Source organism: Nicotiana tabacum, chromosome 3 (genome assembly GCF_000715075.1).
Source record: "Nicotiana tabacum cultivar K326 chromosome 3, ASM71507v2, whole genome shotgun sequence".
Taxonomy (NCBI): Eukaryota; Viridiplantae; Streptophyta; class Magnoliopsida; order Solanales; family Solanaceae; genus Nicotiana; species Nicotiana tabacum.
The window spans coordinates 77,237,391-77,309,479 of record NC_134082.1 but is presented as its reverse complement, the minus strand read 5'-3'; the positions used below and the strand labels follow the sequence as shown (position 1 = coordinate 77,309,479).

General features: G+C 37.5%; 3 protein-coding genes and 1 pseudogene across 4 annotated transcripts; 3 read left to right on the top strand and 1 right to left on the bottom strand.

Moving 5' to 3' along the window:
• The first annotated feature begins 14,285 nt into the window (after positions 1 to 14,285).
• Positions 14,286 to 15,540, top strand: LOC107759845 (uncharacterized; annotated as a pseudogene).
• Positions 15,541 to 31,711: 16,171 nt separating this feature from the next.
• Positions 31,712 to 42,987, top strand: LOC107759844 (CBS domain-containing protein CBSX1, chloroplastic). 2 transcript variants are annotated; one of them, XR_001642264.2, is made up of 9 exons: positions 31,712 to 32,004; positions 33,806 to 33,893; positions 33,969 to 34,033; positions 36,286 to 36,334; positions 36,662 to 36,714; positions 41,664 to 41,779; positions 41,905 to 41,962; positions 42,042 to 42,340; positions 42,718 to 42,987. XR_001642264.2 is itself a non-coding variant. In XM_016577857.2 (8 exons), the coding sequence occupies exons 1-8, from the start codon at positions 31,810 to 31,812 to the stop codon at positions 42,120 to 42,122; spliced, it is 705 nt and encodes a 234-aa protein (XP_016433343.2). In that variant the 5' UTR covers positions 31,712 to 31,809; the 3' UTR covers positions 42,123 to 42,396. The 2 variants fall into 2 exon arrangements, 1 of the variants encoding a protein (XP_016433343.2); XM_016577857.2 differs by lacking the exon at positions 42,718 to 42,987 and having other exon boundaries at positions 42,042 to 42,396.
• A 5,159-nt stretch (positions 42,988 to 48,146) lies between these two features.
• LOC107759843 (protein IRX15-LIKE-like) lies at positions 48,147 to 49,539 on the top strand. Its single transcript, XM_016577856.2, has one exon. It carries the CDS (start codon positions 48,340 to 48,342, stop codon positions 49,246 to 49,248), a length of 909 nt encoding a protein of 302 aa, XP_016433342.1. The 5' UTR covers positions 48,147 to 48,339; the 3' UTR covers positions 49,249 to 49,539.
• A 2,022-nt stretch (positions 49,540 to 51,561) lies between these two features.
• On the bottom strand, positions 51,562 to 54,014 carry LOC107759842 (uncharacterized protein At4g06744-like). Its single transcript, XM_016577855.2, has 2 exons — positions 52,572 to 54,014; positions 51,562 to 52,146 (listed from the first exon to the last, which is right to left on the bottom strand). Exons 1-2 carry the CDS (start codon positions 53,844 to 53,846, stop codon positions 51,886 to 51,888), a joined length of 1,536 nt encoding a protein of 511 aa, XP_016433341.1. The 5' UTR covers positions 53,847 to 54,014; the 3' UTR covers positions 51,562 to 51,885.
• Positions 54,015 to 72,089: the final 18,075 nt, after the last annotated feature.

Below are 72,089 nucleotides of genomic sequence, written 5' to 3'. Positions count from 1 at the left end.
GGATCAACACAAATAATCAATGTGTGGTTAACCAAATCGCTGGGGGGAACTTCATGAACACGCCTTATGCCGAAACTTGTGAAATTCTTGATGAGATGGCGTATACCTCTTCGGCATGGCAAAGTAGAGCCAATGTTCCGTAAGGTGACCCTAATGTTATTCACCTACACAAGGAGTTACATGATCATGGGCAAGCTATTGTCAAGTTGACAACTAACATGAACCAATTGGCCAAAGCTCTGTTTCAACAAGTTCAAGGGCCGAATAAGTGCATGCAATGGAAGGTGTGAATATGATGGCAAACAAAAAAGGGCAACAAGGTCAACAAATGCAAAACCGTACGGAATATTTTATGCAAGATGATAGTGGTTATGATCAAGGTGATTCATTCAATAAGCAAGAAGAAGAAGTTCAATATGTCAACAATTATCAAGGCCAAAGAAACAATGCTCAAGGACAAAATCAACAATAATGGAGGTCACAAAGAAACCAAGGCAATTGGAACAACCAAGGCTACCAAGGCAATTGGAGTGGTGGAAACAACAATCAAAGCAATTGGAATAATCAAGGTAACCAAGGCAATTGGAGAGGTAATCATCAAGGAAATTGGAGTAACAACAATCAAAGCAATTGGGGAGGTAATAATCAAGGAGGGCGGAACAACAACAACAACAACAACAACAACAACAACCGGGGGCCGGATTTCAATGGCCTTCGATGTTCAAACAACGAAGCAATCCAACTCAATATCCTTCTCAAGGCCCGAGATTTTCTTCCAATGAAATGGGTAGAATTGAAAACATGTTTAAATAGATGATGGAGAAGAATGTTGACTCCGATGCTCAATTAGCCTCGCACAACACTTCTATTCGGAATTTGGAGGTTCAATTAGGCCAAATCTCACAAGCTTTGAACACTCATCCTAAAGGGGGTACTTCCTAGTGATACGGTGGTAAACCCAAAGGATGGGAATAATACGGGACATGATATGACCGTGACTACTAGAAGTGGAAAAGGTGGAGATATAACCACCTCAAATCAAAGAAGGATTGTGGATGAAGATGTTATGGTTCAAGAAGATGAAATCCCAAGAAATGAGATTCAAGCTAATGAAGAAGTGAGAATTGATATAGGTGAAAGTGTGGATGAGACGCAAGAAGAGGTGAACCCGTCTAGGGAACACGTGATTGACATGCCGGATCCGGTAGTGCTAAAGGCTAAGGCACCAACGCCAAGGCCTCCTCATCCATACCCTCAAAGGATTGCAAATCAAAACAGTGAAAACCAATTCAAAATTTTTATTGATATGATAAAGAGTTTGTCAATTAATGTGTCGTTGGTTGAGGCAATGGAACAAATACCGGGATATGTAAAATTCATGAAGGATTTGGTAACCAAGAAAAGATCAATGAATTGTGAAACCATCAAGATGACCCATCAAGTGAGTGCTATTGTGCACTCAATGGCTCCGAAATTGGAAGATCCGGGCACTTTCACAATCCCTTGCACTATTGGGAGCACTGATTTTTCCAAAACATTATGTAATCTCGGGGAAAGTATCAACTTGATGCCCTATTCGGTGTTCAAAACTTTGGGAATTGGGAACCAAGGCCCATATCAATGAGGTTGCAAATGGTAGATCGAACAATGAAGAGATCTTTGGGTATTATTGATGATGTATTGGTTTGAGTTGACAAGTTCATCCTCCCAACGGACTTTGTGATCCATAATTGTAAAGTGGACTATGAGGTGCCTATCATTTTAGGTAGCCTTTCCTCTCTACAGGGAAGGCTCTTGTTGATGTGGAAGCCCGTGAGCTCACTTTCGAGGTGGGTGACAAAAAGGTGGTCTTCCATGTGTGCAAATTAATGAGGCAGCCGAATAGTAATGAAGTTTGTTCGTTCATGGATTTGGTGACGGATGTGATTGTTGATGATGCTAGTGCCACAATGAATGTTGAAGACAAATTGGAAGTTGTTTTGCTCAAACTTGATGATGATGATGAGGAGCGTGATAGCTATGTGGAGTGTGTAAATTCATTACATGGTATGGGGTTGTACACTTATGAGCCCCGAAAGATTTCTTTGGATCTTGAAAATCGGAAGACTCATCCAACAAAGCCCTCAATCGAGGAGCCTCCTACCTTGGAGTTAAAGCCATTGCCCCCGCATCTCGGGTATGAATTCCTCGGCCCTTCTTCTACTTTACCGGTTATCCTTTCTTTTTGCTTAACTAACATGCACGTAGAGTCCACATTGTAGGTGTTACAAAGGAGGAAAAAATCAATCGGATGGACTTTGGCGGATATCCGGGGTAAGCCCCGCATTTTGCATGCACAAGATTATTTTGGAGGAGGGTGCCAAACCCTCCGCTGAACATCAAAGGAGGCTAAATGAAGCAATGCAATAGGTGGTGAAGAAGGAGATAATTAAGTGGTTAGATTCTGGGGTTGTGTACCCTATTTCTGATAGCTCGTGGACATCTCCGGTGCAATGTCTCCCAAATAAAGGGGGCATGATTGTGGTAACAAATGACAAGAATGAATTGATCCCAGCAAGAACCATCACCGGGTGAAGAGTGTGCATGGACTATATGAAGCTCAACAAAGTTACTCAAACAGATTATTTCCCCTTCCATTTCTTGAACAAATGCTCGATAAGTTGGTCGGACATGTTTTTTATTGCTTTCTTAATGGATACTCCGGCTATAACCAAATCCTTATTGCTCATGTGGACTAAGAGAAGACCACTTTCACTTGTCCCTATGGTACTTTCGCATTCTCGGGGATGCATTTTGGGTTGTGTAATGCACCAGCGACTTTTCAACTGTGTATGATGGCTATTTTTACCGACATGGTGGAGGATATTCTTGAGGTATTTATGGATGATTTTTCTGTGGTTGGAAATTCATTTGAAGATTTTTTGAACAATTTGGATAGGTTATTGGCTAGATGTGAAGAGACAAATTTGGTGTTGAATTGAGAGAAGTGTCACTTCATGGTCGAGGAAGGCATTGTCCTCGACCACAAAATTTCAAAGCATGGTATTGAGGTCAACAAGGCTAAGATTGAGGTGATCTCCAAACTCCCTCCCCCAATACCCGTGAAGGGAGTGAGGAGCTTCTTGGCTCATGTGGGTTTCTATCGCCGATTCATCAATGACTTTTCCAAGGTGGTGAACCCATTGTGAAAATTTTTGGAGAATGATGTCAAGTTCCATTTCAATGAAGATTGTATGAAGGCATTCGAGTTGCATAAGTTCAAGTTGACTACTACTCCTATTATCACCGCACCAGATTGGAGCTTGCCTTTTGAGCTCATGTGTGATGCTAGTGATGTTGCAATTGGAGCGGTGTTGGGGCAAAGAATCAACAAAATCTTCCATTCGGTCTACTATGCTAGCAAGACCATGAATGATGCCCAAGTCAACTACACAGTGACCGAAAAGGAGCTACTTGCTATTATTTTTTCCATGGAGAAGTTACAGACGTATTTGATGGGTACTAAGGTGATTGTTTATACCAACCATGTGGCGCTTCAATATTTAATGAGCAAGAGATATTCTAAGGAAAGGTTGATGCGGTGGGTGCTACTATTGCAAGAGTTTGATCTAAAGATTCAAGACCACAAGGGTAGTGAAAATCAAGTGGCGGACCACTTATTCCGTTTGGAGGAGGACGGGAGGCCAAATGATGGCCTTAATATCAATGATTCATTTCTCGACGAGAAACTCCTAGTCATCTCAATGACCGGGATGCCATGGTTTGCCGATTTAGCCAATTATCTTGGGAGCGGCATTATACCGAATAAGTTCTCTTCAAATCAAAGGAAGAAGCTCAAACGGGATTGCTTGGATTATTATTGGGATGAGCCGTATCTTTTTTGGATATGTACCGATGGTGTGATCCGGTGATGTGTGCCGGAAGAAGAACAAATGGGAATTCTTGAGGTTTGCCACTCTCCGCCATATGGTGGTCACCATGGTGGAGCTAGAATGGCTAAAAAGTTTTTGACTTGTGGATTCTATTGGCCTACCCTATACAAGGATGCTAGTGAGCTTGTCAAGCATTGTGATGAGTGCCAAAGGGCCGGTGGGATTTCTAAGTAGAATGAGATGCCCCTTACCACCATTTTAGAGATTGATATCTTTGATGTTTGGGGTATTGGTTTCATGGGTCCGTTCGTGAGATCTTGTGGGAACACTTACATTTTGGTAGTTGTGGACAATGTGTCAAAATGGGTTGAAGTTGTGCCTTTACCCAACTACGAAGCTCGAAGTGTGGTGGCATTCTTGAAAAAGAACATCTTCACAAGGTTTGGTACTCCGAGGGCCATTATTAGTGATAGGGGTTAGCATTTTTACAACCGAGCTTTGATACCTTACTCACAAAGTATGGTGTCACTCATAAAGTCTCAACCCCCTACCATCCTCAAGCAAGCGGACAGGTTGAAGTCTCCAACCGGGAGATCAAGAGTATTTTGTCAAAGACAGTCAATGCCAACCAGACGGATTGGTCAAGAAAACTTGATGATGCTCTTTGGACTTATAGAACGGCCTACAAAACACCGATCGGGATGTCTCCATACCGGTTGGTGTTCGGGAAGGCATGCCATCTTCCGGTAGAACTTGACCATAAGGCCATGTGGGCTTTGAAGAAGTTGAACCTTGAATGGGATGTCGCGGAAAATCTAAGGGTGTCACAATTGAATAAGCTTGATGAATTACTGTACCATACCTATATAAGTTCGTCCTTTTACAAGCAGAATATGAAGTACCTCCATGACAAGTACATCCACAACAAGAAGTTTAAAAAGGTGATCTTGTGCTAGTGTTCAATTCCCGATTAAGGATGTTTCCGGGCAAGTTGAAATCTAAATGGAGTGGCCCCTTTGAAGTAGTGAATGTAACCCCCTTTGGTGCTCTAGATTTGAAAAATAAGAATGATGAGGTTTTTAGAGTCAATAGGCATTGGGTTAAACATTATCTTGGCAAGGTTGATGATGGCCACGTTGTGGCGGTTCTTCATTTCAAGTGATTGGTAATTTGCGTCGTGCCACGATGTTAAATCAGGCGCTTCTTGGGAGGCAACCCATGTGTCTTTTTCTTTTTCTTGGTTTTTTTCTTTAGATTATATAGGCTTTGTTTTGTGCTAACTAGTTTTGAAGTGTATGAAGGAATGGGTGTGCATTGCAGGGACTGTGCGTGAAAAATTTGGCTAAGTGTCACAATAGTGTGGACCGCACCAAAATTAAGACCGCACAACCACTCTGCGGCTGCACAATTCTGTGTATGGTCGCACAAATGGAAGGGCAAAAATGCATAGTCTCTGAAGTTTGGCCTATCAAAAGTTCTTAACAAATTGCGGCCGCACACATTTTTGTGATGTCCGCACTAATTTTGCGGCCACACTCACTTTTATGCGGTCCGCAACGATATTTCACATGGGCAGGTAATGTGTGCGGCTGCACTCAAAATTATGCGGCCGCACTCAGGTAGATCCGGGCCTGACGGGTCAAAACTATAAATAGAGTCTCTCACATGTTTTTACACTTTACACTCTTCGACTAAGCTAACACAGTGCATATCCCCATTGCTCTCAAATCTTCCCTCATTTCATCAAGTTAGATTCTTGCCTGCATCTTCATTACTGGTATGTTAATTTCATCTATAGATTCTTCATTTTTGTTTTGTTTTGTTCTTTGATTTAGGGTTAATTACATGCCTAAGAATGTCAATAGTTAGTCATTGTTGCTTAGCTTCATGTGGGTAGCATCTTGAATGTTAATTGGGGCCTGGGTAAGTAGCTAAACATGTTTAGTTGCTCAAACCATATCTAAATTGTGAAAAAGCTGCATGAACCCTAACTCACTGTCGGTGGCATTCAAATTGTGCAGCCACACTCATTTTTGTGGCGTTTGCACTTTGAGCTTTGCAGCCGCACACACTTTTGTGCGGTCCGCAGTGGACTTGTGCGGCCGCACTCAAAATTGTGCTCCTGCAGTAGACTTATGCGGCCGTACTCATTATTGTGTGGTCCGCACTGATGAAACATCAGAGACACCGGTAGTTTGAACTTAAGTTTGTGCGGTCGCAGTCAAAACTGTACAGTCCACACTGGGTAGTTTGTCGCCGCACTCACTTTTGTGCTGTCCGCACTATCCTTCTGAGACTATTTTCCTGCAACTTTGAACAATGATTCTATATACATTATGAACCTTAATTCTAATTGATTTCTATTACTTATGTGTTGCAGAGAATGGTTCGATCACATGGCAAAGGAGATATATCAAAAGGGAGGGAAGAACCCTCCCGAGGTCGGGGCCGAGACAGAAGCAATCTTCCTCTAGCAATTCAAAGAGCAATAAGTAAGAAAGCCACAGCCAATAGAGCCCCTAATACCTCTGAGAACAGTGAGTATGTTCCCTCCCAGGAAGCTTCTGAGGGTAACTCTATGCAAGCAGCCGGAAACCCAATCAAAACAAATCCCAGGGTGATTTCATTTGGTAGATGAGTCATCTTCCGCTACCAGTTCGTCTGAAGGTTCGGAAGAGGGCAGTCAAGATTCTGAGCCCTCTTCCTCACATGCTCCACCTGCTCCAATCAATTTAGACGATGATGATAATGTCCCAGATGATGGTATAGGGGACGATACTATAGTGGGAGGTTTAGAGAGGTTAAGGAGGCCAGAGATATGGGAAGATAGATTTATTAGTGCCACTGCCTTTGCAAAGTTTATAGAATGGTAGACATAGAGGTCGCTAACTCTTGAGCGATAATTGTTTATGAAATATTTGCACAAGCATAACCCCAATGTCCTTAGACAATTTCAGGAGCGAAAAGGATGGAAATGGTTCACCCACAACATTCTATAAACAAATAAGCACTTGGTCAAAAATTCTATGCAACCGTTGTTCACACAAAAAAGGGTACCAAGGTGATAAAAGTGCGAAATCTGAAAATCTAATTCGACTCATGTGCATTGAATTCATATGTGGGGTTTGAAGAAGTGGAGGCAGTGCAGTATTTGAAGATGCTATCTATGGGTGATGCAGCTCGCTCGTGGCTAGCTGAGATTCTGGCAATCCGAGGGTCAACATCTCTGTGGCTCGAGTTCCAATAGTTCGAGCAACCCTAAACTTTGAAGCAAAAGGGTGGCAGATATTCGTGTGTAACCGCATTTATCCTTGCCTCAATGAGAACTTACTCCCACTTCTCCATGCAATTTTAGTGGCATCCATTATGGCTGGGTATCCGATTAATGTTGGTGCCATAATGTCCACTAACATCTCTTTAGCTGTCCAGAAGGGTGAAAGATCATATCCGTACCCAAACTTCCTCACAAAATACTTCAAGGACCACAAAGATGGAGCCAAGGCATTATGACAGTAAGGTAAAGGCCAAGAAGCCTTTCGCATGGTACCACCTCCAGGGAGTTAACAACTCGATGTTCAAGAGTAAAGCCACTACCTCCACTGGCCAGTCTGAGGAGCCAACGGTAGTGGTTACTAATTCAGCTGTCGAGCCCTTCACAACAGCCTGTACTTCTACCGGGACATCAGCCATGCCACTTCATCTTCCAGACCACCTGCTTCTGCTAGACTATCTGTGACATTACCAGTGCCGGCTTCATCTACATATCCTCAGACTGAACTGTGAGTCTCCCAGACTTTGGCGAGTCTCAACAACTGGATGAAGGCAGCTACTACAAAGTTGACTGACATATCCAGTGTTGTTGCAGCATAGTCCTCAGCCCCAGTAGAGCCACAGGTACCTCCTTCAATGGAGGAAACATTGAAGAAGATTCTAGAGGACCAGAAAACTATCATGGCTAAAGTGGTAGCACAAGGAAAAGTCATTGAGGATTTGGGCGAACAAGTCAAAAAGATGAGAAGTCTCAGGCATCAAAGAAGTCGGTGGATATGTTGGGAAAAGAGATTGAAAATATTACATCTTCTGGTGATTTACCATTGGACCTGCTTATGGAGTCAGCAGCACAGACACCACTAATAGTACCTGAGGCACCTGAGGCAGCAGCCAGCTAGTCTGAGGAGCCAGCTGCGACTGCCCACTCCACTGAAGAGATAATCCAGATGTTCAGCAACCCTATTGTCCCACAGTCAGGTGATGATGAGATACAGCTTGAGACCGAGGGTGCTGATGATCCTATGTAGATTGAGACCACATAGGGAGTTCTCTTAACTTTCTACCATTTTCATGTTCTTATTTTTGTTAAGCATTGAGGACAATGCTTATTTTCATTTGGGGTGGTCTATTTTGATTATTTGATTTTGACATTTGACATTTGGCCTGTAATAACTCTGATACTATTTTTCTTTCATCTTTACTTTCCTTTTGGTATGTATATATTCTCCCCATTTGATATAGATATTCATTTCCCTTATGTATATATTCATTTCCCTTATGTATATATTCATTTGACTTCGGTTTGTATATTCATTTATCTTGCTTTCCGTAGTTTATTTCATAGCTTCTTTAGTTTGATTTTCCTACGTAGTATAACTTATTATTTACTATAGTAGCTTCTTTTTAATTTGCTAGCTTCTTTTTACGTTTTGAGTGAGCAATAAGCCTTTTGTTTACTTAATGCCACGGTTCTTTCCAAAGGTGGATTATGTGTAAATCGGGTGGCTCTTCCCAACGATGGATGGCGTGACAACCTTCTTAAGGGATTGAGTCTGTTTTCTTTTATGCTTTGGAAAATATATTAGTAATAAATAAAAGGGGTCTCAAGCATTCTTCACTTGGTACCAACACATTTACCTATGATCGTATGGTTAAAAACAAGTTGTTGGCAGAAAATAGCTTTAGTTGTGACCCTAGTTGTGACCCTTTTGACTCTTGTGTTGACTTAAGCAGTTATCGAGTGGTTCAAGTCAATCCATTTGTGATTCTCAATCTTAGCTAGGGTTGTTGTGGGCCCTCGACTCGGTTCTCTTTAGAAAACCAGAAGCGTGAGAGGTGAGATGTTTAGTTATAAGTACAAGTACCCGTGCCAATAGTCCAGAACCTTCCTCGAATGTGTTTCTAGGCGAAATTCTAAGTGTAGCTTGTCTTGAGAAATGATTGTAGGCTCTCCTTGATCAAATTTAAAATTTGAAATCTTCCATATCCTACCAATGTGATATACCTAGTCAACCTCTTTGAGCCGAACCCCTTTCTCTTTCAATAATCATGCTACAAGCCTTTATCCGTTTTGTAATGATCCTCTCTTGGCACCTGATCTTTCCTTAGCATTCTTGAGAAACAATTGGCAAAAACATAAGTTTGGGGGAGAGATGAGGAGTTTGAAAGTGATAAAAGGTACAAATAAGAGGAATAAAGGAAGAAAAGGGAAGCCAAAGAAAAGAAAGAAAGAACAAAAAGAAGAATTCCAAAAAAAAGTGAATAAGGTAGAAATTTGAAAGGATTCAAAGAAAACAATGACGAAAGGCATGGAGTAAATATAAAAGGAGAAAAATGAATGCCATGATCAAGAAAGAGTGATGATACGTCTCTCTAGTTCCCCCGAGGAAGAAGAAAATGACTCAAAGAGTCGAGAAAGTATGAGCCGAAAAGAGAAAATGGAGTGCTTAAGGAAAGATGAAACTATTCTATTCCAACAACTCCTACCTTGGTCCAAAAGCCTTCATTACATCCCGCAAAAGCCCTACATGATTTCAAGTTGAGTGAGATTACATTAGTGGTGATTTACATAAGGGGCAAGCTTATGGTACTTGAAGCCAGCCTTGTGACGTTCTTTTAAGAGAGATGAGCAAACTTTTCACAATCTTTGCTTCGAATGTTACATTCTAAAATAAGATTTGATAATTGAGAGTAGAGGAGGAGGAGTTTGGGATCTACAATGACCTACATGAAAGAGCGAGCTTCCTTAATAAATATAGTCAACTCTTGATGCTCTAGTGTCACACTAGAACTATTGTACTCAAAAGGTCAAATCATTGCGTAATTGATAATTCATATGTGTTGTGGATAATTGTTGGTCCCAATTGATGTGTAATTGATTCACCTTAGGTTAGCTGAAATATCCCTTTTTCTAGTGAAGGTAGGAATTGTCTTATTTGCTTGAGAATAAGCAAAAACTTAAGTTTGGGGGAGTTAATAAGTAGGGATTTTGACCGCTTATTTGCTCTCTTTTACTTTTGTTTTAGCTCAAAAATGCTTAAAGGCATTCCCGAAAACTAATGAAATGTGCTTGCTTGCAGGAATATTGGGAAACGAGTCAAAAAAGTCAAAATCAACTCATAAAAGAGTCAAAAGTGAACAAGAACCAAAACAGGGCAAAAAGGCCGCAGAAGAGAGATTCAGAGAGTAGTCTTTGGGCCAGAAGAAGGCATACAGAATGCACCAAAATTGTGTGGCCGCAGAAGATCAAGTGCAGCCGCACTCATTATTATGTGGTCCGCGGGAGTGAAGAATCAGAGAGTTAGGTTCAAGTCCAAAGGCAAGGAGTGCGGACCGCATCATTTTTGTGCGGCCACACCCATTTTTATGCGGACCCCAGAAGCCCCGAAGTTCCAAGACCAAGTTCCAAAGAATGCGGACCGCACGATAATTGTGCGGCCGCAGAAGCTCATTGTGCGGACCACACTAGAATTATGCGGCCGCACAACCTTCACAGGGGTATTTTGGTCTTAGTATAAATAGAACTTTTTGTCATTTTTAGGTTAAGTTTAGTTTTCAGAAGTGCACCAGAGCCATTTTCTTTTCTGTTTTGAGTAATTTTGTACTAGATTAACTTCTAAATATTAGATTTTCTTTATCTAATCAATTATTATGCATTCTATCTTAATTTCTTCTTGTATTTCTTCATTTTTCATGAGTAGCTAAATTTCTAGTTGGGGTTGTGGCCTAACCCTAGTGTGGATACTTAATGGGTATTTAATTTAGGGCTTGTTTGTGATTGGGTTAGTGATATTTGGCCTTGTTCATGCTTGAATTCAAGAATTAATGGTTGCAAATATTGATTCATGCCTATTTAACTTAGTCTCTACTTGAGAAAGAGAGACTAAGTCTAGGAGAACTTGGCTAACAAGGAATTGGGGTGAACTCAAGAAATTGATAGCCCCAATTAAAGGGTCAAATCTAGAGATAGTAAGACCCGACTTAAGCATATATCACTTGATTTGTGCAATACTCATTTGGACTTGAGAAAGCCAAATTGGGCAAAATCACTCAAACTACCGAGAGGTATAGAGTGGGTAATTACGTGTGATTGCTATATTATAACCCCGACTAATCAAAGTTTCCCTAGAGTTTACTACCCGTTAGGTAACCACCTAGGTGGAAGTCACAACCCTAGATCCTTTATCATTTGAAAAACAACCAAAACCAAAAACATTGTCTTCTAATTTATTAATTGCAATCAATAGCTTAAACTAGAAATAGAAACAACCAACAAGAGTGTGGAAGTACACATTGAGGCACATTATACAATTACACTAGGTGTATACCTAATCCCATTTCTGACTCCCTAAGGATTTGACCCTGACTCGCGTTGGGTTTTATTATTTATTCGACCGCCTCACTACCTATATTTGTGTTACGACCCGGATTTCCCACCCTCGGGAGTCGTGAGGGCGCCTACTAATGAGAGTTAGGCAAGCCAATCCTTAACTGCTTACATCATTATCAAATTACTTCTTTTAACATTTAACAGTGATAGCATGAAAATAGCGGAATTAAATAAATAAGCGGAAGACTTACATTAAAGAAACTGAACGTAAATGCGGAAATCAACATAAGCCTCTACCCAAGAACTGGTGTCACATTACTCACGAACTACTAAGAGTACTAAATACAACCGTTTGAAAGAAGATATAAATTGTTTGTCTCGAATACATGGGATAACAGGCCTATGGACGCCTGCAATGCTACCTAGGTGTCTCACTGGACTGAAGGCTAGCTCCCAAGCTACTGCTGCGGTCCGATACCTAGATCTGTGCAAAAGAGAAAGAGTGTAGTATCAGTACAACCGGCCCCATGTACTGAGTAAGTGTCGAGCCTAACCTCGACGAAGTAGTGACGAGGCTAAGACGAGGCAGTGTAACTTAACCTGCAACATTATATAATATAAAGAAATAAAACAATTCTACACCAACAAGAAAGATAAACTGTAACATTAAATAAAATAGCTCAGTTGCCTATTCCAGGCCTCAGCTATAAATAAAATCTCACACAAATCTCCAAATTTCCAATCTTCACATTAAAATAACCATATGTGTAGAGTATGAGAAACAATAGAGTAAAACAATAAAAAAAAATTCCAAATCTTGTATTAATAATCAGTAAAACATAAATGTCCTCCCTTATCACTGTCTTGTTGCGGCGTGTAACCCGATCCCACCTGTCCACCCTTATCTCTATCATTTATTTCACCTGTCCACCCTTATCGCTATCATTTATTTCACCTGTCCACCTTTATCGCTATCATTTATTTCAACTGTCCACCCTTGTCGCCATCATTTATATCACATATCCACCCTTATTACTATCATTTATTTCACTTGTCCACCCTTGTCGCTATCATTTATTTAATTTATTAAAACTTTCACAATTCAGGCCAAGCCTTTCACAACACTTTTATCTCAACAAATGTAAACAGAAAACTGTACTTCTCATAAACTCATCAATATTATCTCAAAATGAAACCAGTAGGAATATATATATATATATCGTAAAACAACGTCAACCCACTCAATTTTTATGTACAATAATAATACCAAGGAAAACAACAAAAAAATAATAATAATTGCAATAAGGCTTCACAACAAATTAACAAGCAAAGTAATCATAGAAACAACAATGAACATGAAACAATTAAAACATGAAGCAATTATATTGGAAATTGGGAAAGGATCATATAAGCAGAAAATTTGGTGGTGCATAGATACTCGTCACCTCACCTATACACCACACACATGAAATTTCACATAATAATTAAGTTGGGGATTCCTATTCCCTCAAGTCAAGGTTAAACCAAGCACTTACCTCGCTTTGCAAATTCAATCAATTACTCGACCACAACTTTCCCTTTTGAATTTGTCTCCAAATGCTTCAAGTCTATTCACAAATAATTCGAAATACTCAACACGGATCGTAGGAATGAATTGCATAAGAATTTACTAATTTTCCGGATAAAAATCCGAAATTCATTTTAATATTCAGTAGTGGGACCCACATTTCGAATCCCAAAAAAACTTACGAAATCCGAACACCCATTCTGATACGAGTTCAACCATACCAATTTTATCCAATTCGGATAACAACTCGACCCTCAAATCTTCAAATTAAACTAAGAGAGTTTTCAAGATTTTCCCAACTAAAATCACCAATTAAGTGCCAAAACTAGTAATAGATTCGGGTAATCTAACCAAAATTAAGTTAAGAACACTTACCCCGTTGTTTTCTCGGAAAATATCCCGAAAATCGCCTCTCCCCGAGCTCCATTTTGCTAAAAATGGAAAATGGGTTCAGAAGTTACATTCTGTCCAGAATGTTTTTGGGGTACTGTTCACTCGTTTTTACTGTTCACGGGGTACTGTTCATGGCTACTGTTCACAGGGTACTATTCATGGCTACTGTTTACGGGGGTACTATTCATGGGTTCTGTTCACGGGTATTGTTTCTGCAATTTTTCTTAAATTTTCTGCAATTTTCCTTAAATTTTCTGCAATTTTCCTAAGTCCGAAATCACTCTGAGACACCTCTGAAACACTCCCGAGCCCTCGGGGCTCCTAACGAAACACATACACTAACTCAACAACATCCTACAAATTTAACCGTGCGATCAAATCGCTAAAATAACGTCATATACCACGAATTAAGCTTTAAAATCCAAGAATTCTTTCAAATTTCATAAAACATCGAATTTTCCATTTTTGAGTCCGAAACACGTCAAACGACGTCCGTTTTCAACCAAACTTTACAAAAAGTGCTTAATCCATATATAAGACCTATACTAGGCGCCGGAACCAAAATACGGGTTCGATACCATCACTTTCTAATCAAATTTCATTTCCATTTTCCTTAAATATTTTCAGGAAACAATTTTTACTCAAAAATTCATTTCTCGGGCCTGGGACTTCAGAATTTGATTTTGGGTATACGCCCAAGTCCCATATTTTCCTACGGATCTCCCGGAACAGTGAAATTACGGGTCCGAATCCGTTTACCCAAAATGTTGACCGAAGTCAACTCAATTGAGTTTTAAAGCTTTAGTTCACAATTTAATCCATTTTTCAGAGCAAAAGGATTCATCGATTGCAGATGGCCGGTAATGGGATTCACCCATACCACCAATAATGGCCTCCAGCTCCAGGCCCTCCGCCTGCCTCTGCTGTAGCTCCGCCACATCACCACCCTCCCTCAATGCCTATCGACGAGGTACGGACAATATTCATCTCTGGGCTACCGCAGGACGTAAAGGAGAGAGAATTGGTCAACCTTATGAGGTGGTTACCAGGTTATGAAGCATTTCAGGTCAATTTAAAAGGCGAAGTTCCCATGGGGTTTGCCCTATTCTCTAACCATCAATTCGCTATCGGTGCCAAGGACGCCCTTCAGGGTTTGTGTTTTGACACGGGGGCCAAATGTATTCTGCACACGGAGATGGCAAAGAAGAATCTCTTTGTCAAAAGAGGGATTGTAGTTGATTCAAATGCACATGACCAGAGTAAACGTTTGCGTACTGGGGGTGATTACACACACTCTAGTTATTCAAGTCCCTCTCCTTTCCACCCCCCTCCCCCTGCACCTGTCTGGGGACCACATGGGTATCTCGCTCAAGCTCCTCCACCATACGATCCATATGGAGGCTACCCTGTTCCTCACATGCCAATGCCTGCACCTGCTCCTGTGCCAGCACCAAGCAGTTATGTGCCAATCCAGAATACTAAAGATAACCCTCCTTGCAATACCCTATTTATTGGCAATCTTGGAGAGAATATAAACGAGGAAGAGCTCAGAGGCCTTTTCAGCGCACAACCTGGTTTTAAACAGATGAAGGTTTTGAGACAGGAAAGACATACGGTGTGTTTCATTGAATTTGAAGATGTGAATAGTGCCACCAATGTCCATCACAGTTTGCAGGGTGCTGTCATACCGAGCTCTGGTTCAGTTGGCATGCGAATTCAATATTCAAAGAATCCATTTGGGAAAAGGAAGGATGGCCACCCAGCTGCTGCCCCTAATGCAAATGGAGCTCCTCCGCCTCTTACCTACCAGTAGCTGCAGGGGATGTATTCTGTTCTCTATGCTCTGCCAAATACAAACACATCATGCAGCTGTTGCATGCATCCTTGCTATCATCAAGTCATGAGCATTAGCATCTTGACATGAACATCTTTTTGGATCATATCATATTTTATCCAAGACATGCATTTGAAGCACGGTCATCTCAAAATTTGTCAGCTTATTCAGGGTTCACATTTTATGACATGTCATAGGAAGGATGCATTTAATTTCTGGTGTTAAATCTTGTTGGTCTATTGTGTCACATGCTATTCTACATTTTGAGAATTGCTTTGCGGAATATATTTTAGTGCTAAGATAAAAAAAAAATCCATTTTTCACATAAAAACCTTCCGGAAAATTATACGAACTGCGCACGCAAGTCGACGAATTATTGATACCGCTTTTCAAGGTCTTAAAAATACCGAGATGATTATTTAATTTAAAGATGATATTTTGGCTCATCACAATTTGTGGTGTGAGTTTGGACGATATCAAGGACCCCCAGGACTTTATTTATCTTTGTAGGGGCAGACTACACATAACATGAGGATATTGGAATCCCACGGGGTGAACTTTACCACCTTTCAGCTGGAGGGCAGGGCCCGTAGATGGTGGTAGTCCTATCTTCTCGGTAGACCAGCAGGTTCTCTTCCCTTGACTTGGCCAGTTCACACGTCTCTTTCTGGATAGATATATTCCACCCTCTAAGAGGGAAGAGTTGCGATTTCATTTCGAGTAGCTCTAGCAGGGTCAGATGTCGGTGACCGACTATGAGGCGAGATTTTCTGAGTTGTCTAACCATGTACTTATGATACTCCCCACTGACGCAGAGAGAGTGCGGATGTTTGTTGTGGGTTTTCACTTTGGTATCTAGGCCACTATGGCCCGAAAGGTTAATATGGGGACTTCTTATGACCTAGTTCTGGAGATAGCTCAGAGGATTGAGGGTGTTCGTCAGTGGGGTCGAGAGTAGAAGCCGCGGGACAAGCAGTTTCAATATTTTGGAGGGTTCAGTGGTGCTCCGTCTGAGGGCAGAGGTTTGTTCGTGAGGGGTCAGTCTAGCAGGCCTACATATCTAGCATTGTCGCCTTCTTGGGGTGCTCCAGTGCTGCCCTATTTTAGCGCCATTCTAGAGAGCTCCTACCATCCACAAGCTATTCAGAGTTCCTCTAGTAGGCATTCAGGCTATCAGGGCCAGACTTCAAGTCAGCAATCCACCATTCCGAGGGTTTGTTTTGAGTGCGGGGATCTTGGCCACATGAAGAGGTTTTGTCCTAGACTTTGGGCCAAGGCAGTGTAGAAGGGTTATCATCTTATGATTACCGCACCAACTGCCGTCCGACTGCCTAGAGGCGTAGGGCAGGTGGGTAGGGGCCGTCCTAGATGTGGAAGCCAGTCAGGTGGCGCTTCAGCTAGGTTCTCTGCCTTTCCAGCCAGACCAGATGCAGTAGCTTTAGATGTCGTGATCATATGTAATGCTTCTGCCTTCGGTAGGGATGTTTCAGTACTATTTGATCTAGGTTCTACGTATTCATATGTTTCATCTCTATTTGCTCATTTTCTAGGTGTTCCTCGTGAGTCCTTAGGTACTCTTGTTTATGTGTCCACGCCAGTGGGCGATTTTGTTATTGTGGATTGGATCTATCAGTCTTGTATCATGACTTTTTGTGGTTATGGGACTAAAGCGGATCTTTTGTTGCTTGATATGACCAACTTTGAGATAATCCTGGGCATGGACTAGTTGTCTACATATCATGTCGTCCTTGATTTCCATGCCAAGACTATTACCTTGGTGATGCCAGAGTTTCCTAGATTGGAGTGAAAGGGTTCATCTGTCAGTGCATTTAGTCGGGTTATCTCTTTTATCAAGGCTCGACACATGGTCGAGAAGGGCTGCAGAGATTCCGTTGATTGGTTCAGCGCCTGTGGTTCGAGAGTTCTCTGATGTGTTTCCTTCTGATCTACCAAGCATGCCACCATATTGTGATATCAATTTCTGTATTGATTTGGCTCTAGGTACCTAGCCTATCTCTCTTTCACCATACCGCATGGCTCCAAAAGAGTGGAAGGAGTTGAAAGAACAACTTGAGGAGTTGCTAGCAAAGGGGTTCATCAGACCTTGTGTGTCACCTTGGGGTGCACCGATGTTGTTCGTGAAAAAGAAAGATAGGACTATGCCGATGTGCATTGATCACCGCCAGTTGAACAAAGTTTCCATTAAGAACAAATACCCATTGACGCGTATTGATGACTTGTTTAACCAGTTGAAGGGTACCATGGTGTTCTCTAAGATCGACTTGAGATTAGGGTATCATCAGTTGAAGATTCGTGATTTGGATGTTCCGAAAACGACTTTTCGGACTAGATATGGCCACTATGAGTTTCTAGTGATGTCGGCTTGCCTAATGTTGTGGCAGTGTTTATGGAATTGATGAACCGGGTGTTCTGGCCATATATTGACTCGTTTGTCATTGTCTTCATTTATGACATATTTATCTACTCACGTAGTATGGAGGAGCACTAGTAACACTTGAGAGTGGCGCTTTAGACCTTGTGGGAACAGAAGCTATATGCTAAGTTATCCAAGTGCGAGTTCTGGTTAGATTATGTGGCGTTATTGGGGCATGTTGTATTAGGCGAGGGTATTAAGGTAGATCCTAGGAAGATCGAGGCAGTTTAGGGTTGGCCTCGTCCTACCTTATCGACCGAGATCAGGAGTTTCTTAGGTTATATTATCGTCGGTTTGTGGAGGGATTCTCTTCTATTGCAGCACCTTTGACTAGATTGACCCAAAAGGGTGCTCCGTTCCGATGGTCTGATGATTGAGAGGCGAGCTTTCAGAAGCTCAAGACCGCATTGACTTCAACATTAGTGTTAGTGTTGCCTTCTGAATCAGGGATGTATACTATGTATTGCGATGTTTCACTCATTGGACTGGGTTGTGTATTGATGCAGGAGATACGAGTTATTGCATATGCTTCATGTTAACTGAAGCCCCACAATAAGAACTACCCAGTACATGATTTGGAGTTGGCCGAGATAGCTCATGCTCTCAAGATTTAGAGGCATTACCTTTATGGGATGTCCTGTGAGGTTTACACCGATCATTGCAACTTGCAGCATTTGTTCAAGCAGAGGGACCTCAACTTAAGGCAGTGCAGGTGGCTTGAGTTACTATAGGATTATGACATTACCATCATTTATCATCTGAGCAAGACGAATGTGGTTGCGGATGCCTTGAGCAGAAAGGCTGAAAGTATGGGTAGTTTTGCATTCATTTTAGTAGAGGAGAGGCCATTGGCTTGGGACATTCAGTCCTTGTCTAACAGACTTGTGAGGTTGGATATTTCAGAGCCCAGCCGAGTTCTTGCATGCATCATCGCTCAGTCTTCATTATTCGAGCATATCAAGGCTCGTTAGTTCGACGATCCACACTTGTTGGTTCTCAGAGAGACAGTACTACAGGGTGGTACCAAGGAGGTTGTTATCGGTGAGGATGGTGTTCTGCGGCTCCAGGGTCTCCTATGTGTTCCTAATATTTAATGGTTTGAGGGAGAATATTCTAGAAGAGGCACACAGTTCTCGATATTCTATTCATCCAAGGGCTACGAAGATGTATCACGACCTGAGGCAGCATTATTGGTTGCGGTGGATAAATATAGACAAAGTTGAGTATGTGGCGAGATGTCTAAATTGCCAACAAGTCAAGTATGAGCACCAGAGGCTAGGTGGACTACATCAGCAGATGGTTATACCTGAGTGGAAATGGGAGCGCATCACTATGGGCTTCATAGTTGGGTTGTTGCAGACCTTAAGGAAGTTTGATGTAGTTTGGATCATCTTCGACAAGTTGACCAAGTCGGTGCACTTTATTCTGGTTGTTACTACGTATTCTTTAGAGAGATTAGCCTAGATTTACATTCAGGAGATTGTTTGGTTGCATGGTGTGCCTATTTCCATCATTTTATATAGGGGCCCTCAGTTCACTTAACACTTCTGGAGAGCAGTTCAAGGTGAGTAGGGTACCCAGGTAGAGCTCAGCACAGCCTTTTATCCAAAGACTGAAGGGCAGTCGGAGCGGACGGTTCAGATTCTAGAGGATATGCTCAAGGCATGTGTCATTGAATTAGGAGTTCAGTGGGATAGATTATTTCCCTTGGCTGAGTTTGCTTACAACAACAATTATCAGCCCAACATCGAGATGGCTCCATTTGAGGCTTTGTATGGTCGGTGATGTTGTTCTCCCATCAGATGGTTTTAGTTTGGTGAGGCTAAGCTATATGGTATTGATTTGGTGAGAGATGCCTTAGAAAAGGTAAAGTTGATTCAGGAGCAACTTCGCATAGCGCAGTCCAGACAGAAGAGTTACGCTGATCAGAAGGAGCGGATTTATCATTTTTGGTGGGCGAGAAGGTTCTCTTGAAAGTCTCACCGATGAAGGGTATCATGAGGTTTAGAAAGAAGGGCAAGTTGAGCACAAGGTTCATAGGTCCATTTGAGGTATTTAGAAGAGTTGGGGAGGTTACTTATGAGCTTGATTTGCCTCCTAGTCTATCGGGAGCTCAGCCGATTTTCCACGTGTCGATGCTCCAGAAGTATCATGTCGACAGGTCGCATGTGTTAGACTATAGCACGGTTCAACTAGATGAGAGCCTGGGTTATGAGGAGGAGCCAGTTGCCATTGTTGACAGACAGGCTCGCTAGTTGAGGTCCAAGAGGATTTCTGCGGTAAAGGTTCAGTGTAGGGGTCAACCAGTCGAGGAGGCGACTTGGGATACCGAGAAGGACATGCAAAGTAGATACCTACACCTATTCGTCACTCTAGGTATGTTTCACTTACCTATACCAACACCTACAAACGACTTGGGAGACCCGTTTGAGGAGAAACGTTTGTTTAAGAGGTGGAGAATGTAACGACCCGACCAGTCATTTTACTTTCTAGATCTCTATTCCCCTAAATAGGACTCCTTGTATGTGCTTTTACTTTTTTATGACTTGCGGGGATAGTTAGCTCTGGTTTGGAAGGGTTCAGGTTGAAATCAGAACACTTAGTTTCTTAATAGTGGCATAAAATGGTTACGTTTGACTTGAGTTAATATTTTGAGTAAACGACCTCAAAACTGAGATTTGACAATTTCATTAGGTTCGTATGATGATTTTGGACTTAGGTGAATGTTCTTATCGGTTTTCAAATGACCTGGTAGCGTTTCGGCACATAATGTTGAGAGTTGGTGCATTGAAGGTTTACAAGTTCTTTAAAATTGGTTTGAAGTAAGTTTTGGTGTTATTGAGGTCCTTTTGGGATTTCGAGCTTAGGAATAGTTCTGTATGGTGATTTGTGACATGCACGCAAAATTTGGTATCATTTCGAGTAGTTTAGGTGTGTTTCGGAGTAAGTTGGAAGAACTTGAAGTTCATAAGTTGATTTGATTTGGTTTGGGGTTTGATTCTTAGTTTGGATGTTGTTTTACGCATTTTGAGGGTTTGAGCGAGTCCGTATTATGATTACGAGCTTGTTGATATTTTTGGACGAGGCCCGGGGGGACTCGGGTGTTATTCGGACGATGTGCGGAACATGGTTGAACTTGGAAGGAGGGCTGTAGCAGCAGGGTTCTAGTGCAATCGCACCTGCAAAGAATCCGCCACAGGTGCGAACTCGCAGAAGCGAACCAATGACCACAGAAGCGGCCTGGCATGGATTGGCTAGTGGTCGCAAGAGCCGCACATGCGAATGCGCAGGTGCGAGAAAGTTGATCGCAGAAGCGGATGGGTGCCAGCCAGCCTGGGTTCGCATGTGTGACACATTCGCCGTAGAAGCGAGAATGGCAGTCCTAGTCATAGTCCGCACCTGTGGCGATTTTTCCGCAGAAGTGGAGACGTAGGTGCGGCAGTGTGATCGCAGGTGCGAAACCACTAAAGGCAATGAGGTTCATTTAATGTCAAGACTTAGGCTTTTTGGTTCATTTCTTTCACTTATTGGACGATTTTAGAGCTCTTTGAAGAGGAGTTTTCACCTAGCACTTTGAGGTAAGTAATTTCTATATAAAATGAGTTTAATACAAGCATTTTGGGTAGATTCTTAACACATAAATTGTAGAAATTATGTGTTTAGTTGAAAAAACCTAGGTTTTGATAAAAATAGAATTTAACTACGAAAATGATTATGGAATTGGGTAGAAATTATATATTTGAGTTCGTGAGGTAATGGATAGCATCTATCTTTGAAAATTTCCGGAATCCGGGCATGTGGGCTTTGGGTTGAATTTTAGGGATCTTCTAATTTGGGTTAGATAATTTCTCTAATGGCTAAATTATGAACTTGTGAGTATGTATTGATTAAGTTATATAACATTTGGCTAGTTTCGGATTGATTGGCATCAAGTTGAGGCTTTAGAGTGTATTTGTGGACCGAAAGTGAGCTTGAGAACGAGGTAAGTCTCTTGTCTAACCTTGTAAGAGGGAACTTATCCCCTTAGGTGTACCTTTATTGTGTATTACTTGTGTAGGGAGCTATGTAAGCACGAGCTGACGAGAATTCGTACATAGATATATTCCATGATATGTTCGGATAGTCTTAGATTCACATTATGCTTTAATTGTACTATTGTATTTATTATGCATATTAATTGTCTTGAATAGAGTTGAGACTAGGTATTTTAAAGTTTCAAATTTTCGATTTAGATTTCTTATTTTTTGAAGAATTAAGGAATAAATAATAACTCTGAGAAATCCATGTCCTCTCGCGTCTCAAGTGCTTCCACGAGCGAGGTAAACTTCTCTACTCTCATGGGAGCGGACCGTTCATCTCGGCAGTATAATAGATGCATCTATGGTTTGTGTCATTCGGCCCTCGGCAGTGCATATATTATTTTGGATCGGACCGTATGATCTCGGCATAAATCGTGTGTGATAATATTCGGAGCCTGATTACACTTGATATTATTTTATGGCTTAAGAGGTTATAATTTATTTAATGACCGAAATTTGTGAAAGTTAGTAGGTGACAATTGGAAACTTTTAAATTGATTATTAGTTAAAGAATTATTTGCTCACTACTTACTATTGTGTTATTATTATTATTATTATTATTATTCACGTACTCCCTGCCTATATAGAATTTTTGTATTTTAAATTGTTGGCCTATAGTAAGTGTCAATGTCGACCCCTCGCCATTACTTCTTCGAGGTTAGACTGGATACTTACTGGGTACATGTTGTTTATGTACTCACGCTACCCTTCCGCACTAATCGTGCAGGATCTGAGGCAGGTGCATCTGGCAGTCATTCAGGTGCACACCCCCATTACCCCGAGGCATAGTGGTGAGCTGCTCTCTGAGGCTACTCTGCAGCACCTCCAGTCTCTCTTTAGTATTTACTTTCTGTCTATCTTATTTCAGATAGTAGTATAGGTGTTTATATATTCTACTAATTGTTCGTACACTTGTGACACCGAGTTTTGGGAACATGCTAGTAGACACTTTATGGTTTTGAGTATTTATTTCACCATATTTACTCTTTCTTTAGCTTACGCTTTACTTTACTAAAATTTTCCATTTCTCATCTATTTAATAAATAAGAATAAACTACTTTAAAAATTTTAAAAAAGAATAAATACATGACTAATTCATTGTTGGCTTGCCTAGCGGCGATGTTGGGCGCCATCATGACTTATAGGGAAAATTGGGTCGTGACACAAGCTACCTCTTGTTCATGGTAGTTTAGGACTTAAACTTTGTTTATGTAAATTTCAAACAGATATTGTACTTATTCTTCATTTCTGTTTGTAAGTCTAAATTATAGTGGCTCATGAATTGTACTACTAGTCCTTGCAAGATTGTATAAAATTCAGCCGTTTATTTCTTTTTATTTATAATCAATCATTTCAGTTACCCTGTTCCATGTTTGGCTTACCTAGCATTAGGGTTATATGCCATCACAACTAGGTGATTTTTGGATAGTGACAGAAGCAACGTATATAGAGTTATCTCTACTTTAGTACCGATCAATTTTTTTTAAATTAGGTACAAATTAAATGAGAGCCACCAAATAGGGTGCCCCATGAAACATTTACCCTGGCAAATAATAGGCTCCTTTGTAAAATAGTCCAATTTGAAGCTAGACCTTTTATGAACCACTTTGGCCGCTTGGGCCAGGTATAACATATAGAAAGAGGGCCACCATTGTTGGCTTTTTTGTGTAAAAATTGTACGAGTTGCCCTATTTGGTCTCCCACATTTAACCTATACCCATTTTTTTTAAAAAAGATTTTAATTTGTACCCTGTTTTTAAACAGCTTCAGCCCCTTTCTCCTCCTCCTTCTCCTCCTTCGTTTTCTTCTTCTTCTTCTTCTATTAACAACTGAAAGGCACTATGATTAATTTCGCTTTTAGTGTAACCTGAACAAAAAAATCAAACAACAAACAATAAAAGAATATAACTTTCTACCTCGACTAGGTAAGCAGACAAACAATCCGTATTTTTTTAATCTCTCGCAATACTGTTTTACATTTATGATGAACTATATGGAAACTGACCCATTACTTCTTGTTTTGAATAAACTAATTCTATCAGATTCACTAATTCTATCAGATTCATGGGAAGATATTGAACTGGTATTAAACTTGTATTTTAGTCGCATGTAATTATTGTCTCCTTTTTCATCTTAAGTTGGCTGCTGCTTCACTTGGAAATACTGAGATTCAAGCTTTTGCTTATGGTCTTATGTAGGGCTGTGCACGGATTGGATCGGATCGGATTTAGCATATTTCGGATTCGAATTTCGGATTTCGGATTCTAGAAAATGCAATCTGAATCCGATATGAATTATATCGGATCGGATCGGATTTTAAAGTTTGGATCGGATCGGATATCGGATCGTATTATTATGCCTCAAAGTTAAACTAATATGTATATTTTCTTTGTAAAAGAGGCAATACATTAAGAAAAATTCATGTTTATGCAATTATGAGAGTACTATGGTGCCAATATAGCTAAATCTAGCAATTGTAAAGGTAATAACTTGGAGGTTGATGTAAATTAAAGTGTAGTATTTATACATGTCCTAATAATTTCGGATTTCGGATTGGATTGGATTAAAATATACTAATCCGAAATCCGAAATTTTAATAAACATAATCCGAAATCCGAACCAATCCGAAATCCGAAATTCAAAATTGAATGGATCGGTTCGGATTTCGGATATCCGATCCGAATGAACAGCCCTAGTCTTATGGATTCAACTTAAGCTTATATAGTGCTGAAACTTTTACAAATGAACTAAATAACTTCAACATCTTCTGCTGAAGTTTTTGAAAAAGCTTATCCATGACAAAAAAAATTCAGCTTATTTAGTGCTGAAGTTTTTACAAATGAACTAAATAACTTCAACATCTTCTGCTGAAGTTTTTGAAAAAGCTTTATGACAAAACTAATGAATTCAGGACAAAAAAACTTCAGCTATTTTAGTGCTGAAGTTTTTACAAATGAACTAAATAACTTCAGCATCTTATCCAGAACAAAAAAAACTTCAGCACTGCCTTTGGTACTTCAAGCCCGTCTATTAGAATGCTGAAGTTTTGCGTGATTGCCTTTGCTATTTCAGCCCCGTATGCTGAAGTTATGCGAAAAAGTGGGTACGCTTGTAAATTTTTTTACAAAGAGGGTACAAATTAAAACGTGACCCAAATAGCGAGTATAGATGCAAATCAATGTAAAATTACCAAAAAAAGATTCCCCCGAGAAACAAGCACAAAGTTGGCAATATTGGGATAACGGATAAGCTTGCATATCAATGTAAAATTACCAAAAAAAGAAACTTGCATGCTCCTTCCATTTTAGTTTACAAGGAGTGTGACAAACTTTCTATATTAGTTCGTTTAAAAGAATAACATATTTTAATATTTAAAATAATTTACCTTTAATTTGTTTATTTCAGGAGCAACTCAATAAATTTCGTCGCCTAAGGGGAAACTCTATTGAGAGTCCCTTAAATTCATTATATAAAATATTTACACTAACAATAAAATTTACTTTTAAAATAATAAATTTAATTATTTAAGACAAAAATAAGCGAATTTCAAAAAATATTTAGGAAGAAGAGCACAAAAAATAAGGTGGTGGACTATCGGATGTTTAGGTCCATAAATTTTGATTTGGCTGTCATCACAAATAAGAAAAACAAATAAACGTACATAACGCAGTAGCTTGAGTTTTGAGATTAACAGTGTCATAAATATTTACTCCTTATCATCAATTCAAATGATAATTGTAGTTCATTGTATTAAGTAACACTTATTGGTGAATATATAAAATAAATTATAAATAACCTAGTATAATATGTCGAACTACACTAAAAGAAAACCGGTGCATGAATGCTTTTGTATTCATACAGTTTGAGAGAATATTGTAAAAGAAATTTATTATGTTATCGATATGTATAACTTAATTCCTATATAAAAAGAATAAAATTAAAATTAAAGATTGAAGCAATTATACTAATTAATCACTAAAAATTATCATAATTATGAACATATTGATATAAAATAACCTTAATCAAATAACAAAAAAATATATGGTAACACTTTTTTATACTAATTATTTATAATCACGATATTATTGCCCAACAAAGATTTTATTCTTCAAGCTTTTAAGATTACAAATAGTAAAAGTATTCTTTTTAAAAAAAAATATTGTTATCAAATCAATCTACATCAGATAGAGGAGTATTAAAATATCTGGGAATCTTTGAGACCATATGTGTTTCTTTCCATTGTCTATTTTCTGACCAGATATTTTGCAGCAACTTAGCTAATAACATTCCTACATTTTAATTTTGTATAAGAACTTTAGAACTGAAGAGCAACAAACAGAGTGAATCATGATATTTACCTCATAAAAAACATAATTTTTTTATATAAGTCTCTTGCTATAACAAAATAAAATAGTTATGTTATAAAATAAAGACTGTAAAGTAAAGACAAGTATAGAGAGAAACTGATATATTATTCGAATTCAAACTGATGTACATAATGAACTGAAATCTCTTCTATTTATAGAAGAAAGGAAGTTGCTGTGTAAGCTCCTACTGCAAGCTGCTGTGTAAGCTGCTACTGCAAGCTGCTGTGTAAGCTGCTACTAAAGCTGCTGTGTAAGCTACTATTATACTATATATGGATAATCTTCTAGCGGGGGTAATGTTTATCCATAACCGGGTACCGAAGTGATAAGCTTCTTCAGGAAGCTTATTTCCAATAGAGTACTAAATAGATAAACATATTTACGGCGGAGCCCCATATGGACAAGCTTCTTCAGGAAGCTTATTTACAACGGAGTACTAAACGAACATCCATAATATAATATATTTATAACACTCTCCATTGGATGTTCATTAAAAAATAATGTGCCTCATTAAAACCTTACTGGGAAAAACCACGTGGGAAAAAATCCCAATGAAGAAAAAAGAGTACACATATTTAGTAATACGTATTGCTAGGTGCCTCATTAAAAACCTTATAAGGAAAACCCCATGGGAAAAAAACTTTAGTAAGGGAAAAAGAGTGCATCGCGTATTTTACTCCCCCTGATGAAAACCTTGTTTCAAATATTTGAGTCTTCGCATTCCAATCTTGTATATCATCTTCTCAAAAGTTAAAGTTGGCAAAGATTTAGTGAATAAATCTGCTGGATTATCACTTGAATGGATTTGTTGCACACCAATATCACCATTTTTCTGAAGGTCGTGTGTGTAGAATAATTTTGGTGAAATGTGCTTCGTTTTATCTCCTTTTATAAATCCTCCCTTCAATTGGGCTATGCATACAACATTGTCTTCGTATAAAATTGTGGGTCTTTTCTCATATTCCAATCCACATTTTTCTAGAATAAAATGAATTATTGATCTCAACCATACGCATTTTCTACTTGCTTCATGAATAGCTATTATCTCAGTGTGATTTGAAGAAGTAGCAACAATAGATTGCTTTATGGAGCGCCATGATATGATAGTACCTCTATATGTAAATACGTACCCGGTTTGAGACCTAGATTTATGGGGATCAGATAAATAACTTGCATCTTCATAACCAACAAGGTCTGCACTATCTTTGTTAGCGTAAAACAAACACATATCAAGAGTTCCCTTTAAATATCGCAATATATGCTTAATCCCGTTCCAATGTCTTCGTGTAGGAGAAGAACTATATCTTGCTAGTACATTAACAAAAAATGCTATGTCAGGCCTTGTAGCATTAGCAAGATACATTAGTGCACCAATTGCACTGAGATAGGGTACTTCGGGACCAAGGAGTTCCTCGTCTTCTTCTGGAAGTCGGAACAAATCCTTATTCACTTCAAGTGATCGAACAATCATTGGTGTACTCAACGGGTGCGCTTTGTCCATGTAAAAGTGTTTTAAAACCCTTTCTATATAGGCTGATTGATGGATAAAGATCCCGTCTGCTAAATGTTCAATTTTCAGACCAAGACAAAGTTTTGTCTTTCCAAGATCTTTCATCTCAAATTCTTTCTTATGATATTCAATTGCCTTTTGGAGTTCCTTCTGGAGTTCCAACAAGATTTATGTCATCAACATAAACAGCAAGTATAACAAATTCTGATGCCATTTTCTTTATAAAAATATATGGACAAATAACATCATTTATGTAACCTTCTTTCAGTAAATATTCATTAAGGCGATTATACCACATGCGCCCAGACTGTTTTAAACCGTACAAAGATCTTTGTAATCTAATTGAATAAATTTCCTGAGATTTTGAATTCGCTTCAGGCATTTTAAATCCTTCAGGGATTTTCATATAAATTTCATTATCAAGTGAACCGTACAGATAAGTTGTAACTACATCCATTAGATGTATTACAAGCTTTTCATGCAGTGCTAAACTGATGAGATATCTAAATGTTATGGCATCCATAATAGGTGAATATGTTTCATCAAAATCGACTCCAGGTCGCTATGAGAATCCTTGTGCAACAAGGCGAGCTTTATATCTTTCAACTTCATTTTTATCATTTCTTTTTCATACAAAAATCCATTTATGACCAACTGGTTTTATACCAGCAGGTGTTTGGACTACTGGTCCAAAGACCTCTCTTTTAGAAAGTGACTTTAATTCCGATTGAATTGTCTCTTGCCATTTTGGCTAATCAGATCTTTGTCGATATTCTTCGACAGATCGAGGTTCAAGATCCTCACTATCTTGCATAATATTAAGTGCAACATTATATACAAAAATATTATCCACCACTATTTTAGATCAATTTAAATTAATCCCATCACCGATCGAACTTATTAAAAGTTCTTCACTCACATGAGCTTCGGGTTCATTGATTTCTTCAGGAATCTCAAAACTAATCAGATCTTGGGTCTCTTCAGGAGATCCCTTCATAGTATCGTTTTGATCATTTGTCGATTTTCTTTTTCGAGGATTTCGATCCTTAGAACCCAAAGGCCTACCACGCTTCAGGCGTGCTTTAGGTTCACTAGCTCTTATGCTAGTATATGGTCTTACTGGGACATCAATTCGGATAGGCACATTCTCTGCTGAGATATGTGATTTAGTTATCCTTTTCAAATCAGTAAATGCGTCTGGCATTTGATTTGCTATATTCTATAAATGGATGATCTTCTGGACCTCCTGATTACATATAGGGATACGAGGATCAAAGTGAGATAATTGGCACATATACAGCACATCCGAAAATTCATAGATGGACAATATTTGGTTCATGACCAAAAACTAATTGTGACGGAGAATATTTATTATAATATATCGGTCAGAGACGGATAAGTGATGCTGCATGCAAGATAACATGGCCCCAAACAGTAGTAGGCAATGTTATTTTCATAAGTAGAGGTCTTGCTATCAATTGCATGTGTTTAATAAATGACTCTACAAGGCCATTTTGAGTATGAACATAAGCTACAAGATGTTCAACTTTTATCCCAACTGATAGACAATAATCATCAAAAGCTTGAGATGAGAATTCTCCAGCATTATCAAGGCGAATAGCCTTTATAGGATAATCTGGGAATTGTGCCCTTAATCGAATTATTTGGGCTAATAGCTTTGCAAACGCCAGGTTGCGAGATGATAATAGGCACACATGAGACCATCTTGAAGATGCATCTATTAGGACCATAAAATATCTAAACACCCACTTGGTGGGTGAATAGATCCACATATATCCCCATGTATACACTCTAAAAAGCTAGGGGATTCAATGTCAACCTTCATTGGTGATGATTTAGTGATCATTTTGCCTTGATAACAAGCATCACAAGAAAATTCCTCATTTGTAAGAATCTTCAGGTTCTTTAATGGATGCCCACTCGAATTTTCAGTAATTCGTCTCATCATTATTGATCCAGGATGGCCCAAATGGCCATGCCAAAGCACAAAAGTATTTGAATCCATAAACTAGAAGTTTACGATAGAGTGTGCTTCAATTGTACTAATTTTTGAATTGTATAAACCAGAAGATAAAGTTGGTAACTTTTCTACAATGCATTTCTGGCCAGAAATATTCTTTGTAATACAAAGATATTCCCTGTTCATTTCATCTATTGTCTCAACATGATACCCATTTCGGCGGATATCTATAAGACTCAACAAGTTTCTTCGGAACTTGGAGGAGAACAATGCATTGTCTATAATAAGTTTTGTTCCCTTAGACAAAAATATAATGGCTCTTCCGGAGCCTTCAAATAAGAAAAGTATTTCTGATCCTTGAATATGACATGAGTTGTTCCACTATCAATAGCACAAATATCTTCATGATTTGTCTTTGATCCAAACATAATTTGAGGATTATCCATATTCTTCAAAAGGACATAAATAAAATATATTATAGTAAACATCATTATCAAAGCATAACTTTTATTTATGTACAACAATTAACATAACCATACTATCTATTACAAACAACAAAAATTAAAATATTTACATTTTTACAGATTTACTACCGATTACATGACTTGTTTCTCCTTCTGGGAGTGCAAAGTAATCAGCTACATCCAAATGCATGAAGTCTAAATTATCTTCAGAAATAAAATTTGCTTCAACATTTTTCTCTGTCTTCTTTAGGGAGGCTTGATAAAGCTCAACCAGGTGCTTTGGCGTACGCCATGTACATGACCAGTGCTCTTTTCCTCCACTTCTGTAGCATGCATTTTATGCATTTGGTGCTTGCACCGCTTCATGCTTTTGTTCCTTCCTTTTCCACTGCTGGTGGTGAGGAGGCTTCTTTGGTGTATTATTATTACCATGATTAGAGTTTCTCCCCGACCACGGCCATGACCACGACTGGGGCCACGAACTCTTCCACATTTAGCTTGGTGGAAGTTCGTCTCATTCACTTCAGGGAATGGACAAGAACCAGTAGATCGACTTTCATGGTTTTTCATTAATAGCCCATTATGTTGCTCGACTATAAGAAGATGTGAGATAAGTTCAGAATACTTTTTAAATCCCATATCTCGATATTGCTGCTGCAGGAGCATATTCGAGGCATGAAAAGTGGTGAAAGTTTTCTCCAACATATCATGATCAGTAATATTATTACCATATAATTTCAATTGGGAAATAATTCTGAACATAGCAGAATTATACTCACTTATAGATTTAAAATCTTGTAGCCTTAGATGAGTCCAATCATATCGTGCCTATGGAAGAACGACCATCTTCAGGTGGTCATATATATCTTTCAAATTATTCCACAGTATGACTGGATCTTTAACAGTAAGATATTCCATTTTCAAGCCCTCGTCAAGGTGATGGCGTAGGAATATCGTTGCTTTGGCACGGTCTTGGTTTGATGCCTGATTTTTGTCTTTGATGGTGTCTGCCAGACCCATCGCATCAAGATGAATTTCGGCATCAAACACCCAAGACATGTAGCTTTTGCCCGATATATCCAGGGCTACAAATTCAAGTTTAGAAAGATTTGACATTATTTAGGAAAAGAAAGTTCTTACCTCTAATACTTTCAAAGTATTTGCTTGAGATGACAGAGTCTCGTGGTGATAACGTGTTATAAAATAAAAACTGTAAAGTAAAGACAGGTATAGAGAGAAACTAATATATTATTCGAATTCAAATTGATGAACATAATGAACTGAAATCTCTTCTATTTATAGAAGAAAGGAAGCTGCTATGTAAGCTGTTATTATACCAGATATGGATAATCTTCTACCGGGGTAATGTTTATCCATAATCGGGTACCGAAGTGATAAACTTCTTCAGGAAGCTTATTTCCAATAGAGTACTAAATATATAAATATATTTACGGCGGAGTTCCATATGAATAAGCTTATTCAGGAAATTTATTTACAACGGAATACTAAATAAACATCCATAATATAATATATTTATAACCAGTTAATGATTTAAGTAACTTTTTTTGCACCTGAACAATTCTGCACAAATAGTATATGTTCCCACTTGTAATAAACACACTACAATGGGATAGAGTAGAGCCAACAAAAGATAACTAAGCCAACAAGGCCTTAAGATTCTCACTCATCTGAATTGTCATCTCCGGCGATGGCATCTATATTACCGTCGGGACTCTCCCTCAGCAGCTCCTCCGCCGCTCTCCACCACCAGCTTCCTTGCCTGCTCTTCTTATCTCCGCCGTGCCTAAAGTTTGCTACTTTCGGTAAATGTTTCCTCTCCGTCCGCCGCAAGCAGTTTTCCGTTACCGCCAGCAGCAACACTTTGACGGCCAATTCTGCACAGGTATACCTCCCTCCTTGTCTAAATCTTATATACTGCTTGAAATTAAATGCTTAACTTTATACTGGCAATTTTATACAATCAAGTCCGGTAATTGCAGGTAATTCTATTTGATAGGTAACCTAGAACAAATGTTAAGTAACCTTCCATAACAAGTAAAATCTATAACTAATTCTGTATGTGAATCTCCTGCATAAACATGCAAGAGTACAAACAAGATTTGTTTACCTAGATAAGTGGATTTTAAGTAATTTGGTCTTCAGATGCAACCTATTATGGCATATGCAATTGTTAACGTTAATCACAACAGTTAGCTCAGAAGTTGAAGCCCTGTTCAATAACTTGAAACACTGGTTTCTTACGCATGGTTATGTAGAAATTTGATAACCTTCTTTAGCTTCTTAAAATTAATTGGTATGGGTTACACATCAGACATACTGATGGATGGAAAAGAAAATTTATTAAAACTTTGCACATATTTAAGTTATTATAAGTAGTGTTAATCAATCTTGGATTCAAAAAATACAGTTAGGATGAACTATATTTTTCATTTGTGAAGAGCAACATATTTGTTTCTTGTGTGAGTGGATTTTGTTGATACACATTTGTACTTTGTCTAAAAGGAAATTGAAAAGGAAAAGGAACATTACACACTGTTTTTCAAATTAACATTCATTCTTGTATTTTGGAGTTATCCGAAAAGTCTTTGGTATTTCTAAACCAGAAACCTTCCCCTGTCTCCTTCTACACTTTTTCTATGTCATCTAGGAGAATAGGTGAGGCACACACTAATGCTGACAAAAGTTCAAACTCATCAAAATTTAATTTGAGCTTCATCTTTTGGACCAATTTCTATTTACACAATAGAATGTGGCCTCTTGCCTAACAACTCATGGTAAGTCCATTGGCTTTGAGGAAGAATGTTTTAACCAGAGTTATTTGTGTGCTTGATTTGTGTTTCAAGTTACATTCTAGGACTGGCAATAATGAAATGCATGCCACATAAGGTTATTTAAATAAGGAAATAAAATGCATCTGAGTTTTAGGAACTTTTTTGAGTTTGCACTTTTCTAAGCCTCAGCCCTAACGTTGTGATAAAAAATCAGTCTCATTTTCGCGTGGGGAGAAACTGAACTCTATAATATGTGATTATTATATTCAAGCATTTAATCTTGAGTCTGTCAAAATTCTTGGCCATAGTGGATATTCCCCCGGTTATTACCATTTACTAGTCAAACTTCTTTTGGTAACTTCCTGTCCATAGGAAAAAAAGCAAGCTCGAGCAGCACTGGACATGCAGAGCAAAAAGCGCAGGGGGTGCAAACATGACTTAGTTAGAAGCTGTGCTATAGATCTGGATGTGTTCCATAGATGTGGGATTACGTGCAACTCTTTTACTATCATCTTCACTGCAATGAAATGTAGATATCTCGCACGTCCACTTTCTTTTGATAAGTTGGCTATGTGAGCTAGATTATGCAATCCTTGACCAATTGGTGTTAGAAGCAGTCAACTTTAGATTTCATCTAACCTTAAGTATAGCAATAGATTATTTTCACGTAGTAAATTGTACTAACACGTATTGGCTCCTTCACATAAACCTTGCTCACAACTGGCTGCTTGATAGAATTATGTGGCTGTTTTCATATTTATTCTAGACCTGTTTACTTTCAAGAAGTTTTCCGTTCCTTTTTATATATATATGATTTTAGTTTGAACTATAAATGCATTCTTCTTTTCATCAAGAAGTTCCAGTTCCTCATGAATGTCCACCAAATGATAAGCTTATATATACTTGTGGCAGCCAACAAATGGTGTATATACAGTAGGTGATTTCATGACGAGAAAAGATAAGCTACATGTGGTAAAGCCATCAACATCTGTAGATGAAGGTATTTTAGTGCTCAACTTCATCGCTAGCCACCATCATGTTGTTAATTCCTGATATATGATTATTCCTGCAACAGCCTTGGAATTGTTGGTAGAACGCCGAATCACTGGTTTCCCTGTGGTTGATGATGACTGGAAATTGGTAAGTTCTGTTTTCTAATGTCATCTTTGCAATATTGTAGATGGAAATGTCACTTAAATGACCGTGTATTTCCTGCTTATGTAATATTCAGTTTTGATAGTTGATACTTGAAAGCTAATACCTTGAATAAATTTCTGAAATGGTTCCCGAACTATAAGTTTGGTCTTGATTTCATCCTCAAACTTTGAATTGCTTCTCACTTTATAACATTTAATTTTGAAAGGTCCTATGCATCCGAAACTAAGGGTTATTTTGCCCTATGCATCTGAAACTAAGGGTTATTTTGCCATGCTGCGTGTAAAGCACTTGACATCTGGAAGGGTATAAAAGAGATTTAAAATAGAAGCTTGGAACAGTTAAATAGAATAGCAAATTGGAAAGAAAAATAGAATGTCAAAAACAAAAAGAAAAAGGAGAGAAAACAGCTTAGCTGCTTTTTCATGGAGGGTGAGGGGAATGGCTTATGTAGGGACTGGTAGGGATGTTGCTATGGTTGGGAAGGAAGGGGAAGAGATGTGGGCAATGGGTGCTGGGAAGAAGAGGGTGTGTCCATCTGGTGAGAGAAGGCGATGCCAGAGGGGTGGAGGTTGGTTGGGGTTGGGTTGTGGGGAAGCTATGCCGCAGGCGGCTTTGCACGATTAAAAAAGGTATTATGGGAAGCTCTGTGCCATCGGAAGGGGTTGGCTGTTATAGCTAGGGGAGGGGTTTGGGAAAGGAAACCCTATGACAGGTTCTTTTTTTCTTGTGAAAATAGTTTTTATACTTCTCATCTTGTATTTTCTTGTCTTTCGGGGTTTTCCGTTAAAGATGTCAAGTGATTTTCACGTGACATAGGAAAATCACTTCAATTTCACTACAGCTAAGAGGGAGATTTTAAAAAGAAATTTAATAAATAGAGTACTAAAAGGAAGTGATTGAGGACTGTTTCAAGAATTATTCCTTGTTTCTTATTCAACTTCATAGAAACACATATTATTATATCAAAGTGTTAGGAAGGATTTAAGTCCTCTGCAATATCTATCTTCTGTGAGAATAGAGGTCTCTAATAATACATGCGGATCATCAAATTTAGATAGAGTACAATGATATAGGACATAATCTTTGTCATTTAAAAACTCATAATTTACTCTGATGCGGGCCTTTAGACAGAAGCTTAAAACAGATCATCTAATTGTTCCAAAACTTTTCTAAGAGTAGTTTAATGGATTCGATTGAGCATGAAAGATAAAGATGGTGTTATTTACTTCATATATTTATTGGAAATTCTCATAGTTGGTGATATAAAGATAAATTATCTTTGTTCTGACACCTAGATATTTCTCTTTAAGTGTTACATTTTACAGCTTTCAATAAGTAGTTTTTATTTTTGTTGTAGTTCACCACCATGTCAAATAGTGGTGAAGAGCTACTTTGTTTTTTTTTTGTTTTTTTTTGTTTCCTGTTTTATGTTTTTATGTTCTTTCTGCGTTTCTATTGGAACTTGGCATAGATAGACTTGATCGAAGAAGTTTCTATTCTTTGGTTGGCTTTCCAATGATCTTCTGAAAGTAATGACATTAATGATTCCATCTTTGTCATTTACTTTCTTTTCTTTGTCAGTGTTGCATTATAGTTTTTCTTGGTGAATAGTCATGATGTCTTATCAAATTAGCTAGTTTAGGAAAACTGAAGTTTGTAAAATTCTTTTCATTTTCCATAAAACATTTCTTTTTGCAGTAGAAGTTTGAAAATTGCTTTTGAAACTTTTGCAGTTCTTCAAACGCTTTGGTTGTACATGAATTAGAATTTCTTTTGTTAACATCCATGAATTATAAAGTACATATTCTTCTGGAAACAAAATTTTGCGTTCTTTTTTATTATTCATAGTTGATTTCTGAATTATTTAATGGCATGTGAATAGGAATATCTTCTGTATCTCTCACTTTTGGTAATTTTACTTTCTAGAGACTGATTCCTTTTTTGTTGGTATTCCAAGTCTGAATCGGACTCAAGTATTTTGAGTGCTCCTCAAAATTTTAAGAAACTTATTTAAGTAATAGAACGTGTAACTGGCAGTACGAAAATATGAAAGTAAGAATGCTCAAGTTGCAACCATAACCCCTATTCATGCTTCTTTATATCGTATGGATATGATCATATACATTAGCTTCAAATATTAAGTTCAAAGATATTTCAAAAATAATATGCTTGTCTTGTATTATGATAAATCAAAGATATTTCACTCAGAAGCTTGAAGTTCTCTCCTGCTGCAGGTTGGTCTTGTTTCTGATTATGATCTATTGGCTCTGGACTCTATATCAGGTATAATTTTTAGTTCTGATGCTAGAACGATATTCTGTGGAGATTAGAAAAGATCCCATTGGTTTTAGGCCCATGTTTTATTAGGATCCTTTCCAAAAAGCTATGTTGCTCAGACTCTCCAAAAATGTCATTGGGTGCGTGTCCTCCAAAAATAGTACATTTTTTGATGATCCGACACGGGTGAGATAACATTTTGGAGAGTCCGCACAACATAGCCGAAAAGACCTGGAACCTTTTTGGTGTTAAAATCTGTTGATAGTATTTTGAGTTGGGATTTTGAAGTCGTCTTCGGAGGAGAATGAGTGCATCTCTTTCTCTTTTCCTTAGGTACCGGAGGAGCTGATGCAAATATGTTCCCGGAAGTGGGCAGCAACTGGAAAGTAAGCAAATTTTGTTTTGTTGTTAGATCATCTCTTGAATGCTTGTTGATCATCTAATGTGCTAGTTCCTTAAAATAAAATTTGTTTTTTCCAATGTGAGACCTCAAATTAAAAAAACTTTCTACTTATTTGGATGTCACAACCCCAAAACCGACCCGGTCGTGATGACACCTATCGTGAAACTAGGCCAACCGACACATTTCCAAATAACCCACATTTCATTTAAAACTTAAGTTAAACCATTTTTTAACTGAAATCCAATAAAAGATATAAAGTCAAAACTAAAACAAAAGCGGAAAGTAAAAGCCCGACCTCGGGTGTCACTAAGTCATGAGCAATACTACAATAGTTCCGAAACAAGACAAGACCAAAATAGTCTGGAAATAGCAACAATGTACTAATAGGAAGATAGAGAAGGAGAAAGGCGGAACTGTGATCGCCAGGCAGCTACCTCGCTATCTCCGTGACGTCCGCGACCCGAATAGTCAACAATCACTACCGTGCCCTGAGATGCCTGAATCTGCACACAAGGTGCAGGAAGTAACGTGAGTACACCAAATCAGTAAGTAACAAGTCCAAACTATGGACTGACATATAGTGACGAACCAAACCTCAACAGGTAATACAATTAAACTGTACAGTAAAGTAGGTGTGCTTGCAGTTCAAGTATTCAACTCAACAGCAAATAAATACAATCTGAACAGTGTGGAGTATAAAGCTCAGCAAATCTCTATGTACCAATGCACAGAAAGTATGAAAAATGTACCATGTACCTCCACTCTCAAGTGCTCAACCACTCGGTACTGTGTATGGCCATCCGACCCAGGGAAGATCCATCCCGGGATATATACACATAACTGACCGCAGTCATCCAGTACCGAGGAAGGTCATTCCAGCCCTATGGAGAAGATCCATCTCCAGGTATAAATACTTGAACAAGATCCATGTCCAGGGAAGATCCATCCCTCAATAATATCAACTGTGCTCGCTGGGGGTGTGTAGACTCCGGAGGGGCTCCTTTCAGCCCAAGTGCTATCACAAGCCAACGAAGGCATAATCAATATTCCGGTGCGGCGTGCAACCCGATCCCATACCATCACTCATAATTAGGCTCTCGGCATCACTCAGTCATAACTCTCCAGTGTCTCACACACGGGCTCACAATACCAAGAAACTAGCCTGAAACAACGATATGATGTACCAAATAACAATAACTGAGATTGAGACATAATATAATATGCATGGACAAGATTGAGTACAAAATATCAATGAAGCTAATGATATGACAGCAAGAAACGACCTCTCGGGTCTCAACAATTATCGGTGTGAAGCCTTAACATGATAATTAGCATGATTTACAGCTTATTAACTTAATCACATAATCATTACACAGGTATCAGCAAGAAAGAGTCACTAAGCGGTGCCATGGAATGATCCAGGCCACAATTCTCACGGTGCACGCCCACACGCCCGTCACTTGGCATTTGCGTCACCTCAATATTAATCATAGAACACATAGTTCGGGGTTTCGAACCCTCAAAACCAACTTTGGAAGTGTTACTTACCTCAACCAAGCCAAAACTCTAACCCGCGATGCCTTTGCCTCTCGATCCGGCCTCCAAATGCTCCAAATCTAACCAAAATCAGTATATCATCATCAATACACGCTAAAGGAATGAAACCCACACGAAAATTATCAAATTAGACCCAAAATTCCGAATTTGCTCAAATCGGGCCCCCGGGCCCAAATCTCGGAATCCAACAAAAATCGTAAAACTAGAAACTCCTTTCACTCCCGAGTCTATACATACCAAAATCATCAAAATCGGACCTCAAATAGCCCCTCAAATCCCCAATTTAAACTCTCCAATTTCAAGCCCTAATCTCCCAATTTCTTCTCTAATTTTCCCACTAATATCATGATTAAACAATGGAAAAATCGCCATGAACACAAGATACAAGGTCCAAGTAGCTTACCTCACTGAAAACACTTAATTCCCTCTTGAAATCACAGCCCCAAGCTCCAACTCGTCCAAAAATGGTGAAGAAATGGCAGAAAATCGCGAAGAGGGCCTTTTATACTTTCTGCCCAGCTATTTCCGCATCTGCGGACAATATCTCGCACCTGCGGGCCGCTTCGGCGCTCAAAAATCTGCACCTGCGGAAATCACTTAAGTCCTCAGACGCCGCACCTGCGCCCCAGGTCTCGCACCTGCGGGCTCGCAGATGCGGTCCAACCATCCGCTCTTGCGACCAATGCCGCTTTTGCGGTCTCTTTTCCGCTTCTACGGCTCGCACCTGCGGTCCCCAATCCGCTAGTGCGGTTATGACAGAAAACAGCAGCTTCAGTTGCAACTCCAATCTTTCCAACTCTCCGATAAGGCGATAACCATTCGAAATCATCCCGAGGCCCTCGGGACCTCAACCAAACTTACCAACAAGTCATAAACCACTATTCAAACTTATTCAAACCGTCGGAACACTCCAAACAACACCAAATCAACCTCGGATTCAAGCATAAGAACTTAGAAACTTTCAAATTCCACAAACAACGCCGAAACCTATCAAATCACCTCCGAATGACCTGAAATTTTATACACACGTCACAAATGACACTGCGGACCTGCTCCAATTTCCAGAATTCCATTCAGACCCCAATATCAAGATTTCCACTGCCGACCGAAAAAGGCCAAATTTTCAATTTTGCCAATTCAAGCCTAAATTTACCACGGACCTTCAAAATACATTCCGAACATGCTCCTAAGTCCAAAATCACCTAACGGGGCTATCCGAACCATCAGAATTCACATCCGAGACCTTCTACTCATAAGTTAACATTCGGTTGACTTTTCCAACTTAAGCTTCTAAATAAGAGACTAAGTGTCTCATTCCAATCCACGACCACTCCGAACCCGAACCAACCAACACGTTACGACTAAATACAGCTGAACAATACTTAAAGAAGCAGAAGTGGGGAGAACGGGACTGTAACTCATGAAACGACCGGCCAGGTCGTTACATTGGAGATATAGATAATCTTAAATTTCAGCATGAAATGCTATTACCATTAGCTTTGTAGCCCTTTTTCAGGAAAGTGGATATTTCACCTTATAATTTTGAAGATCCTGAGAACAAATTAACTGAAAGAGAACAACTTTTAACACCAAATCTTTGAGACGCTTAACACCAAATCTTTGAGATGCTTAATTGTTGATATTTAGCAAGTTGGTTAGATCATAAGTGGTATAGCTGTCCCCTAAAGGGAGAGGATAGCTTCCAATGTCTAGGAACTCAAAAGAAAGAGATTGATGACTGAAATTGTGAACGATCCTCATGATCGTTTTACTTACAATGTTGACCAACTCTTCTTGTAATCTGCTGCATTATTGTTAGTGGTTATGTTCAACAACAGGAAGTAAAGAATGCGAACCTTTACTCTTCCAGAAAACTTCTTATGGACTAAAGTAGTGATCACAAGGATTTGAAGTCATTAACAAGTATAGTGCATATCAAATATTCCTTTTTTTCCTCTGCTAATAAAGGTGAAAGCTACATTAGCAACTATATCAATTATGTTGGGAGGACATTGGATTCCAGTTTTGGGAATTATGGAACCAGCACTGGGAGCTGGATAATTATTATGAGCATATGGATATAGTGTAATGTTTCTTGTTTAATTGGTTGCAAATGTTTATAACTGCAAACCTAGAGCTTCAATAAAGATCACTCAAGTATATCCGGGTTAGTATAGTGAATAAAAAATGGTATTTAGGTTTTAGCTACCTATCCAAATTCAAACCTTTCTTTAACTATATCCAAATTCATCCAATCCGACAATTGTAACACGAATCTATGACGAGTTACAATTTTTTCCTTCTCAAAGGCATTGCATAGAGAAAGATAAGAGCCAATTGGAAACCATGTTCTCAAACAGTTTTACTGGCGTTTTCATTTACTAATTAACAATTGAAAGTTGCGTTGTAGACTACACTATAGCACACGAACCTTAATGCACTCTGTTATAGTGTGATTGCACGAGCTACTCAAAAACAAACCTTCGATTAATTGATCAAGAAAAGAACATAGGAAATGCATCCAGCAAAAGCTGGCAACGTAGACAGCTTGTATGAGTCTGTATGGGGCATTGTTTGAGCACATTGCTGAAGTATGAAACATGCTCTTCATAGTTCATCCTTGCTGACTGAGATATGGCTGTTGAGAAGTTAATCCATTGGATTGCCTTTTTTCATCTGCTACATTCCAATCAAAAGGGGAGCCTTGGCGTAACGGGTAAAGTTGTTGTCATGTGACCAGGAGGTCACGGGTTCGAGCCGTGGAAACAGCCTCTTGCAGAAATGCAGGTTAAGGCTGCGTACAATAGACCCTTGTGGTCCGGCCCTTCCCAGACCCCGCGCATAGCGGGAGCTTAGTGCACCGGGCTGCCTTTTTTTTTTAACATTCCAATCACTAACCAATGGCATCTTGTAAACTCTGGTGGTTAGGGATCTTACTTGAACTATCTGGTTAGCATCCCCTGTTCCAGCTCCGAACCTCAATGATTATGTATCAAGTGATATGGTTTTGAATTCATCTTACTCACTATGGGATGTTTCTGACCAGATACTCCGTCCATGATGGACTAACCTCCGTCTTTCCTTGTCCCAAAATTTGTCTCCTTTTCGAATAGTAGACTTTCTTATTTCTAAGTTAATCTTACTTTTTTCATGCTGAACTATGGCAGATAGAAGTGTTGGTATTAATTGTCCTCTGCGTTACTTTAATACTTGCATATATGGTTACCCGATTACCTTCCTCAACTTGAAAACATATTTGCTTTTCTGTATGGAGGAGCAATGAAAATGCGCTTGATTTCAGAAAATCAAAATTGCTATCACACGACAATCAAAGCTATTGAAGTTGACACATCCAATTTTGACTTATAATTGCAGACATTCAACGAGGTTCAAAAGTTGATTAGTAAGACCAAGGGGAAAGTGGTTGGTGATTTGATGACACCTGCTCCCCTAGTAGTTCGGGAATCTACCAACCTTGAGGATGCAGCAAGGTTATCATTAATTCTTGATTTCAACTTAATCTACAGTTTTCATTTATCCTATTTTATGTTTCTATAGCATTAGTTGGACGAGACACCAAAGAGTTTGTCTCATTTATTACTTCTTTATTTGTCAGACTTCTACTCAAAACAAAATACCGACGGCTTCCTGTTGTTGATAGTGAAGGTAAACTGGTAAGATTCTGAGACCTTGCTTTTGTGCATCTGTACTTCTCTAAGTCATGATATGCTAATCAATCGTCGTATAATGAAGGTGGGAATAATAACAAGGGGAAACGTTGTGAGAGCTGCCCTTCATATAAAACGGGTCATTGAAATGGAAGGCCAGCAGTGATCAATTGGATTTAGCTGTAGAAGTGCATAAATGCAGTTCAATTTGACAAGGCAAGAATCATATGTTGTGCACATAATAGAGTAGATAATACAGTTCCACGGCTCCATGAAAAATATGTTCGAGTCAAAACTCTTCACAGGTATGAGCCACTGAAGAATATATCATTTGTAATTGGAAGGAGAATTTTAGGTGGACATTAAAAAGAATGCTTCTTTGAGGTATGGAACTAACACTTATTGATCGGAAATGATTTGATTCAATTTCATTTTTCATATATTGTGGAACCAATACGTGGATGGGCTCCAATCTATTGCTTCCACTAGGCTATAGCTTTGGTAATTACATGACTACAAAGCTATTATTTTGATGTTGGAAGTTTGCTGAGTTTGGTTAAACCATAATTTGGATCTCCAAAAAAGCATTAGCTTAGTTTTGTGGTTAATCCAGCTATTGCGACAGGCCTAAGTTTTACCTCATTTCTATTTACTTATGCGACACTGGTAGTAGGTAACACATAATTTGATGTAGAATGAACTCACTTGTCTCAATTTGAAAATTAAATTTGTCATTTACCTTTTACATTAATAAACTGCAGGCTGCCAGCTTATGGTGCCCCGGTAGTCTCGTCATTGACGACAGTGAAGAAGCCACACATGCATTAAAAAAAATTAGTAGCTTCTTTTCACACTTAAAACATGTAATATAAAATAAATTCAACTTAAGTTACAAATGTATGATTATCAGGTTGGCTTACTATGTTCAAATGTATGATTATCAGATTGAATTAATCAGTTATATACTAGTAGTTACTGCTAGTATATAACTTCTTTTACAGGGTATATGTATAGAAGCTAAATTCAAAATATCCGTATCTTCCCCTGTATCTGCATATATTGAATATAGTAAGCCAACAGGCATTGGTAAGGTGTGGACCATCAGAATTTGAGTTTAACTAATGTCCGGTATGAGAATTTTGACGTTGTCTTTACTTGTTGTAGGAGGTAACATGATTAATTTTCAAAATTACAGATTCAACTAATGGAGGTTATGTACAGATATCTTTTGGATATAAAACATGATAGTTCATCACAGGGCACGCCGGCTCTAATGTTATGAATAGTAAGGCTTGGGCCTTAGGCCACCCAAATTTGAGGGTCTCATTTTAAAAAAAAAGGAAATTTTACCACCTAAGGAATAGGTTAGTACCCTATTTATATTAAATAAATACCATTTTAAAATATTACATCCTATAAATACCTTTTATAGTTTATAGCAAAAAATCTAAATATAGTTCCATCCTACAATTAAGGCACCATATATGCTACAAAATATTTTTTTCTCTCGTTTTTTATATTTTCTCTCACCTAATTAGCGTATATCTCCTCTGACCAGCTTCTCTCTCTCTTCTTCCATACACTTTACCTCTTCTCCCATAAACCCACGTTTCATAAATCTTCCCCCACCCTAAATCTCTATTTCTCCGCCATTATCACCTCTACTCTCTTCTCCCACATACCCACGTTACTCCAATTCTTTGTCCTCTCTGTATTTTCACAGCATAATCAATCTTTATTATTATTTGGCATACAAAAACAGATCTATAAAACAACAAATTTCAGCAAGAAAAAAGGAAGAAATATAGAGATAGAGAAAGTAGAGGAGAAAGAGATCTAACCGTCCATCTCAACGATAGGGTTTTCAACCTTGATTTTGTCGAAAGCCATGTTTACAGATGAAAGAGGTGAAACTGCATTCACATGTATTCAGCAACATTCATTTATATATTTTAGATGTATTAAAAAGTTGTGATTATTCTCTTGTATTCAGTTTTAATCAGTTGTAATTAACTATTTTATTTGGCAGTAGTATTCAAGTGTTTTATACAACTGTATTCAGTTGTAGTTAGTTATATTCAACTATTTTATTCAGCAGAAGTTATTTGTATTTTGTTGCATTCAAGAGTTTTATTCAGCTGTATTCAATTGTATTTTGTTGCATTCAATAGAAAAAAAGGAGAAGAGAATTGGGAAGTTCGATCAGATGTGTTGCTCTGGTTTTTCCTTCTTTTCACGTTTTGGAGTTGCTTTCTTTGAGCGAAATACAAATTAGTGTGTACACGTTTTAGTTCTTTGAGTTAAATTAGGAGACTATCATGTGATTTGATTTCCTTCCGTTTTTAACAAGTTTAAGTTCCTAGAATTTGCGCAAAAAAGTTACTGTATTTCATTGAAATTTCGCTTGAATACAGTTAAATACAGCTAAAATTTCGCTTGAATACAGTTAAATACAGATAACACTTAGCTGGATTTTCCGTTTTTACGCTTATTTTTTTCTTGTATTAATGAATACAACCGTTTAAATACATGAAATACATTGTATAAAAACATAAAAAGTATCTATAGAACGTAATATAGCAAAGGGTATCTATAAATGACTAATTAGGACTAAAATATGGTGCTTTGTGAAAAATTCTCTAAAAAAAATAATAGGTGTAGAGGTATTTAAAAAATAATATTTCGTCATCCTAATATAAAAGTAGAGTTTTTAATATTAAAGAAGCGAAAGCTCTTTAGATATATAAATAAAATAATAATTTGACTTACTTAAAAATTATTTTGTACTCATTCATTAGATAAGTATAAAAAATTTACTCTCTCTTTCTTAATTTGTCCAGGTCAATCTTTTTCCCCCCAATCTCTTCATATTTCAGAAATCCCTATATATTTTCTATCTTTCTTTTTAATATTCTTACCCATTTTTTTTCTTCAAGATTTCATTACTCACTTTTTGTTCTCCAGATTTCATTAGTTCAAAAGTTCAACAATACTTTTAAGCTTCCAATAGTTCTATACTTCTATTGCTCAATAAGATCTTATCTAAGATCAGCAATATCTCAAGAAAAATTACATGAGTTAGCTATATTGTCAATTGAAAAAGAATTATTAGAGAAAAATGATTATAAAAAAGATTTTAACAACTTTGTATCTCAAAAAACTAGAAGAATAGACTTTAAATAAAAATTATATCTTATAACTTTCTCTTAAAAATTTAGGCATCATATTAAACTTTGGCTTTAGGCATGCATGTGCTCGAGCCGCCCCTGATTCATTAGAACCCCACAATTTTTGGTACTATTTTTTTATTTATTCTAGAACACAAAGCATTGAAGTGGACAAGCGTACCTCAATATCATGCTTTATGTCCAAGAATAAAAATCTTACTCCTTTAAATAATTTTACAAAAACACAAATGTAATCAGAGGTCTGACCAGCACACCATCACATTTTTTTGTGTCTGCAAGTATTTTTAAGAGTTTCTTTGGAAACCTCCTTTTTTTAAATTTCAGAAGAAAACCCCCATCATTTGACCGAAAACACACACACGCAGAGACAGAGAGAGAGATTACAGACCTAGAATATAGTTGAAAATCATTTTTGCTTCCAACTTTGCCTTAAAAGATCAAACTCTCCTCCAACTTTTTAACAATAAACATCAACCTTAGAATATGGAACAAAGACTGAAGTAAAACCTTCCAAACACCATACATATGGAAAAAAAATAATGTTAATGAATCGTCTGGAATGGTTGTTTCCAATTTGTTAATTAATAGCACGAAGCTTGTGCAAAAGTTTGATGCCTTATAATTGTAGTTGCTGCATATTGGGCAGTCTTTCCAAACTAGTACTACTTCTGGTCCATTCTATCTGCACTTTAAGGTCTTTGTAAACTCTTTAAGAAAAATATTCCATCTCTCTTTAAATGTCTCATTTATTTCTATTAACACTACACTAATTGGAACAATAAGAATGATTTTGAACAAGAAAATTAACAGTAACTGCTTATTTTTCTAAAACTTGAATATTTTTAGATAATTTTAATTCATCAAAACGACTAACATTTGACCTGAGGGAGTAAGTGTTTTCAATTAACCTATATGGTTCAAAACATACAAGGTAAGCATTTACATTTATTTGGCTCAACTGGAATCAGCAGTCAGTTAATTCGTCTCCTTCAAGGGTAAACTTGGGAGTTAATTAATAGAGGTAACGTGAGAGTTGAAGAAGGAATGCACAAGGCAAAGCGACTTCCTGCTTGTAAATTAGTTACCAAATACCTTTCTCCTTCTGTCCTCCCCACCTCTCTCTATCTTCCAACTACTCTTTTTCTCAATATGATACCATGTATCTCTCTACTTTTAGAAGGAAACCTAAGAAAACTTTATGGGTTCAACCTTTAATGTTCTTAGCATTGAACTCATTATATTTTTTAAATTATAAATTCAAATATTATATTTATTGTATTTTAGTGGGAATTACATATAAATTTATATTTCATGTTAAAAATATTAGGTTCAAATGAATTTGGTTATGAAATCCTACGTCCGCCGCCAATAGGAAATCATTTTACCTTGATGGTCAAATAGGAAATGGAAACATGTCAACTTCCTTCTGTCTAGGTTGCCATAAGAGCTTGCTTTACGTGCGCTTAATCCAATTTTGCCGCGATTCCAATGTCTTCCTCATAGCCTGCACTTTGCTTCAATTTCAATCCAGATAAGAGTTTAAAGTTTTAAGTTAGTAGATCTCAAGTATTATTTCACATATATCACCTCTGTAAAAGTGTGCAAGATTAGTAGACATGTACGGTTAGAGTTAATTTCATGTAAGGCCACATAATTTTATCCACTATAACAATAAAATTACAAATTTATTGTCACATTAAAATAATTGAATTATGTATGAATTGCTCATTAAATGAGAATGACCAACTTATACTTTTGAGAATGATATAACACCTTTTCTATTTTTTTAAGGACTTTTCGTAAAGCACTATCGCTTAAAGCCTAGTAACTATAGTTTGCCTAATTACTATTCGTAGCTACTGTTTAATTGTTATAAGATTGTATCACTTGTATTTAGACGCTCAACGAATACAAGATGTATCTGAATCAAGTATATTCGTTCGCACAAAAGGATATGACCGGTATCGACTGTATACATGAGTTTATACAAATGATACAACTTGTATCAGTTGTATTCGTTTCGACAGAACGAATACAACTTAGGCGAAATACAGAAAAACAGAAAAATAAAATGCTCTTGTTGAGAGTCTCAAGACCTCCGCTAGCTAAGCAGGCGCTTTAACCAACTGAGCTAAGAGACTTATTTCTATTCCTAATAATTAATCTCTTATTTCATAAATTTCCTATAAAATTCAAATATAACTAGAAATGAGATTTGCTGAAAGTATAGCTACGAATGATAAATACAATGTATATGTTTGATGACCCGCATAATTTTTCCATAAAAATTTAAGTCACCATGTAATTGTCGATTACCCATATAAAACAAAAGATAATTTTTTAAACATTTAAATGCAACAAAAAGAAAAAAAACGATTGCTTGGCACCGAAAATATGATTTATTGTCATTTTTATTTTTCAGAGCAAGTTGCAGGCTATGAGGGGGTGTGAGAGGTTGGACACTGTGGGCCTGAGAAGAGGTAGAGGAAGGTCAAAAAAGAATTGTGAAAAGGTGATTAGGTAGGACATAATGCATCTTGAGCCGACTGAGGACATGACTTGGTAGAAAATGTACTTTCCTTCCATTTCGGTAGCTGTAGTATTACACTTGTTTTGTCTTTTTCTTGAATTTCCGGTATTATCTGATATTGCTTCTGCTTCGGCTAGTTAGTATCTCGCTGTGCTACTATTTTTTTCTCCTATGACTCCCTATTATATCTATATTTCAATGTGTTTTATTGTTGTGGCTTTGCTTGCCTGAGCCAAAGGTCTCTTGAAAACAACATCTCTATTTACACAATGTAGGAATAAGACATGCGTATACACTATCCTTCTAAGACCCCACATGTGGAAATATAATAGGCTTATTGTTGTCGGAGCAAGTCACACATAATTTAGTTACTTAATGTGATTAAGAAATGGCTTTATGACTTCCCTCTAATTGTACCTAAACTTCAATGATCATACCTTGAATTATCCCTATATAAATGTATAGTTTTTATTCAAAATTTTTTATTATATAAATGAGCATTTGCCAATCCTCAAGTCTGAATGTTTCTTTAAAGCTCAGTTATCTTCCCTCTCTTAAGCCCATTTTTCTTTGCAGGGATTTCTGAATAAATCCTAATATCGATTTCCTTTTGTACCCAAGCAAAAGAGAAAACTAAATCTTTTTCATCATCCAACGACACAAAGATGAAGAACAACATAGGCAGTAACACAAAACTCATACTCCTACATCCTTATATCCAGAAGCAAGGGAGCTCCAATCGTTTATTATGGGTTCTTGCTATTATTTCATTCTTCACTCTTGCCTTTCTTCTTACTCTTATTTACGCCAGAGAATCCATTACCAGTTATACCTCTGTAGCTGCAGTCTCTGCCATTACTGGTTCAACCAATCCTCCATTGTCAAAGGCAGTGGTTAGGGCCTTAACGCATTATGCTTCAAATTCCAATAACACTGAACATATGTCATATACAGATATCAAACAAATTGCTGATGTCCTCCGACAATGTCAACAACCTTGTAATCTCCTTGTTTTCGGCCTTACACACGAGACCCTTCTCTGGAAAGCCTTAAATCACAATGGACGAACAGTTTTCATCGACGAAAATAGATATTATGCTGCTTACATTGAGGAAAAATACCCAGGAATTGAAGCTTACGACGTGCAGTATACAACCAAGTTAAGTGAAATGAAAGAGCTGATTGCAGCAGCGAAAGAACAGGCACGAAATGAGTGTAAGCCAGTGCAGAATTTGTTGTTTTCGGAGTGTAAACTTGGACTTAATGACCTTCCTAACCAATTCTATGAAGTGAATTGGGATGTTATTTTGGTTGATGGACCAAGAGGGTATTGGCCTGAAGCACCTGGTCGAATGTCTGCTATTTTCACTGCTGGAGTGCTGGCGCGGAGCAAGAAGAGTGGCAACCCGAAAACACATGTTTTTGTGCATGATTTTAATCAAAAAGTTGATAGAATTACAAGTGAAGAGTTCTTGTGTAAAGAGAATTTGGTGAAGTCAAAGCATATGTTGGGGCATTTTGTCATAGGAAGAATGGATCCCAACAGCTACCACTTCTGTCGCAACCATATATAACATCACACCAGCAACTTCGGTCTTCGATCAATGTATGGTAAGGTGAAGTTCATTTCATAATTTAATTAAAGAGACATGTGTCAAGTTTTGAACATATTACGCTAGAAGAAAGAGGGTCCAGAGGAGGTGTGAAATAGCTCGATCTGTTTAAAATGAATTCTTGTATAAATGCAAAGGCCACTGTTTGTAAAAATCTATGTACGTTCCCTGCGGCAAATTGTATATTTTTACCTCAATGTAAAGTGTACTAAATTATGTATGGTAACGTGAATGAATTTCATTATTTGAAGATGTGTCAGATTTTGGATATATTATGCTAGGGAATAGGTAGAGGGGACACGTGAAAAATTAAATACTAAGTAACTCTCTTCTGGCGTAGCTCAATAAATGAAAAGGCAACTAGTTCTCTCAAAGTGCATGTATGTACGTACACTGCGCCAAATTGCTTTTGTTTACCTCAGCGTCAATAAGATTTCGGTCCAAAAAACTAATGAAACTTTAATCTAGTCGCTAATTTTGTTTACCCCTTTACAATGGGGTGGTATGACACCCGTTAAGATGATAAAATTTTTATATACCTACGTTGAAATTTTTTTAAATTAGATTAAATATCTGATCTTACCATTCGCAGCCATAAATTAGACAAAAGTGCCATGACTGATATATCTTTTTGAAAGATTTTCTCGTGTGTAAATTTTAACTTGGGAATTATCTTGAACCTTATCCGACCTTCCTTTTTCATATGCTATCTTTTTTTTCCAATCATTTTCCTTTTCGGCTACCTCCCAATTTTCTATTTTCATTATTTTTTATATTTTTCTTTTCTTTATTCTATTGTTATTTATATGTGGTATCTAACACGAACACTCAAAAAAGAGACTCCAAAATTATAAAATTTTATAAAATAAGTATTCCTGTTAATCTCAAATTTATGAGTTTTCATTCCTATTAATCTCAAATTTATGAGTTTTCTTTTTTTATATCCGAAAAATTTCCGTCTTAATGGGAATATTAAATATAATTTAAAGAAGATGAGATTTGTGATATTAATTTTTGAGAACTTATAGTTTATTTAATTCTATACTTGTGGAGTCTGATTTATCTATTGAAGATATTTTTTAAAAATTTCTTATTCTGCTTGATGTAATTCCGTTATTGAAAATGTTATCTTACTTGTGTAAATTTATTTTTAATATAAAAAAATATAATTTCCTAGTGAAAATGTTGATTTTACTTGTGTTAGTATAATAAATGTATGATTCCTTATTTAAAATGCTATTTACGTCTATTTTTTAATATCTGAGATGTAATTTTTTTATTTGCAAATAAAAAATACTTATTAAGTTGACCCCAATAAACATTCCTAATAAATTTCATATTAGTCATTACAAGGTATACATTAAAAGAAATTATGGCACTCGTTACCTTCAAATCCTAGATCCGCCTCTGGTTACATCGTGCCATATATGAGTGAGTGTTGCATTTGCTTTTCGTGATTGGTATTATTGATAAATGGTATATAATATCGAAATAATAATATAATTGAGCATAATATTCAAAATATGTAATGTATATTACAAAATATCTTTATTTTAAATAATTATTTTCTATAATACGTGCATGGAATATATATTTTAAAATTTTTATTTTCTTTCATTCTCAATTGTGTAAATAATTTTTTGAGTTTTTTTGTCAATATCAAAATTATTATTATGAACAAATTGTTCTAATTAACTTTCCACTATGCTCAATATTTTTTTATTCCAAAATTGTATATGCTTAAATACTATTTTAATTTTTTTAATTTATAAATAAAATTTATTTATTCTAAGGTAAGTCCATAATATAATTAAAAAGAGAAAAATTATTATATTAAAAAGCTAAAAGAAGATAAAAGTTGATAATTTAGAGGGTAAAATAGATATTTTGCGATGATAATTTAGAGGGTAAAATATATATTTTGCGATAAAAAATTTGAGAAATCTAATTGAGTGACCTTCTGAGTACTATTGGCATAGTTAAGTGACTTTGTTGTTACAAACGAAAGAAAGATGACTTTGATAAATAGTTTCGGATAATTGAGTGACCAACTGAGTAATGAACGTACCCTTCAAATTATGAGAATTATCTAGATGGAAACGAGTATTGCATACTTTGAGCGGTCTCTTTTGTCATTATTAATTTCCTTAAGGTTATGATGCTTCTAAGTTTAAAACGAATCTGATTTTCGAAAATTCCATTCTAATCTAAGCTCAGCAATTTATATCTTTTTGTATGAAATTACTTCCAATTCCGTTTTCTATTGACAGTAAGTTTCAAAACACTAATGAATAATCATTGCTATTCAGGAAAGTTTCTTCCCACAATAGTTACTTAGATCATGTTTTTTTCTCAATGGGATCAAATTACTCGAAAACAAGAATAGGAGAAGCCAAGCTGGATTCTTTTTAATCTAAGAGGCAGCTTACTCCAAAGACCAAAGCTTATACTCAGTACTTACAAATTAAATACATAAATAACTATATCAGCCTGTGTCTTGTAAATTGGGATACTTGCTGTATCTTTCCCAATATACATACATCGGTATTACAGATCTGAAAAATTATACTAGAGAATTGCCTTGCCACGGTAAATAAATCAGAGGTGAGGTTTATTGATGGCAGCATAAGTAGTTGAACGAGCCCTGGCACGGAGATGGCGATGAGGTCGACGACCAGAAGAGAACTCATCAATATTACAAGGTACTTTACTTAGTGATTCCATGTCTGGACATTTCCGGGGCTGCAAGAAGAAGGATTCACATTCTTCAGGTTTTCTCTGGTTCTCAAGATCCAGTATGCAATTCATGCTAATATCAAGAACCTTCTCCTTTATCAGCTTTCGACATTCTGGTCCAACCTGTTGAGACATAACATAATTAAGACATTAGGAATGTGCTTTTTTATTTATTTTATTTTATATATATATACTTATGTTTTTAGATAAGATGCGCAGAAGAGTAATAAGATAAAAACTCATCCGAGTGTTTACCGCAAACTTAGCATAACATATGTTTGCATATGTATTTTTCTCACTTAATCATAATTCATTAATATATATTTTTGTCTCACTAAATCACTTAACCATGAGTAGTTGATATAGTTTGGTATAAACACGTGATGCAGATAAATTTTTAGTGCAATATAAGGTTTTGAGTTCAAATCTCACCATTATGTTTAAAAAAAAACATGCTGAGACATAATAATATAATTAAGTTATTAAGTATATGTACTCTCTAATAGGCTAAGCATTAAAATGAGATGGTAACAGGATTTAATAGTAACCTGCGTAAAATAGTTGAATTTCAAGGTAAGTTTTTCCAAGTGGCCGAGCTTGCACAGTGATTCTGGCACGGGACCATACAACTGATTATAAGATACATTGAGCAGTTCCATATCCCTTAAGCACCCAAAAGAATGAGGTATTGGACCTGTTAACTTGTTCACACTAGCATCAAATACAGTTGCCAGTTTCAGCAAGCCTATCTCATAAGGTAAGCAACCACTAAGTTGATTATTCAAGAACAGAACCTCAAGGATATTTCTACAAGCATTGCCAATGCTTTTGGGGATTTGACCAGTGAATCTGTTGTTGGCTAGTGTGATAAACAGGGCAGCAGTACGGCCAAATGTTTCTGGGATTTCACCAGAAAAACCATTGTTGTTAAGAAAAAGAACATCAAGATCCAATGTGAATACTTGAGGGTCCACTGGACCTGTTAACTGGTTGAATCTAACATCCAAATAGGTTAAATTTGTAGCACCAAGAACAGCTTTTGGGAAAGGCCCAGCAAGCTTGTTATTACTCAAATCGAACTCGAAAAGTTTAGGGTGCGTTTTGGTTGATATTTCAGGTACGGGGCTAGTGAAGTTGTTGGAGTTGAGATGGATGACGACTAAAGTCTTGATTTTTTCAATGAAGTTATTCAAGGCCAGTTGATTGCCGTTTAAGTGGAAACCATTGAAGTCGATGGCAACAACGTGGTTTTTGTAGCAAGTGTAACCTTTGTAACAGCAAACATCGTTGCCTACCCATGTTCTTGTTACGCCAAAGGGGTCGCTAGTTATTGTCTTTTTGAATTTTTGAATGACTTTTATGACTTCTCTTAGTTCTGCGGTAAGATAACCTGGGGTGGTTGGTGGGGGTGGTGAGTGTTTGGGATGAGGAGGAGGAGGAGGAGGAGGATGAACTTTAGGTGGTGGTGGTGGAGGTGGTGGTGAGGGTGAGGGTGGTGGTGGAGGTGGTGGTGAGGGCGGTGGGGATGGAGGCATGGGAGGGGGACATGGTGGCTCTGCAGGAGGCGGCGGCGGAGGAGGAAGAGGACATAGCGGTTCGGGAGGAGGTGAATACCAATCATCTCCATTAGAAGGAGGATAGGCAGGAGCAATGGGAGGGACATCACCTATGATTATGATTTCTATTGCTTCTCTTCTGTCATTTTTGCTAGCTGAAGAAGTTAAGGCAGTTGCATGGCAGAATAAGGAGTTTGAGATAAAGAGGAATTGAGCTACTAATGCTGTGGAAAAGAAGTGAGCGCTAAATAAGTTTCTTGCCCTCATATTTTCCTACTATTACTCTTCTTCAGAAGTAAAGGGTAGATGTTTACCCTATATAGCCATAAAAAGAGGTATGCCCAGCCCTACAACTGTTACGTACCTATCGAGATACAAACTATAGTTACTAGAGTATTCACCAACATTTACAACATGTGTTTTTTAAACTATTTTCATATAAGGAGAATTGGGCCTTATATATACTATTTTCATGTTGCATCCTGATATGTTAGTTTTAATTTTAATTTATACTATACTAAAGAGCTTTTTTACTAATAGTATAATTTTACTTGTAGTAGGTTGTTTGCATAATTTTTTCCAGGTGAGTAGTTCCACCTATATGAGTAGTTATTTTTTACCTTTCAATAGAAAACAAAAGAAATGAAAGCAGAGCAAATAGAAATGTAAATAAAACTAGAATGTTTAGCAGAAGACTGCAAATTTGCCAAAGGCTGGTTTGTCTGATGATTCCTGAGTCACGGCTTGTATTCGCTTTAAATGTTCTAAATATATGCAAGGGAAATAGATACCAATCAGTCTTTCATTTGAGGCCACAGTCTAACATCTTTTTTAATTGGGTGAAAGGAAAAAAGAAAGAAAGGGAATGCGGAATCTTGCTCTCATTGGTGAAAAGACGTAGAAATTTTGTCAAAAAGTTTCTTGGTCTTATTATTGGTTATACTGTAAATGCACGTAACAATTGAAAATTAAGTATGATCATTAGCTATATGCCGGGGTAAAAAGAAACTTTCTCGCTTGAGTTAAGTTTGAACTGTTGTGTGATATCTAATCTGATCCGTACATGAAATGAGCTTTCAATAATACCACAGATAACTACACACTTCTAACTCAAATCGTTCAAAAGCTGCCATTGTTGTCCAAGCTGAATTTTTAAGAGTCTTCACTTTGCCTTTCACAAATCCATTTCCCTCGAGTTCATCGGTCGGAATATAATGTGCCTAGCAATATTCGATATAGCTATGCTTACTTGCAATTGGAAAATTTTATTTTGTGTCTCGTACAACTGAAACTAGTTGTATGAGGCAACTTTTTTGTCTCACAGTTTTGTGGACCCAAAAGGGTCTACAAATTTGTGAGACAAAAAAGAGCCTCATACAACTAGTGTAAGTTGTATGAGACACAAAATAAAACTTCTGCTTAGCAATTTGCATGACGTCGTTCCTACTGTGATTGCTAGGATCATCCACTGCTTTTTTTGTGGTGGATATTGAATTATCCAATAGTATTGTTGATATTTAATCTTAATGTTGATGTGTTGATAAGTGACAACAACCATTGATGTAATATCATTTGGCAGCCAGCAGACAAGTAGTACTAGCTTTTTTCCCCCCTTTTTTGCCCTTTCCATAATTGAAATTAATTAGCTCTACTAATTTAGATTCGCTTCAAATATAGCCCATTAAAGAAAATGAAAAACACTTCCTACCATAAATTTCTTTATTTTTAGATCTTAAATCCAAAATCTATAGTTAAAGGTAATGAAATATCATCAATCACACCACACTCTTAGTCTAATTATTGTTTGCGCTGAAGGTAGATGGAGCAACAATTATTGGAAGGTCCAAATAGTAAGCAATAATGTTGTAAAATGTCGGCAACTTATACAAAGAACTCTCATCTTTAAATTCCTGTCACCAGTTGGATGAAAAGCTTCCCACTTATTAAAGGCATTAGTTAGGTCCCAATAGAGGTCATAGTACAACATACTTACAAATACTCCCTCGATCATTTTCAAGTTCAGGTTGACTAGTCAGCTAGTGTTGTTCATTATTCAATTTGGATTTACTACTGTGCGCTCTTCCTGCTTTTTCGTATTCTTCTTCAATTTGCAGAACAAATAAAATGGAATGAACATAATGGTACTTGGATTGGTGCCGTGGGAGCCGGGGCAGATGCATTCTTTTTGCTATCTCAACTTATAACTTTCCACATGTTGCAAATATATCTTAAAATCTACTAAAATCTCAACAAATATAAAATTTGAACTAGAGTACAATAAGTTTAATGCTAAAAATCTTAAAAGTTAAACTTGTTAAATATAAATTATAGATCTGCCTCAGCTCAATGGGAGAGTATACCTCCAACCCATTCAGCTGCTTTGAGTTTTTCTTTTCTTTTCTTAGTTAGCCATTGGAGCCAATAACTCTGCTCCAGGTATGCTCTTCAATCTTCATCTTATGGAGCCACTTTGACTTCCTTAGATTTCAAGACTTAATTTTTGTATAATTTCTGTCTACTTACATGTCAAGGTAATTCAACTTTCTTCAGTAAAAAGGTGAAAAAGCATAACGAAAAAGTAGGCAACAAAGGAAGGGTATGTAGACACTAGAGTAGGATGAGATACAAAAGCGTATTCAATAATGCACTTGTCCTTGATTGGTTGTGCAAAGATCTGTGAAAGAGTTTTTAATGGTCTTAAACTACTTCACTTGAGCCTTAAAATAATGAGTTAAAATGTGTAAATTCTGTAAAAAATCGTAGAACAAAAACAAGAGCAGCTGATTTTAACCGGAGGCGGCTTAACCCCTAGGCCACTAAAACAGCCGCTTTAGGCCTCGCAAAATTAGAGGCCCCAAAGGCAGTTCTTTTTATATGTAATTTAAATATTTATTGTATTTATTATTAAATAGTTATAAGAAAATTTTTCAACTATCTTTTGCTACTTTGTCACCAATCGTTAATAACATAGTCTTATATTTTATGTAGTCTTTTTTCGGAGTTGGTTGAGAAAATTCAAATAAAAGTGAAAGACAATTAAATCTGTAGATACTTTCTAGTTCTTCTTACTCCAATTTGAATAAATTTTATTTACAGTTCTAACTTTGTAAGATATTTTCTTTCAAGATCTCTATAGGCATGCTTCAAGCTAATTAGATCGTAAAATATTTATCATCATTGTAAATACAAACTTCTACATGATTATTACTTAGGGAGGCAATGCTATATAGTGAGTTACGTTGACTGTCATGTAAAAAGAAAAAAAGAAAAATTAAACTTAATAAAATCTTATCAAATGTTAGTAATCTTTCAATAAAGATTAAAAGGGTTGGTTACATCGTCAAAATGAAATTGTTGGTTATATCGTCAAGATGAAATTGCATCTCGAAAAGTAAAAAGAATAAACTTCAACAAAAATATCTAAAATTGTTAAACAAGTTTAAAACCTCTTATTACGTCTTGGCTTTAGGCCTCTAAGACCTAGAGCTGCCTCTGATTTTAACATGAAGCAATTGAGGTATGGTTAGTTAAAACAGTCAAAATTTCGGTGGATAAACAACAAATATCAAAGAAGTCAAAAAAAATTGGGCTTTTTTCACTTTTAGCCCGTGCCATAAACTAATTGCATTCGGTAGCCGAAAAGTGTATAAATTTGTACTCCCTCCGTTTCAATTTATGTGAACCCATTTGACTGAGCACAGAATTTAAGAAAAGAGAGAAGACTTTGGATCTTGTGGTGTAAAATGAGGCATATATATTTTGTGTGGCTATAAAACATTGTGTAAAGGTAATTTGTTTCCAAATAAGGAAAGTGGTCATTCTTTTTGACACAGACTAAAAATGAAATAAGTTCACATAAATTGAAACGAAGGGAGTATAATTTTTGTGTATAAAATGCAGAATATATATATACACACACACAAAAACTATATAAATAATATATAATTTTTCTTCTATTATAATAAGCACGACTATACAGTATCATTTTCCGAAAAACAATTAGCACTAATTCCATGTGCCATAGGCCTAGAATAACGTTGGAAGAATTTTGGAAGCACCTACCTCGATAATGATGCGTCTAGAATAACGTTGGAAGAATTTTGGAAGCACCTACCTCGATAATGATGCGTCGTCAACTGGCCAGGCCTACATGACATGAGATGGGTGGTGGGCTACGAGAACATTAACACTAGTATCTCTCCCTCCGAGAACTCTTCACTTTATTTTTTGAGTAACTTGAACTCACAACCTCTTAGTGAAGTGAAGGTTACTTACTACTAGAGCAACCTACCCTTGTCAAAATGAGGACAAATTATAATTTAACATATGTAATGGCAGCAATAAAATATATAATGGGTGGAGTGTTTGAAAAGTAAATGTATCTTGCAAACAAGTGAAAACTCCCCAGGATTTTGCTGATATAATATTGGAAAATTAAGACTGTTAACCAAGTTCTCCCTCCCCCCTCCCAACCCAAGAGAAAAAGAGAAAAATTATCCATGAGAATGCTCCCTCGTCACGTCCATAAAGTTGAGCAAACAGAGCCACCAAAACGATTACGGAGAAATATATAGTCTGACTAGATAATTCAGTAAATGTATAATAACAAAAGATCTGCAGTGTATTCTGTCCATTTAGAATATTTTTAAAATAGTTTCTTGATCTGGATCAAAATCTGATTAGCATCCAACTCTTATTCAATTTTATTATGTTCTCCACCATAAGCTATGATCCATCGCTTAAATGACCACTTAACTATTTGAAATTACCTAATAAAATATTTTTTTTTTGTTTGTAACAAAAAAAGTCACTTAACTATGTCTATAAGCCATTCAACTATATTTCTCATACTTTTTGGTAGGGGTATACATGGACCGGGTTGATTCGATTTTTATTAAAACCAGATCAAACCAACTATATATCAGTTTGGATTAGTTCGATTTTGTCGGGTTTTTCGGATTTTTTGGATATGCCAATCTTACTTTGTTAAATTTTTTATAAGTAAATATATGTTTAATAGCAATTAAAAAAGTTGACAAATATATGATCTATTAAAATATTCTTATGAGAGAATTTTCTTAGTAACACATGATAGTTATTTTTTTAGTTTTCTCACAATAAATTTTGTTGATGTACACTTTCAAAGTTAATCGAATTTAGTAGTTAAACATAAAATCAATATGATACATTGATAATGATATGTTCTATTTAACTTTCAATTATCAAAATATCACTTCAAATTCGAAAAAGATATTAGAGCACTTCATATTCTATTAAATATTACATCTCATAAGAGAATCCCAAATATCTCTAGATATTTTTTAAAGAAAATTTTATATAAAGTCTTAAAATATATATAAAAGTTATATATTTATATGTCGGTTTGGTTCAGAGTTTTTTACTCAATACCAAACCAAACCTTATCGGGGTTTTTAATCTGTTTGGTTTGACTTTTTAGTTTGATGTAGTTTTTCAGTTTGGTTTGTACACCCCTACTTTTTGGTGGTCAAATACTTATGTGATCCTTTTAATTATCAACCTTTTTTTTTTTGTTTTTTACCTTTTAAATATGAGGATATTTTTAATTATTTATTATTAAAAAAAAAACAAATAAAGATTAATAATTTAGACGATAAATTAGGTATTTGGCTATTAGAAGTTTGAGAAATCTGGTTGAGTAACCTTTTGAGTGCTATATGCATGTTAAGTAATTTTTTTATTACAAACAAAAAATATATAATTTTATTAGGTAAATTGGAATAGTGAAATGATAATTTAAGTAATGGACTCGCATGAGCTATAAAACGAAGAGTCGGTTATGGACTTATGGTATGTGACCCATGCAAGAGCTTCATGGTTTTGAGTAGGGCTGTGCATATATCGGGTATAATTGATAGCTCGAACCGAAAAAAGCTTATTGGAGTATCAGTATCGGATTATTGGATCAATGGTTCGGTAACAGTTTAATATTTTTCACTATTGGGTTATCGGTTCGGGCCTCGATTTTTTCAATTTTCTTAACGGATTAACCGATAACCCAATAAAATTTAATAAAATTATAATTTTACTCTTAAGTATATAAATATGTCTAAGGCTTCATTCTCTCTTTTTCTCCTAATTTTCCCAGCCGTATTTCACTCTTCAGACTCTTATTCAATTCTTCATCACTTCTTTTTAAAAAGTCAAAGCACAACCAAATTTTTAGAATCTTAGAGTAAGAACTGTAAGAATGTTTTCTAAAATTTAAAATTTAATTACTTTTTTCTTAAGAACAAATTTCGTTCCTTTCTTTTGAGTTTTACAGTAGATTTCTATAATAAAAATATCCGACAAGAAACTTGTAGCTAGGCAAGTGTCTTCACTTGGCTTTAGTTATTGACTAGTTTCATAGCTTAGGGATTTGGGTTTTAGGATAATTATCGTTTTGTTTTTTTGGTTTCTTTCGACTTGTGTCTTTTTGGTCCATTTTTTCCCTCAATTAGGGTTTTACAATTGGGATTCATGTTATTAGTAGTTAGTTTGGCTCCCAATCCTATCTTGTACATCTAGACACTGAGCTTTTCATTATGGTTTTGGCAGGAAACCAAAAAACTATTATTTATGCAGACACTGCCTAGCTTTTGCTTTCTTTGTGATCTCTGTCACTGAGCTTGATTTATGTAGAAAGACTGCAATCATTGAGAAAATATGTAGTGATAGTGCAATATAGAAAATTAATCAACGATAATAATAATAATGTTGTATAGAAGCAGAATGTCACAACCCAGATTCCTCATCGTCGGGATCGTGATGACGCATACTCGTGAAAGCTAGGCAAGCCAACCGATGCATTCTAACACATTGATTAATTAACTCCAAAGAGTGATATCAAATAAAGCTAAGCAGGTATAAAATGCGGAAGTTCCATAACAACTTAAGTTCTAAAATAAGGCTACCCAACGATCTGGTGTCACAATGTCACTAACATCTAACGATTTCTACAAACATTGGTTTAAAAAAAAATACAATTGTTCTCGAAATGAAAGAGACAGTATATCTATAATATAAGGAAATGGACTCCGGAATCTGCCAACGTCGACAGATCTACCTCAGGTCTCCTGTGGATGGAACGCAACAACCCACGATCTACTCACGAGGTCAAGCACTGAAATTTGAATAGGAAGTGTAGAGTGCAGTATCAGTACAACCGACCCAATGTACTGATAAGTGTCGAGCCTAACCTCGGTAAAGTAGTGACGAGACTAGGACACAAGAACCATATAAACCTGTGCAGTTAAGTCATATACGAATAGAACAATAATAACCGGAAATAATAGATAAAGATGGGGAGGGAAAACATGCTGCGGGGAATATCAAGTTCTAACAGTAATTCAATAGAGAAGCATAATGAACACCATATTTGTATCAACAAGAATAATGAATCAGTAACACATGCACCGCATCACCCTTCGTACATTACCTCTCATAATCATGGCACGACATCACCCTTCGTGCGTTAACTCTCATAATATCGGCACGACATCACCCTTCGTGCATTAACTCTCACAATATCGACTCGGTATCACCCTTCATGCATTATCACTCACTCACAATATCATGCACGACATCACCCTTCGTGCTTTACACTCTTCCTCACCCAAATAATAGAACAATACGTCCCGACAAGGAAATCAACAATAGAAACAATAACATCCAGGCAAGGGAATCAGCTATAACCAATATCGTTTCAACAGTTACTTTACAAAATAAATCTCAACTTGAGCCAACACTCAACAATGGTCAATTACCAAGAAATTATCATAAGTCCTATTCAACATTGATAATCATCAATTTAAGCAGGGGAAGTACATAATAGAGTCACAACAATCATGGTATAAGACTCACGGGCATGTTTGACACCAACATATAGGTACTCGTCACCACACCTATACGTCGTACTCAACAATAACACGTAGCAAATAAGACCACAACTCCTATTCCCTCAAGCTAAGGTTAGACCAAACACATACCTCAATTCCACGGACAAAATCAAGCCTTAATTACCGCTTTACCTCTCGGTTCCACTTCCAATCCGCTTGTATCTAGTAATAATTTAATTAATAACATCAATAAATGCTTAATCAATCATAATGCATGAATATAGTTTTTCCAATGTTTTTACCGAAAAGTCAAAAATCAACACTGGGCCCGCTTGGTCCAAACCTAAAATTCGGACCAAAACCCGATTACCCATTCACCCCCGAGCCTGGATATATAATTGGTTTTGGAATCCGACCTCAATTTGAGGTCTAAATCCCCAAATTTCAATATTCCGAAGTTCTACTCAAAATTCCCAATTCTACCATGAAAACCCTAGATTCTAGGATGAAATCTTGTAAAATGAAGTTAAAGAGTGAAAAAAATGAGTTTAAAATCACTTACATATGATTTAGGGAAGAAAGAGTATTTGAAAAATCACCTTTTATGCTTTAGGGTTTTGAAACAAATAAAAATGGATGAAAAGTCCCGTTTATATAGCCCTCACAGATCCTCAAAATACTGACCATAGAAAAGGGTTGCGGCCGCGAAACTCACCGCTGACAGCGAAATAACGAGCGCGACCGCGGAAGCTTTGGCCTTCCCAACCTCTGACCGCGAAATCCCACCGCGGCAGTGAAATCCCCAGCGCGGCCACGAAATTCTGCCACGGACCGCGAAACCCCAGGTTCAGAGACCTACAATTTTTTTTGGAATTATGCAGCACAAGTCTTTTTCCTAAGTCTATACACCCCGAAGCCTATCCGTAATTTACCCGAGCCCTCGGGGCTCCAAACCCAACATGAATACAATTCTAAAAACATCATACAGACTTGCTCGTGCGATTAAATCACCAAAATAACATCAATAACTACGAATTTAACCTCAAACTCATGATTTTTCTCAAGAACACTTCAAATTTACTATTTTCACCACTGGACGTCCGAATCACGTCAAATCAACTCCGATTCGTATCAAATTTCACAGATACGACTTAAATATTATATTAAACCTGTATCGGGCTCCAGAACCAAAATACGGGCCAAATACCATCAAGATCACATATCATTTCATTTCCAAAAGTCCTTATATTTTTCTAGTAAATAATTTTCTTTAAAAAATTCTTTTCTCGGGTTAGGGATATCGAAATTTGATTCCAGGAATACACCCAAGTCCCATATTTTACTACAACCCTGCAGGACCATCAAGTCATCGGTCCGGGTCCGTTTACCAAAAACATTGACCAAAGTCAACTTTAATAAATTTTAAAGGCCAAATTTAATATTTTTTTTCTTAAATTTCACATAAAAGCTTTCCTGAAATGCATCCGGACCGCGCACACAAATCGAAGAGGAAAGAAATGAGGTTATCAAGGCCTCGGAACCCGGATTCGGATTCTAAAATACAAGATGACCCTTTGGGTTATCACATTCTCCACCTCTAAAACAACCGTTCGTCCTCGAACGGACATAGAAAAGTACCTGAATCAGTAAAAAGATGGGGATATCGGCTTTGCATATCGGAATCGGACTCCCAGGTTGCTGCCTCAATAGGCTGACCTCTCCACTGCACATGAACTGAAGGGAAATTCTTCGATCTCAACTGACAAAGCTGCCGGTCTAGAATAGCTACCGGCTCATCCTCGTAGGTCAAGTCCTTGTCCAACTGGACAGTGCTGAAGTCTAACACATGGGATGGATCGCCGTGATACTTTCGAAGCATGGACATGTGAAATACTGGATGCACAACCGATAAATTTGGCGGCAACGCAAGTCTGTTAGCCACCTCTCCTACTCGATCAAGAATCTCAAAAGGACCGATGAAACTAGGGCTTAGCTTGCCCTTCTTTCCAAATCTCATCACGCCCTTCATGGGCGACACCCGAAGCAATACTCGCTCTTTGACCATGAATGCCACATCACGAACCTTACGGTCGGCCTAACTTTTTTGCCTGGTCTGAGCTATACGAAGCCTATCCTGAATGATCTTAACCATTTCCAAGACATCCTATACCAAATCCGTACCCAACAATTGAGCCTCCCCCGGCTCAAACCACCCAACTGGCGATCGACACCATCTACCATATAATGCCTCATAGAGAGCCATCTGGATGCTCAACTGATAGCTGTTGTTGTAGGCGAACTCCACTAATGGCAAGAACTGATCCCAAGAACCTCCAAAGTCAATAACACAGGTGTGGAGCATATCCTCCAAAATCTGAATAGTACGCTCGGACAGTCTATCTGTCTGAGGATGAAATGCTGTGCTCAACTCGACCTGTGTACCCAACTCACACTGAACCGCCCTCCAGAAATGCGAGGTAAATTACATACCTCGGTTTGAAATAATAGACACATGCACACCATGAAGACGAATAATCTCCCTGATATAGATCCCAGCTAACCTCTCCGAAGAATAAGAGACTGCCACAGGAATGAAATGTGCTGACTTGGTCAGCCTATCAACAATAACCCATACTGCATCGAACTTCCTCTAAGTCCGTGGGAGTTCAACAAAGAAGTCCATAGTAATACGCTCCCACTTCCACTCGGGAATCTCAATCTTCTAAAGCAAACCACCAGGTTTCTGATGCTCGTATTTACATGCTTAATTCAAACACCGAGCTATATAGGCAACAATATCCTTCTTTATCCTCCTGCACCAATAATGCTGCCGCAAGTTTTAATACATCTTAGCGGCTCCCGGATGAATAGAATACCGGGAACTATGGCCCTCCTCTAGAATCAACTCACGAAGTCCATCCACATTAGCCACACAAATACGACCCTGCATCCTCAAAACTCCATTATCTTCAACTGTAACTTGCTTGGGACCACCGTGCTGCACTGTGTCCCTAAGGACTAGCAAGTGAGGATCATCATACTGCCAATCTATGATATGCTCAAATAATAAAGAGCGAGCGACTGTACAAGCTAAAACATGGTTGGGCTCAGAAATATCCAACCTCACAAACGGATTGGCTAAAGCCTGAACATCCAAAGCAAGCGGTCTCTTACCGACTGGAATATTTGCAAGGCTGCACATACTAGCTGACTTCCTACTCAAAGCATAGGCCACTACATTGGCCTTCCTCAGATGATACAAGATGGTGATTTCATAGTCTTTCAATAGCTCCAACCACCTTCTCTGCCTTAAATTGAGCTCCTTTTGCTTGAACAAATACTGCAAACTCTTATGATCCGTGAACAACTCACATGACACGCCATATAAATAATGCCTCCAATCCTTAGCGCGTGAACAATGGTTGCTAGCTCCAAATCATGAACTGGGTAATTCTTCTCGTGAATCTTCAACTGCCGCGAAGCATATGCAATAACCTTGCCATTCTGCATCAACACCATACCACGTCCAATACGAGATGCGTTATAATATATTGTATATGGCCCTGAACCTGTGGGCAAAACCAATACCAGCGCCGTGGTCAAAGCTGTCTTGAGCTTCTGAAAGCTCGCCTCACACTCGTCTGACCACCTGAACTAGGCACCCTTCTGGGTCAACCTGGTCATTGGGGCTGCTATCGATAAAAACCCCTCCACAAACCAACGGTAATAACTCGCCAAACCCAAGAAACTCCGGATCTCTGTAGCTGATGTGGGTCTAGGCTAGTCCTTGACTGGCTCAATCTTCTTAGGATCCACCTGAATACCCTCTGTTGATACAATATGACCCAAGAAGGCAACTGAACTCAACCAAAACTCACACTTCGAAAACATAGCATACAACTGACTATCTCTCAAAGTCTGAAGAACGATTCGAAGATACTGCTCATGCCCCTCTCAGCTACGAGAGTAGATCAAAATATCATTAATGAAGACAATCACAAAGGAATCCAGATAAGGCTTGAACACCCGGTTCATCAAATCCATAAAAGTTGTGGGGGGCATTTGTCAACCCAAATGACATCACTAAGATAGTAGCCAGATCTCAAATCAATCTTCGAAAACACTTTGGCACCCTAAAGCTGATCAAACAAATCATCAATCCTTGGCAATGGATACTTGTTCTTGATAGTGACTTTGTTCAACTGTCGATAATCAATACACATCCTCATCGATCCATCCTTCTTCTTAACAAACAACACTGGTGCACCCCAAGGCAAGATGCTAGGTCTGATAAAGCCCTTATCAAGCAAATCTTGCAGCTGCTCTTTCAATTCTTTCAACTCTGGCGGGGCCATGGGGTATGGCAGAATGGAAATGGGCTGAGTGCCCGAAGCCAAATCAATGCAAAAGTCGATATCCCTATCGGGTGGCATCCCTGACAGGTCTGCAGGAAATACCTCTGGAAACTCACGAACAACTGGCAAGGAATCCATAGAAGGAACCTCAGCACTAGAATTACGAACATATGCCAAGTAAGCCAAACACCACTTCTCGACAATATGCCGAGACTTTATATAAGAAATGATCCTACTGGTAGAATAACCGGGAGTCCCTCTCCACTCCAATTGAGGAAACCCCGGCAAAGCTAAGGTCACGGTCTTGGCGTGACAGTCCAATATAGCATGATAAGGTGATAGCCAATCCATCCCCTATATGACATCAAAATCAACCATATCTAGAAGTAAGATATCTACAAGGGTCTCAAGTCCCCCACTAATAACCATACACGAGCGATAGACACGGTCTACAATAATAGAATCACCCACCGGTGTGGACGCATGTACATGAGCACTAAAGAATCTCGAGGCACAACCAAATACATAGCAAAATAAGATGACACATAGGAGTATGTAGACCCTAGATCAAATAGAACTGAAGCACCTCTACTGCAAACAGAAAGAGTACATGTGATAACAGCGTTAGATGACTCAACCTCAGGCCTGGCTAGGAAGGCATAACATCGGGGCTGGGCCCCACCACTCTAAACTACATCCCCGTGACGGCCTTCTGCTGGTTGGCCTCCACCTCTAGCGACCTGACCTCCACCTCTAACACCTTGACCTCCACCTCTAGTTGCTTGACCCCTACCTCTAGCTAGCCGAGGGGGCAGTGGAATACCCGGTGCCTGAACCATGGCACGAGAACCCTGATGCTGAGAACTGCTCGATACTCGAGGGAAAAATCTAGTAATGTGCCTCGGATCGCCACAAGTATAACAAGTCCTCAGCTGTTGGGACTGCTGACCTTGAAACTGACCTTGACGGCCTGAGTAACCACTGTAAACATGTAATTTTTGACCCTCCCCAAGATTTTACACATTTTAGCCTAAATATTTAATTTAGGTTTAGTATCGCTATTCTAAATAGTTTTGACTCTTTTACTTTATTTTTATCACAAAAAATAAAAATTATCAAAAAAAAATATATCTTTTCATCTTTAGGTTAAAGCCAATTAGTATATTTATATTTATAATATTATAACATTTGAAAATACAAAAATTAGTTTCACTTTTAGTATTTAGTTTTATATTAGTTTATTTTAATTTAGAGTGATTTTTATATTTTATAGATACATTGTACTATTTGGTGTTCCTACCCTAGATTCAAACCCAGAAGACATGGTCTAACCCAATTCCCTAAATCCAAAACCAATTACCCTTAGCCCATAGATCCAAGACCAATACCCATAAAAGCCTAACACTTTAAAAGGATCCTTCTTCTTCACAACCTAGACCTAGCTAAAACAAAAATACCTACACCCTTAGTCAGCCGCAACACTCCTAGAATTCTAAAAAAACTCCAAGAAAAAAACGGCAGTTGTTCAACGTGTGGATTCCGTTATTTCTCTCAATCTCCTTCAAATTTTTTGGATTAGGAGCTGATTTTCGAACAAATTTAACCTTAATTAATTGAAATTTAAAATGGATCATCATTCAAAGAAACAACAATCTATGAGCAATCTGGAGATTGATGAGGTAGAAAATTCAAATTGCGTGGAGGAATTCGACGACACGTCATCGTCGTTTTCTCCTCCAAAACTACATAAAACATCAACACAAGAGGCCAGCATGAGTGGACTATAAAGCAGTCCACTAAAAGTAAAATAAATCGAACTCATGGCTTCCGATCACTATCCCGTGAGTTCTAACTATTAGAAAATGAAATTATCAAACTTCCTTGATATTTAAAAGCATAAATACAAAAAGTAGGCATTTTATTAACTATGAAATACCTTCCAAAACTCAAACTACAAAGAAAAAAGAGGCGATATAGCCATACTTACGTCATAAGGATCGTCCTAATGTTATTGCTTCTTGATTTTATACCCAGGATGTTAATCTTCTTGGAAAACCTTGTAGAGAGATTAAGGGTAAGTTTATGGGGGTTCTCTGGCCGTTTTCTATGAAAAAAATGAAGAGAAAGATGATTTAAAACCTATATATATATATATATATATATATATATATATATATATATATATATATATATCAACTTTTGAAAAGTCAAAGAGGTGTTAGCTTGGCACCCTAGCATTGGCCCTTCTTCTGACGCTTATATCTTTTTAGTGACACACCTTCTTGTCACCTTTGCAGTCTGCGCAGTCTTGTAAAACTACAAATATCTCTTTACTTTGATGTTGTATCTATGTACGGTTTAATGATTTAGAAACTAGACTCGTAGATCTTCAATTTGGTAGGTATATCAACCCCTAATTCCAAGTATATTGGGAGAAAAGCTCAGCTAAATTTTACGAATTTCTAACACATGGTCCTAACTTGGCAGTACGAGATGTCGGGTTTTTTAGTATAAATTTTCACGGCGCCTTACATTTTGTCACTACCCAAACCGATGGGCTGCAACGGATGCCTAAGTACTATCTGTCAAACACCCCTAAGCATGCGTCTAAGATATGAACTTGAATAGCATCTGCTGCATTACGAAAATAACATATGTGAAGGAAACCTGTCATCAAGGCATACATACGTATACATGCAAAATATAGTGGTCGAGCCGGCAAGGTTGTTATAGATAACTATGCATCGAAAACTGAAAGCCAACAAGGCGACATACAACCTAACTAGACATATTGTCTACAGACCTCTAATAGAAACATAACTGTACAAAGACGGGACTGAGCCACATTATACCCATGTACCTATATATATATATACAAACGCATGTTATACCCATATATGTATACAAGCATATCATACCAAAATCAAAAGCAACTCCGGATCAAGTGGAGCACGCCAACTCTCGCTGATCAAGGATCCTAAGAAGGGGGACCATCAGCTTGCCTACCTGCACTTGCGGGCATGAAACGCAGGCCCCGTGAAATAGGGCGTCAATACGAAAAATGTACAAAGTATGTAAGGCATGAAAATTAGTACGTAAAAGACATAGATGAAACATGGAATAAGGAAATACATCCTTAAATCTGAATAACTTTATAAATTCTGTGTCACGACCCTAAATTCAGACCCGGTCGTGATTGCGCCTCTCGTGAAGACAAGACCAGCCGACATACTTCCAATTCATTTTAAGCAATTATAATGATAAATATTAAGATTTTAACATAATAAAATCCCAAAATAAGGTGAATACTACAGTTGTGGAATAGACATAGCCCGACATCGGGGTGTTACCAGTCATGAGCATCTATAATAATAATACAAGTCTGAAAGTGTTTAATCAACTATTACATAACTAAAACAAAATAAAGTAAGATAGAGGGAGAAGCACTGGGTTGCGAACGCCGGACAACTACCTAGTGAATCTCCGAAGTCTGCAGGAAAGCTCTCAACCCTCGCAAGCAGGACCTGATAAGCCTGAATCTGCACACGGGGTGTAGGGAGTAAAATGAGTACTCCAACTCAGTGAGTAAAACTAATAAAGCAAGATTGAGTAATAAGAAACCACGTAAAGGCACAACAACATGCTATAAAGAAACAGTAAAAGCCAGTAAAAACAATGAAGCAATAAAAATATGTGAAGTCACTTTAGCTCAGTTTAAACTTCTTAAAAAATGCCTTTTTAACAATTAAGCAAGTAAGTGACAGGAAACTAGGAAAGATAAACACATAAAGAATCGCCCCTCGGGCACAATGTCAACAAAATCCACCCCTCGGGCAATATCATAGAAAAACACCAGCTCCTCGGGCTATATCTCACACCATAATGGGTACCCGCGCTCACTAGGGGTGTGCATACTCCTGGAGGGTCCCCTTACAGCCCAAGCGTAATATCAAGCCATCTCATGGCATAATCACATAGGCTCTCGGCCTTATATCAAAAGCCGCCTTGTGGTGTACAAATCTCAGGCCCTCGGTCTCATAATCATAATCAGGTGTTTCCTCACAACATAGGCCCTCGGCCTTACTTAGTCAGAATCTCACAAGCCACTCGGGCAATAGTAAAATATGGTGCTCAACCCAAAATATCATTTAAAATATTATTTTAAGTGTTAAAGCAGAGTAAACATGGCTGAGTTATGAAAACAGTTGATTATAGCATGAACGAGTTCAAGTATAAAGTCAAAATAGTGAGGAAATATCAGTAAAAATCCCCTAAAGGTTTAAATAGTTGGCACGAGGCCCAAATATCGCATTCAGCCCAAAATATGATGATAGCAAACAGTTTTCAGTCAAATACGCGGTAAAACAATCATTTGGGATAGACTAAGTCACAATCCCCAACAGTGCACGACCCCACGCTCGTCATCTAGCGTGTGCGTCACCTCAATATAGCACAATGATGTGCAATCCGGGGTTCCATACCCTCAAGACAACATTTACAATCATTGCTCACCTTAATCCGGTCAAATCTCTAGCCCGCGATGCCTTTGCCCCTCGAATCGGCCTCAACTCGCATCAAATTTATCCAAAATCAAAATCACGACGTCAAAATATGCTAGGGGAACGAAGCCATGAGAAAATAATCAATTTGTAACATAAATCCCAAAATTACCAAAACCTGACCCCCCGGACTACGTCTCGGAATTCAATAAAATTCACATCAATAGATTCCTTATCTCCTCACGAGTTCATACATATCAAAAGTCCCAAAATTCGACCATAAATGGCCCCTTAAATTCTGAAGTCCAGGCCTCCAATATCAAGCCCTAGTTTCCCCAACTTTAACCCTTAATTTCCATAAATTACAAGATTAATCCGTGAAATAATACCATAAAAAAGAGTTTTAGGTCCAAAATCCTTACTTTAGTGAATCCCCCTTGAAATCCTTGTTCAAATCGCCCAAAAAGCTCCAAAAACCGACTTAGAAATGGTGGAATAACCCAAAATTCACGAAGGAAATAATTTATATGTTCTGCCCCAGCTAAACCACTTTTGCGGTCCCAAACTCGCACCTGCGGACCCGCACCTGCGGTCCCAGGTGCGCTTCTGTGCCAATTACTTAAGTGGCCAGTAATCTGCATCTGAGATGCGCTGCTCGCACCTGCGCGCAGGTGCGGTTCCCTAACTGCTTCTACGGTTCCTGCCCTCCTTGCCTTCTTCCGCTTCTGCGCCCCTTTTCTTCACATCTACGGTATTGCACCTCCGGTCCCCAGTCCGCAGGTGCGGAAACAACAGAACCAGAAAAATTTGCTGCTTCACCAAACTCCCAAACTCTCAGTCAACCATACGATATCACCCCGAGGCCCCCGAGACCTCAACTAAAAGCACAAACATATCCCGTAACCTTATTCAAACTCGTTCTAACCTTCAGAAGCTCAAAACCACATCAAAACACCAAAATCACATCGAATTCAAGCCTCTGATCCCAAAAATCTTTCGAATTCCGCTCATATTTCACCTGCTAATGTTGATACCCAGTTTTTCCCTGTATATTTTTATATGCAAAATACTTTCAAAATAGTATATATATGCATATATAAGTATTTACAAATATTTTTATTATTTTTCCTTAATTTTAAAGTCTTTTAAAATCAATTTTATTGCCTTATTTTATCAAGAAAAATCCAATAACTTTCCAAAATTATCATTTTTGGTGATTCACTTGTTGAATTCTCATATTTATGCTAAACTACAACTCAGATAATTTTACATGTTTTTACAAATTTATTTAGTATTTTTAATGCTCAACTGCATGTAATTGTAATATTAACCTCATTTATGATTTGATTGCATTTATATTTATAAAAATTAAGTCCAGCATTTTTAATTGATAATTATATGTTATAAATTATTTTAGTACTTTTAATTTATTTCAAGAATTTAATTTGCTATTTTTTATAATATAAATGGGGAAAAATGGCTATTTAAAATCTAGCCAGATTTTATTTCAATTGTAGCCCAAATTCTACCCCAATTAAACCCAATTGAACCCTAGCCTAATTCCTAAAATTACCCGACCCACAGCCCGTTTGAATGACCCGCCCAACCCTCTTTTAATCCAGGCCGTTGATCGAAATGATCAACGACCACATTTCAACCTTACCTTTTTTAATTCACCAACACCCCCAACCCTAATCATTTCCACCTACCAGCCGCCTTTGAACCCTCCACTCTCTCAAACACTCTCGAACCTTCTCAAAACCTAGCCGCCTCATACCATCTCCGCCCTGAAAGCCA

Excerpts from the sequence above, each read along its gene's own strand:
- LOC107759843 (XM_016577856.2), top strand. The coding sequence starts at position 48,340 with ATGAAGAACAACATAGGCAGTAACACAAAACTCATACTCCTACATCCT.
- LOC107759844 (XM_016577857.2), top strand. The coding sequence starts at position 31,810 with ATGGCATCTATATTACCGTCGGGACTCTCCCTCAGCAGCTCCTCCGCC. Across the intron at positions 33,894-33,968 it reads ATCAACATCTGTAGATGAAG|CCTTGGAATTGTTGGTAGAA; the intron begins GTATTTTAGTGC and ends TTCCTGCAACAG. Across the intron at positions 34,034-36,285 it reads TTGATGATGACTGGAAATTG|GTTGGTCTTGTTTCTGATTA; the intron begins GTAAGTTCTGTT and ends CTCCTGCTGCAG.
- LOC107759842 (XM_016577855.2), bottom strand. The coding sequence starts at position 53,846 with ATGAGGGCAAGAAACTTATTTAGCGCTCACTTCTTTTCCACAGCATTA. Across the intron at positions 52,147-52,571 it reads AATTCAACTATTTTACGCAG|GTTGGACCAGAATGTCGAAA; the intron begins GTTACTATTAAA and ends ATGTCTCAACAG.